This window comes from Esox lucius, chromosome 17 (genome assembly GCF_011004845.1).
Source record: "Esox lucius isolate fEsoLuc1 chromosome 17, fEsoLuc1.pri, whole genome shotgun sequence".
Taxonomy (NCBI): Eukaryota; Metazoa; Chordata; class Actinopteri; order Esociformes; family Esocidae; genus Esox; species Esox lucius.
Genome location: NC_047585.1, coordinates 40,716,547 through 40,785,335, shown reverse-complemented (window position 1 = coordinate 40,785,335; position 68,789 = coordinate 40,716,547). Strand labels below are relative to the sequence as shown.

The 68,789-nt window shown below is 44.1% G+C and overlaps 5 protein-coding genes across 8 annotated transcripts; 1 reads left to right on the top strand and 4 right to left on the bottom strand.

Annotated features, from left to right (window-relative positions):
* Positions 1-8,807: 8,807 nt before the first annotated feature.
* On the bottom strand, positions 8,808-13,482 carry LOC105016720 (transcriptional repressor scratch 2). The gene is made up of 2 exons (XM_010880741.3): positions 12,799-13,482; positions 8,808-10,802 (listed from the first exon to the last, which is right to left on the bottom strand). The coding sequence occupies exons 1-2, from the start codon at positions 12,950-12,952 to the stop codon at positions 9,973-9,975; spliced, it is 984 nt and encodes a 327-aa protein (XP_010879043.2). The 5' UTR covers positions 12,953-13,482; the 3' UTR covers positions 8,808-9,972.
* Positions 13,483-26,323: 12,841 nt separating this feature from the next.
* ube2v1 (ubiquitin-conjugating enzyme E2 variant 1) lies at positions 26,324-32,764 on the bottom strand. 2 transcript variants are annotated; one of them, XM_010880738.3, is made up of 4 exons: positions 32,672-32,764; positions 30,554-30,702; positions 28,262-28,387; positions 26,324-27,776 (listed from the first exon to the last, which is right to left on the bottom strand). In XM_010880738.3, the coding sequence occupies exons 1-4, from the start codon at positions 32,691-32,693 to the stop codon at positions 27,630-27,632; spliced, it is 444 nt and encodes a 147-aa protein (XP_010879040.1). In that variant the 5' UTR covers positions 32,694-32,764; the 3' UTR covers positions 26,324-27,629. The 2 variants fall into 2 exon arrangements, with proteins under 2 accessions (XP_010879040.1, XP_034143301.1); XM_034287410.1 differs by lacking the exon at positions 32,672-32,764 and having other exon boundaries at positions 30,468-30,555.
* A 588-nt stretch (positions 32,765-33,352) lies between these two features.
* On the top strand, positions 33,353-41,216 carry LOC109616785 (ubiquitin carboxyl-terminal hydrolase 37-like). Of its 2 annotated transcripts, XM_034287468.1 has the most exons (18): positions 33,353-33,403; positions 34,969-35,282; positions 35,505-35,578; positions 35,680-35,722; positions 36,117-36,284; positions 36,620-36,751; positions 37,141-37,273; positions 37,389-37,525; positions 37,655-37,754; positions 37,842-37,921; positions 38,019-38,224; positions 38,367-38,413; positions 38,621-38,696; positions 38,811-38,946; positions 39,030-39,162; positions 39,498-39,686; positions 39,838-40,138; positions 40,253-40,275. In XM_034287468.1, the coding sequence occupies exons 1-15, from the start codon at positions 33,377-33,379 to the stop codon at positions 39,064-39,066; spliced, it is 1,710 nt and encodes a 569-aa protein (XP_034143359.1). In that variant the 5' UTR covers positions 33,353-33,376; the 3' UTR covers positions 39,067-39,162; positions 39,498-39,686; positions 39,838-40,138; positions 40,253-40,275. The 2 variants fall into 2 exon arrangements, with proteins under 2 accessions (XP_034143359.1, XP_034143360.1); XM_034287469.1 differs by lacking the exons at positions 38,621-38,696; positions 38,811-38,946; positions 39,030-39,162; positions 39,498-39,686 and adding exons at positions 40,473-40,625; positions 40,994-41,216 and having other exon boundaries at positions 40,063-40,138; positions 40,253-40,296.
* A 380-nt stretch (positions 41,217-41,596) lies between these two features.
* Positions 41,597-44,739, bottom strand: LOC117592933 (proline-rich protein 2-like). Its single transcript, XM_034287434.1, has 3 exons — positions 44,657-44,739; positions 42,955-43,014; positions 41,597-42,911 (listed from the first exon to the last, which is right to left on the bottom strand). The coding sequence occupies exons 1-3, from the start codon at positions 44,737-44,739 to the stop codon at positions 41,597-41,599; spliced, it is 1,458 nt and encodes a 485-aa protein (XP_034143325.1).
* An 18,112-nt stretch (positions 44,740-62,851) lies between these two features.
* On the bottom strand, positions 62,852-68,782 carry LOC109616783 (ubiquitin carboxyl-terminal hydrolase 37-like). Of its 2 annotated transcripts, none has more exons than XM_034287472.1 (16): positions 68,743-68,782; positions 67,415-67,728; positions 67,119-67,192; positions 66,975-67,017; positions 66,413-66,580; positions 65,972-66,103; positions 65,436-65,568; positions 65,184-65,320; positions 64,958-65,057; positions 64,791-64,870; positions 64,488-64,693; positions 64,299-64,345; positions 64,020-64,095; positions 63,770-63,905; positions 63,441-63,593; positions 62,852-63,072 (listed from the first exon to the last, which is right to left on the bottom strand). In XM_034287472.1, exons 1-15 carry the CDS (start codon positions 68,767-68,769, stop codon positions 63,557-63,559), a joined length of 1,710 nt encoding a protein of 569 aa, XP_034143363.1. In that variant the 5' UTR covers positions 68,770-68,782; the 3' UTR covers positions 62,852-63,072; positions 63,441-63,556. The 2 variants fall into 2 exon arrangements, with proteins under 2 accessions (XP_034143363.1, XP_034143364.1); XM_034287473.1 differs by having other exon boundaries at positions 62,852-63,069.
* Between the last annotated feature and the right edge of the window lie 7 nt (positions 68,783-68,789).

Below are 68,789 nucleotides of genomic sequence, written 5' to 3'. Positions count from 1 at the left end.
CTTTTCTTCTCCATGCGTTTTTTTGCACCCCAGTTGACTATTCGCAACAAAACGTTTGAGTGTCCGGTGGTCACGTATCAATAGTTTAGCTATTTCAAGAATGTTGCATCCGTCTGAAAGGCGTTTTAAAATGTATGACTTTTCAGTGTCAGTTAAATCTCTTTTTTGGCCCATTTTAACTGAGGTCATGAAGATGCCTAATAATTATGCACATCTTGATATAAGGTGTTATTCACTGTTGCCACACCCTCTCTCATTACACAAATACATATCACCGGAAAGTGATTCAATCCAATGAGCAAAATGTGCATAGAAATAATGATACGATCAGAATACTCACTTGCCTAATAATTGTGCACACAGTGTATATAAACAAGATCCAGAAATGCCACCACCTTCTCTGGGCCTAGCTCATTTAACAAGGACTGAGGCGTAGTGGAAAACTGTCCTGTGGTATGAAAAATCTAAATTATTTTTGGGAATCATGGATGCCACATCCTCCTGACTAAAGAGAAGAGGGATCAACTGCCTTGTTATCAGAGCACAGTTCAAAAGCCTGCATCTGTAATGGTATGGGGGTGCATTAGTTCACATAGCATGGAACAATTAATGCTGAACAATATATACAGGCTTTGGAGCAACATATGCTGCTATCCAGCTGCTGTTTGCCATTCTTTTTGTAGGTCACTTGATGTCACCCTACGGTTGTTGAGTGACATTCAAATGAGTTGACGGTCATCTCGGTCGGTGGACAGTCGTTTTCGCCCTTTGCCAGTCTGTAGCTTTGTTTTCCCCAATGTCTGTTCCTTGACCTTGTTCTTATGAACCGCCGTCTTTGACATTTTCAGGATGGAAGCAACCTGATGCTCACTGTATCCCTCTGCCAGTAAAGCCAGAATTGAACCCTTCTTTTCCTCACTCAAAGCTTTTCTTTTCAACTCTTTTGTCATGCTGAATAATTTTTTTTAAATTTAAATTACCTTTGAGGTACTACCTGCACTGTTTTTGCCATCCAGCTGGTCCTATTGCAAAAGGATAGTGATGACCACAGCAGTGGTTTTTATACTTTTCCTCGTTATATTAGATTTGGTTCAGGTAATCACCTAATCAGTACCTCATTAAGTAAAATGAGGTGTGCCTGTGTTGGAATTTAACCGACACTGGAATGGAATGGCTGCCACACATGTAGAGATGCTGATTTAAGAAGAATTAGGAGTGGTCTAAATTTTTTCCAGAACTGTATGCCAAATGGGTCTTCAAAAAGTCTTAAATAAATGTATCTAAATAAAAGGCCTTAAAGGTCTATAAAAATGTATTTATTAAGTTCTGTTATCACTGTGAAGAGGGGATGAATAAAATCATGTGTGATTTGTGAATACGTTTTAGCTCTGGTAACGCGCAGAGAGGAACCACGAATTCAGAATAAAATGTTAGATGTCAGCAAGACACTCGTGATGATTGGCTGCTCCCGACACGGTTGTTCATGAGGTAGACACCTAGATCGTGCCAAGCCTGGTTACCACGGGAAAATGCAAATTCAATCAGTAGCAACGTCGCTTTGTGGGTGAAATCTGTAGTAGGAAAAGAAAACAAAACCCACTGTATATTTTGCAAGAAGTTTTTCAAACTTGGCACTGGACGGTACGATGAATGATGATCCACGGATCTTCGAATCTCATTCACCAGAAGGAACGATTAACGAAATGAATGATGATCTATGGATCTTTAGGCACTTTGGATTACCTGAGAACAATGGAAGGCGAACAACTAATGAGGAAATAATTATTTCAATCTTTCTGTTCTCCAAGTATCTCATATTATCATCCTTAATGTTCCAAAGTAAGAAACGTTAGCTACAATAAATATTAGGACAGTAGGCTGTTATTCAGCTGTCAAGTAATTATGTTATGTACATGTCTATTGGTAATACTGTAACTGGCAGTACTCGATTAAACTGATCAGATTTATTAATACACATGTTTCTCAGGTGGGGGGGGGCTGATTCAAATGAACGAAATGAGTCGAAAGAATCGTTATTTTTACAGAACGATTCGAAAAGATCTGGATCAGTGAAGTGAGTAGAACATCCCATCACTAAACTGAACTGCAAGAATGTTCTGCCTACCGTGTGTACAACCATGCGGGATGTACACATTATAGCTACAATTTTACTTTAGGGAATTGTAGTCTTACATTAGATATGCTCTGTTGCTAATTAGCATGTACACGTTTGTAGCGGTAAATTAGGTAAACGTGTTGACATTTGTCTCCTTGTTTTTACGAGATTTAAACGGCTATGAAAACGGCGAGGTGGTGTAAAATCTACACTAAACACATATCTTATTTGAAGCGATTCTTATGGGAAAAATGCCACAAGAACTGGAAACTAGCTAGTTTTGCATTTTGCCGTTAGGTTTTATGGGGATTATGACTCACACTATTTCAGTCAATGTGATCTAAAAATTACTTCACAGATATTGTATGTTTTTGTAAATTAAATAAAAATGACAGACAACTACATGAAATAATGTAGTTGGCTAGGTAAGGAGATTATTTGTATTTCTCATCTGTGTGCAATTCTTGTTATCATTATTAGGCTAGCAGACATGGGACCAAGTCACAAGTAAGTCTAAAGTCTTAACCTTCAAGTCCTGAATCCCGTCCCAAATAATAATGGGCAAGTCTCAAGTCAAGTCCGAAGTTCCACAGCTCAGATCGAGTCAAGACCCAACATTTTTGCTTATATGTCTTCAAGTCAATGGTTAAGATTTATTTTTTTATAATGATAGCAATGATCAAATCTTTTTTTGTCATAACATTTTTTAATTAGCTAAAAGGAACCTAATGTTATTCAGTAGGTTGTCTTTATGTATTTATATGTTGTCAATTGTCTTCATGTATTAAGATAAAATATATATGTTTTAATAGTAAGCCGATTTAAGAATGTTAAAAACAAAACAAAAATGCTGTCCACGTTGAAAAAAGCCTAGGGAGAGCCATAGCATGCTAGTAAATTTGAGAATATTACAAAACATTCTTAGCTAAACAAATTATGAGATGCCTTGTGAATCTCACTGGTAAATGAGAATTGGAATATACTGTATAACCCTCCATGAATCAGACTGTTGTTTCTAAACTAATCACCAGGAAATTCCTTTGAATAGATTTTAGTTTCTCATCTCCCTGTAGGCACACATCTCCCTTTTGACATTTTGGCACATCAGTAATTTTGGTTTAGCATTTTTTGCAGACTGCTGTCATTTTACTCTGCACCTCGATATACAGTGGATATAACAAGTCTACACACCCCTGTTAAAATGCCAGGTTCATGTGATGTAAAAGAATGAGACAAAGATAAATCATATCAGAACTTTTTCCACCTCTAATATTACCTATAACGTGAACAATTCAGTTGAAAACCAAACTGAAATATTTGAGGGCAAATTTTTTAAAATAGAAAACTCACAATAACCTGGTTGCATAAGTGTGCACATCCTTAAACTAATAATTTGTTGAAGCACCTTTTGATTTTATTACAGCAATCTTTTTGGTAGGAGTCTATTAGCATGGCACATCTTGACGTGGCAATATTTGCCCACTCTTGTTTGTAAAAGTGTTCCAAATCTGTCAGATTGCGTGGACATCTCCTCTGCACAGCCCTCTTCAGATCACCCCACAGATGTTCAATTGGATTCAGGTCTAGGCTCTGGCTGGGCAATTCCAAATTGTTAATCTTCTTCTGGTGCAGCCATGCTTTTGTGGATTTGGAAGTGTGCTTTGGGTCATTGTCATGCTGAAAGGTGAACTTTAGCTTTCTAACGGACGCCTGAAGGTTTTGTGCCATAATTGCCTGGTATTTGGAACTGTTCAGAATTCCCTCCACCCTGACTAAGGCCCCGGTTCCACCTGAAAAAAAACAGCCCCAAAGCATGATGCTGCCACCACCATGCTTCACTGTGGGTATGGTGTTCTTTGGGTGATGTGCAGTGTTGTTTTTGTGCCAAACATACCATTTGGAATTATGGCCAAAAAGTTGAACCTTGGTTTCATCAGACCATAACACATTTTCCCACATGTTTTTGCAAACTTCAGCCGGGATTGGATTTTTTCTTTGTAAGAAAAGGCTTCCGTCTTGCCATCCTACCCAATAGCCCATTCATATGAAGAATACGGGAGATTGTTGTCACATGTAGCATACAGCCAGTACTTGCCAGAATCCATCAATCAAACAAATGTATTTATAAAGCCATTTTTACAACAGCAGTTGTCACAAGGCCTTAAACCCCAAGAAGCAAACAACAGTAGTGTTGAATTTCAGTGGCTAGGAAAAACTCCCTAAGAAGGCCGAATTTTAGGAAGAAACCTAGAGAGGACCCAGGCTCAAAGGGGTGACCAGTCCTCTACTGGCTGTGCCGGGTGAAATATTGTGAGTCCAATTGGAATAATAAATACATTTCTCTGGGCTAAATCCAAAGTCTATTTAATTCTAGACTAGGTCAAAAGTATGACCAGGTGGACAAGGACAGGGACAGCAACTGGCTCCCAAAACCAGGTACTCCGCAGGTGTGGACCAGGATCTCATCTCCTCCTAAAAATTTAACTGGAGGAGACTGAGAAAAGTTAGAAAGTGCATTCCTCATATCCCCCAGCACTATAATATAGCAGCGTAACACCTTGGAACTGAGACGGAGGGGTCCGGCGACACTGGCCCTACCCGGGTGAGGCCCCGGACAGGGCCCAACAGGCAGGAAATCAATCCACCAAATTCCTGCAGTTCCTTTAATGTTGCTATAGGCCTCTTGGAAGCCTCCCAGACCAGTTTTCTTCTCATCTTTTCATAAATTTTGGAGGGACGTCCAGTTCTTGATAATGTTGCTGTTGTGCCATATTTTCTCCACTTGATGATCACTGTTTTCCATGGTATATCTAATGCTTTGGAAATTATTTTGTACCCTTCTCCTGATGTAACTAAGAAAATGTCAGGACAATCCTACTAGAACAGCTGAACTTTATTTGTGTAATTAATCAGAGTCACTTGAAGATTTTTCCCCCTTGAAGATTTAAGTTTGTTTTTCAATTTAATTGCTCACATTATAGGTCACATTAAAAGTGGAAAAAGTTCTGACATGATTTATCTTTGTCTCATTCTTTTACATCACAAAAACCTGGCTTTTTCACAGGGATGTGTAGACTATTTATATCCACTGTAGTCATCAAATCCAAATGTAACTACTTTCAAAATACATCCACAGGCCATTATAGCGAGTTCTCAATCACGTCCGAATTGATGATGCAACGTTGACAGCTGAACTAGGTCGAGTATGAGTGACATTGAGAAAATTTTAACTAGAGTGAAGTCTTGTGGTTATCTCGCCCACCCTCAGCCAGTGGATGTGAGTTGGGAACATTGAACACGAGGTGTTTAAGCGTTGGGCATTGCAAGCAGACAGAGGTGAGACAGTTTAAGAGGAAGGTGCTGGGATAACAAAGTCCCTTGAGTCATACAGTTCGAGTCGACGTTAAGTCACAAGTCATAGGCGTCAAGGTCAAGTTGCAAGTGTTTTCTCACACGAGTTGTACCCGAGCTCAAGTCAAGACTCAAGTCGTAACATATATGACATGAGTTGTACCCGAGCTCAAGTCAAGACTCAAGTCGTAACATATATGACATGAGTTGTACCCGAGCTCAAGTCAAGACTCAAGTCGTAACATATATGACATGAGTTGTACCCGAGCTCAAGTCATGCCACTCAAGTCCACACGTCTGGGCTATTGGCCTGTTTTTATAATAGTATTAATTTGGTTTCGAAGTGGCATTAAAATAGTATTAAAAAGTCTTACATTTAATGTGCTAAAACCTGCAGATACCCTGTATGTAAGGGACAAACACCAAAACCTTGTGTGTTATCTTGGAAATGATGAACAACTCAAGGCTGAGTCCCTTTGCAGAGTTTGTTTCTCCAAGGTAACTTACCGAATGGAGATGTTTCTCTCTCTTATACCAAAGTGGCCAACAAACAACAACGTAAGCAAACATTTACTTGTAGAATCAATGTTTTTTTCTCCGATAAGAATATGTTAAAAATGCCTACTGTGACTCCTCTTTCACCTCTAAGTTAATGCATTCCAGTTAGAGTAATTTAATGTCATTTCATTCTCATTCTTCTTCCTACAAAGATATTCCACTTGTGTGTTAATTCAAACGCTGTTTTAAGACAACACTTTGTACACAGTCAGATTCAGTGTGTTAGAAAAAAAGGTTTTCCAGTTTTTGGGAATTTAAACTTCAAAGGATGAGTCTTTCATTCCAACACTTCCACCCTCTCTTTTTACCTCCCCCCTTCCTTCTTTCCCTCTCAGCCTCCCTTCTGTGTCATCTTCCCTCCCTTTACTTCCCGTAACTCTTCCTCCTCTCCCTCCATCCCCTCACTCCCTCCCCCCACGCCCTGATCGTCTTACGCAGATTTCAACATGTTGAGTTATTTGCACAGGTGGGCCTGTGTGTTTGGTCACCAAATGGCTGTGTACTCCTCTAGTCTGATTACCCCCATTCACTTTAGTTTTGCTTCACTTCTGGTTTACATGGAAATTAAATGGAGAATTTACGTTTCAGTCCTTTCCAGATCTGACCATAACCAATACATAAATATAAGTGTTCAGTCAACATTCTGGCATATTTCTTATTAGACACGTCTTGTTTGAGAAAGTACTATGTCATTTTCTTATTTAACTTCTATTTAACCAGAGCAGACACAATGAGACCTAGGTGTACAGAAAACACAATTCTTTGCAAAATAAATAAACACAGTACACATACAGTATACACAAAATAAACAAACGCAATACACATACAGTATACACAAAATAAACAAACACAGTACACATGCAGTATACAAAAAACAAACAAACGCAGTACACATACAGTATACACCAAATAAACAAACACAGTACACATACAGTATACACCAAATAAACAAACACAGTACACATAAAGTATACACAAAATAAACACATACACTGTAAAAATCCTTAGCTGCGACATTTCCTTGGCCAGATAATGACAAGGGGCCATTTTCTTGGTGTTTTTGGAGCATGTGTTGAGGTTTGACTCCTCCTGACAATCCAGCCATCGTGTCATCATCATCATCATCATCTGCTCTGAGACCCTTGTCTCACCCAGATAATAAAATGTCAACTCCTCGATCACAACAGGAAGTCTTCTCACACGCGACGATTCTTTGGAGAAGCCGGCTAGCAGGCCTTAATGTCCGCCTGGCCAGGCCTTAATGTCCGCCTGGCCAGGCCTGTGGTTCCTCTGACCCACATTAGACAGTTTCCTCTCAGGTCGCTTGGGACCTTGGGCCCTTGTCTCAACTCCAAGGTGTTCACGGTTTGGCAAGTTTATCAGACCGGAGAATTTACAAGAGCCAAAAAAAGCTGTCTTTTTACGATCCTACTTCCAAGTTTAAAGACTTGAAGAATCTGATTAAGGTAAGCTATAAAAGGTCCTTCCACCCAGGTTCTCTGACGACAGGCTCTTGATTGGGGACATTCATATCCTTAGTCATGATTGGCCGAGGGAAGACCTGGAGCATGGATAAGGACCGTGTGGTCATTGTGTCAACATTTTTATGTACAGTGTGTGGGTTTTAGCTGTTTTTAATGGCTTGCTACATCCTTCTCACACACTGTGGTTTGGAGTGGCTGCTGTATGTGGGTGTTTGTGTGTACAAGTGGGGACGCATTGTGTCTCAAAATAGTCGTCTGGAGTGGACTGAGACACATAGCTGTGCTTTCCCATGGGGGCCCGGTGGCCTGGGCTTGGGGAGGGATGTTTCTGGTCCCCGTCTGGGCCAGAGGGGGAAGGGGACCTTGTTCTCATGACACCTGACCCAGTCCACATCCTGTCTCCAGCCCATCAGCTCAGTGTGGTCAGGGGCCAGAGCCAGACGGGTGGAGAGCCTCTGACCCATATGAGATCTCGGTGGCTTGGCAAATCCGGCAGGACCCGAAGAGTAAAGGCACAAGAACGAATTGAGTACACCCCAGTTGAGAGCATGAGGTTCTTCCATCACGTTATCGTGTCCTTATTTCTCAGAATGGACGCTGATATATCAAAGTGTTCGTTAGTATGCATTAGATTAAGGACTGACTGGTTGAGCGGAAGAACAATGTTGTGTTTATTTGATAGCTCTTCTAAAAATGTTATCACCCTCTAGTGGTAAGAAGAAGTGTTACAGTTATTTGAATTGATGCACGGATAGTCAGATTCATTTTCTGTTTATGTATTGGGTTATTCTGTCTGTGTATTGGGTTATTCTGTCTGTGTATTGGGTTATTCTGTCTATGTATTGGGTTATTCTGTCTATGTATTGGGTTATTCTGTCTGTGTATTGGGTTATTCTGTCTGTGTATTGGGTTATTCTGTCTATGTATTGAGTTATTCTGTCTATGTATTGGGTTATTCTGTCTGTGTATTGGGTTATTCTGTCTATGTATTGGGTTATTCTGTCTGTGTATTGGGTTATTCTCTCTATGTATTGGATTATTCTGTCTGTGTATTGTATTTATTGTTGTTATTCTGTCAGTTAGATTCTGCACTGTGGCACAATCAACTTTCAGGTTTATGTAAATATGTAAAATAAGTTGATTCTGACTGGGCGAAGAAAGAATGTCTTCTGAATTCATTAATAGTTGTATTGACTTGTTAGTCTATGTGTCAGATAATGTTAATTAGTAAACTGCTGTGTTGATCAAGTTCATGATGATTTGATGTCTTGAAAATAGCATGGGGCAAAGGCAGAAACTTAGTTAAAATATCATCTTTTAATAATTAATATTACTTGGAAATTGAAAAAGTTCAAGGCTTTCCCGATTACATACAAAGTTGAGTACAATTAAAATCCACTAGCCGTACTGTAGCTTAACATAAGGCAAATCATTAATGGTCCCAAACATAATAATTGTGTAGCAATTTCCCTCTGACTTCTTATGTATAATTATTACACTGTGGTTTACGATAACAGCCTGTGCATAGATTCATATACAAGGGATTAAGCATTTCCTATATAGAACATGGATATATTAACTACTATTATGAATGAGATCAGATATACTACAGGCTACGTTTGTCCCAGAAATATATTACAGCATAAGATGTTTAATTCAGAAATCAAATACATTAATGACATTAAATTGAAAACAATAAATTAATAATTTCATAAATAAATAAATAAATACACAAACGTGTTTCTCATAGAAGACATGTTTGAGGAAAGTTAAGAGCTAATTTGTATATAAAATAATACTGAAATGTAAATTATTGCAAGTAAATAAATAACATTCCATAAAAAATATTTGAATAAAAAATATTCACATTTTAAAAAGTCATTCAGTCCTCTGTGGCAGTTACTGCTCAGCCAAAACGCAGCACATGGATGATGTTTGGTGAGGACTGCTTTTGGTCCAGGGTTGTATTCATTAGTCATCCAAATAAATTAATTGGATGTAAACAAGGTAGGGGGCTAGCTAAATGTGTCCAGTGACATGTTTACATGGAGAGGTCAGTCGTGCCGCTGCATTATAATGCATGTATGAGACAGTGTAGAGTATTTCATATAGCAGCCATGTTCGCTCTTCACTGGCAATATTGACCAATAGCAGTTTCTGGAAATGTTTCAATTCCGAACAAATGATGTCACGCGTAACTGAACATCAGGACTCAGAAACCAAATGACCCATGTTTGGGTAAATGGAATCCTCAAAGACGCTAACATGGCTTTCCGTTGTAACAGGGTGCCTTTATCTGGATTTGTCCCCCAAAAAATTACCCCATCTTCCAGTTATCAGGCAGTTCAAAACAATGTTCTGTTACGTGATCTAAAAAAAGTACAACCCTTTTCTCTCGTAGAGGACACGTTACCTCAGCGAGAGACACCCAGGTAACTTAAACTGAAAAAGAACGATCCCTGATCAGTCGTCGGAACAGCAGTCCTCCTCATCCCCAGGGCCCTTCAGGCAGGCTGACTCGTAGTGCTTGTTCAGGTAGGACTTGAGCGCGAAGCTCTTGCCACAGCGCTTGCAGTCGTAGTGCTTGAAGGCCGAGTGTGTCTGCATGTGGGCACGCAGGTTGGAGCGGTCCGCGAACGCCTTGCCGCAGTGGGCGCAAGCGAACGGCTTCTCGCCGGTGTGCGAGCGCATGTGTCCCTGAAGCAGCCACGGTCGGCTGAACGCCTTGCCGCACACGGCGCACTCGTGCCGCAGGTCGTGGGTGAGCATGTGCATGGCCAGCGCCGGCATGGACACGTATGCCTTGTGGCATGTGGGGCACTTCCGGGCCTGCTGGCCGTCCAGGCTGCGGTGCGTCTGCTTGTGACGGCTCAGGTTGGACGATGTGGCGTAGGTCTTGCCGCATTCGCCACATGTGTAGCGCCCGGGCCCTTTGGGTTTCCCCGACTTCCCTTTGGTGGCCTTGGCCCCTTTGGCTGGCGGGGAGCCCGCTTCCGCGCTGCTATCCCTCCCGTCGCCGCGCCGGTCCTGCTGCCTGCGGTTGGCCCTTCTCCGAGAGCGGCCGTCCGAGATGAGGAAGGCATCTACCGCGTAGCCGCTGCCATCCGACTCGGCGGTCACGCTTGAGCGGGGGCTGTCCGGCTGCTCCATGTCGTGGTCGGAGTAGTCCTCCCCGCCGCTGCCCCCGGCGCTCCCTGGGGAGAACCGGAGCCCAGAGGGCCCCATCTGCCTCCTCGAATCTGGGCCCTTTGTGCCGGGGCATATTGAGGGGATGACATAATCCTGGATGTAGCCTGAAGAGGATTAACAAGAGAAACACGTTGAATACATTTATTTTCTCTCTCTCTCTCTCTCTCTCTCTCTCTCTCGTTCTATATTTATTTATATATATATATGAAAAACATCACATAAAAAATGGCAACTGATTTTTATTAACAAAAAACCCTGCTTAGGTATGCATGCAATGGTGAGATTCGATGATGTCTTTCATTTGCTGATCGAAGCTTGTTTTCATTCATCCTTCTTTAATAGTTTTTTTTTATTGTTGAGTTAAAATCAGCTGATCTGATCCCACCACTCATTGATCAACATGGGACCGTATACAGGAAACCATTAAGCAAGTGCTTGGTTCAGCACGCTTTCCGAATTAAATATGAATGGCTCTTCAGTGCACTGCTTTGCACTGGTCAATAACTCATCTAGCTCTAAACAAGGGCTTTTGTCTGTATCCCAAATGGCATCCTATTCCCCATGTAGTGTGCACTACGCTTGGTCGTAAGTCATGCTCACAATATAGGTGAAAAGGGTGCCATTTGTGACTCGCTAAAGGACTATCACTGCGAGCTACACACTAAACCCAACCATCGCAGACAAAACCCAAGTACTATTCACTGACATGCCCAGAAACAGTCATAAAATGAAAGGCACTTAGTTCTCCACAACCAATCCACCTGTCGTCGTCCCATCACGTGCCCCCATTTCTAAATCTGTTATTGTGGAGGGGGCCGAAAACAAAACAGAATGTCTAAGCGGAGAAATCCCCCAAAGCGCTAAATCATTTTAATCAGATCATTTTCCATCTGTGATGTGGTGAAAGTGCCCGTGAGTATGGTAATGGAGAAAATGAATGACAGGTGCAGTGTGATTTGGGGATGGGGAGGTGGGGGCGAAGGAGGGGGTTGTGGTCTGATCTTGACAGCAGTGCTGACTATACTGGGTTCTGTCCTGCAGCACAAAGGGAACCAGACAGCTGGCATCCTAAATCTGGGGACAAATGATCCAGCGAGCCGGAGCTCGGTGCTTATGAAGGACATTCCGCTAACAACAAAAACACACATTTCTATGGAAGTTCATAGCCTGGGAATCACTGTATCAGTTGACCAAACCGCATGTGCATATCAGGTCGTTAGCAGTCCCTCTCGTTTAAAAGAAAGAAACGTCTGAATGAGGTCGCGCCAGGGATGTTGCTTTTTTCCCCCATTTTAAGATGAGATTTGGTCATGAATGATCTTCTCTACCAATAAACCATCAGCTTTGTCAGTTCACCAGCAGCAAACAATGCATCCTGTCGGTGGATCTGGGGGGGGTGGGGGGGGTGGGGGGGGGGGTTGAATTTCTGCAATCTGACCCCCTCCGGGCCTCTAGCATCCTGTATGATCAGAGGAGACGGAGAGATGACGAGATGGAAGAACGGAGAGGTATTCGATGGACGTGCGGGGGGGTTGATAACGGAACTCAAGGGCAGCGGCGTCCTAACTGAGGACAAACCAGTCCCAGGTGGATATCTGCTTTCTGGTAGCGGTGGTGGAGAGGGTTTGGACCTCACAAAGGCATGGGTGGAATTTCCAGCGATACATCATTGCAGCTACGCCAGGATCTATGCACACAATGGTATTAAAACCCTGCTGTGTGATCTGCTTCTGCATTAAGCTGATTGGTCCGGCGTGACCTGAATTCACTCTGCTGGAGTTAGAAAACAAAAGTCTGGAGGCATTGGGTGATGTGGGGTGAGGTTAGGGTTGTGTGTGGCTGGCTGGGTTGGGAGGGGGGGCGGGGGGGGATTAAAAACAAAACACAACATTACAGTCTTCATGACAGCAGGGAAGGCATGGGCCAGGAGGGTTGACAAATTTCTCCAAAACACGTATTGTAAATTATAAACGAGAATGTTTCTGACTTGAATCAAAAGACCCACCATCAATATTGACAACAACAAGCACACGGATGTGTCCTTTCCCCCTCTATACTAAATTTTCGCAGAAATGAAATTTTCAAGCAATCTCGACTCACCATTTTCACTCAAACGGACTGCCAAGTTGGTGGCGGACTCTGTGATGGCCCGTGTGAGTGTGTACGACACGTTGTTATGGTGACTGTGATGATGATGATGATTAGAGGAAAAATCATGAACCTTCAGTTGTTTCACCAAAAAGGAACGTGGCATTTTCTTGACTGCCTGCTCCTAGTGCCTCATACGAAGAAGAAAAAACACTGAAAGAAGCCAAAGGCCTGCAGCTACTTCAGGACAACACTTCAGCAAAGGCCCCAAGTCAGTGAAAGCCAAAATGGAGGTGGAGGATGCCAAAGGATGCTGTGATTTCCCTCGCTGTTAAAATTCCCCGGCAAATGGCCTCCGTCCGAATGCTCGGCAAAAGCAAAAGACAAAGGACGAGAGAGAGAGAAGAGAAAAGAGGTGGAAAGAAAGTGTGGAGAGATAGAGACAGCGTGAGAGAGAGGAGATGGCTAGACTAGCTGAGCTCAGCAGTCGTACAGGCTTTTATATGGAGCACGAGCCCCCCAAAGATCAGGTGGTGCCTTTGGAAAAAGGAGCCTGCTTAGCATTAATCCATCAAACATCCCCAGGGACACACATCAAATTACCACGAGCCGTCTGTGCATCCCTGTGCACACACGCACGCACGCACGCACACACACATATACACACTAGTGCATAGACGCACGCACCCCCACACACACACGCACACTAGTGCGTAGACGCACGCACACACATGCACATGCACGCAAACCCACACTAACACACACACTCTTTGCAGCCAACCCCAGTCAACCCCCCCCCCCCTGGTCTTCTACCCCTTTATCGCTCCACTCACACAGAGAGGGGGGGGGGGCAGACAAAAGCATCGCCAGAGCACGTGGGTGACACTTCACACACCGTCTTGTCCACTATTGTCTTCTCATGAAGTAGCGAACAGTTTACGCTTCATGTCCCCCCTGAACCAACTGTTATGTTTGTGTGAGTGTGTGTGTGTCACACACACACACACCACCGCAGACACGCTAATCTTCGACGGCTAAATGCTCATTAACCGAATTTGATTTCAGAATTTAGGTACACGATTATGTAATCGGGATCCAGGTTGTGCAGACAGTGTGGTGGACGGGGTCAGCTGTGGCAGTAGCCCAGTAAGAGCATTGTAAATGATGCTGGTTAACTGTAAATGATGCTGGATAACTGTAAATGATGCTGGATAACTGTAAATGATGCTGTATAACTGTAAATGATGCTGGTTAACTGTAAATGATGCTGGTTAACTGTAAATGATGCTGGTTAACTATAAATGATGCTGGTTAACTGTAAATTATGCTGGTCACCAAGTTGACCATTGTGCATTTATATTTAGCAGAACGCGGCACTCAGCCCTGTCTTAAGCCTCATGCTTAAAACACCTCAGATTATCCTGTGTCTTGAAATGCATCCGATGTACAGTGTTGTTTGAATACATCTGACGATCACATTCTCAACATTGCAGAGATAGATGCCAGTGCAGCCCCAACAGCTGGCCTTTTTCACTTTCATCCCTTGTAGGTTTCTGTCAGTTTTATGTCCACTTAAAGGATCTCATGCCCCCCACGTCAAACGACCTACGGACAATGGTCCCTGTAATGACTTCTGGTCTGGTGGCTGTGACGGCTTGACCCCTGCATGTCGGAGGGGTCAGCAGCGGAGTGGCTCGTCAAAACGACCGAGGCCTGGACAGTGAGAAAACACACTCGCACACAGATGGGTGTAGAGAAGTTGAAGGTACTTTTGAACAGAGAGAACCTGCTGTCTAGCAACAAGAATAGTGAAAATATGAATTCTACACATGGCTGATATGCCTAATTTCTTTCATTTTTATTCTATTTTGGGGAGGATTTATTTTCGTTGGGGAGAAGTAGAACATTTTGGTCAAAGAGTGTTTGGTAAACAAAACATTTTGAACATTTTGTGTATTTTAGTTCAACTGTGAACATATCATTGATTATCATTAACTTGCGTGTCACTGGGTGCTCTTTGACTAGCTAACTGCATAGTAAGAAGGGCCACAGAGGACATAAAGAGCGAGTAGCTATTGTGGTCTGTTTTAGTAGCGATAAGTGAGATAATTTGTGCTAATCGCATCCAGCCATTGGTGAAGGGCTCTTTGCAAAACAAATGCAGGTCCTTTTCACTAAGAACGTCTTTTCAGTGCTTTGCTAAATTCGCTTTCTTCAGCACCTGACAATGAGACAGCTGCAAGCCAATGAATGAGCGTGATTGTCTTTTCCATTTAATCACCAGAGAGTGAAATAACGGAGAAAAAACAAGAAATTCACTTGTTTTTAACTGTCACTACGCTTGTTCCATTTACTCAATAATTTCAATTGCGAACCGAGTGTAAAATGTTGAATGCGTCTTTGAAAAAAAGCACTTCGAATTCAGTTGTGTGCCAAAGCACACGTTAACATTTTGTTGTCCGCAAGCTAAATCCAGGGGGAGACAATCTGAAACCTCCACAGGCGATTCAGTGTAGGACACGCTCACGACTGAATACCACCATTTTGAAATGACTATGGGCTCTGCATAGGAAGTGCATCAACAATACAAACTGTCCTCACCTTTCATATCCCACCCAAAGACCTTCAAAACAAGGAGGACACGAAAGGAAATGACAAAAAAAAACTTCTACACGTCATCTGTTGTGATTAGGAGGGATCATTGGAGTAGGACAGGGGCTGTCGGGGGAGGGGGGGGGGCGTAAAAGGGGGGTTGTACAACTACATTTTAATCTAGTCGGGCCTCAATCCGGATAAAAGGATTCTGCCCCTCTCCCTCCTTTCCATTTTGGGGGTCATCAATCAAACGTGTCCAGCCCTCCCACCGGTCTCCCCTCCACGACATCCGTCCGCTGTCGCGGTGTGTGGAAGATCGAGTCTCCTGGGAACCGGCGGGACAGAAGAAGAGGGAGTGGGATGCATTGTGGGGGGAAAGCCGTGACATGAGTCACGGGTCTGGACGGCAGAGCACCAGAGGTGAGCACCGGAAGAAATGCAAGGGGTCTTGTGGGAAATGTACGCATTTCAGTGGTGCTTTTAAAAAAACATCTTTTCATTTAACAATCATTTTATGATTCAAATCAGGAAGTAATTTTAACACAGGTTACACACAACGACTGGATAAACACAGAACACTGAAGCATATGTGGACTGCAGCCTTTGTGTTAAAAGAGAGGAGAAAAAAACATTGATTTACAAACAATTTGCAAATGTCCTTTTAACACAGTGGCCGGTCAACCAAAGCGGGTTGATTGCCTTTTCGGTAAATGTTGTCTTGAAAAAGAACAAGGGGTCCGCCACAGACCGCCATATCCCCATGAACATTTTAACGTGGTCTAATTTCAAGAACAGTTTTATAAAGAGGTAGTGTGTCCCAGTACTGGCGTTCTATTGTAATCTGTATCTAATTACAGCATTACTGAAATAACCAGAGTTCACTGGCTAAAAGTCCCATAGCATCCAGTTGCCTTTGGCTCCTGATATTGATAAGGGCCCCAGCAGGGGTGTGCCCCAGAGGCCCGTCCTATCCCCTATACCGCACACGTCTTCTGTCTAGGACCCACGGAGGGAAGCAAGCTAAGCATGGAGCATAGTGCAGATTGAATGAATTTTCCCGGGGAAGACTTTGCCTTGGACTTCATGCTTGCCAATAAAACTGCTTATTTTTGGACCCGAGGAGCATACATCACACCCTGTGTCTCTATTCAATATACAATCAACTGATGGTGTCGGTCGTGGGTGACATTGTCTCTACAAGTGTCATTCACTGGCCTTGAGAGCACTTACACTAAATGGATCTTTGCCAAATAGCCCCTCAGCACTTGCGGTTCAATTGCCCTGTCAAAGAGAGAATTACCTGCCGAGGACCCCAATGGGGACTCTCACCGGCAAGGACACGACGTGTCATTTGGCTAATGTCCACATTACAAAAAAAAGCTATTTTTCACAAAAACCAAGTTGTCCTACTGGTAGAATAATCGCTGCGTCTGCATGTGTTGAAAATGGGAACGTCGTCAATTCTGCCTAATTGAGAGGCACGTGGCAAGATTACACTGCAGTAAAGTGTGTGTGTGTGTGAGTATGTGAGTGTGTGTTGGGAGGGTGGGGGTTCGAAGAAAGGTTACAATGGGTGTGATAAGGGCCAGCTGTAGGGCTGCCTAAAACCATGAGCTGTGCGTAAGGGGGTAAAGGGTGTGTGTGTGTGTGTAAGAGGAGGAGGGATCATCTCACACTCTTTTGTCTCGGGGCCATCTGCTCTGGGATTCGTAATGGGGTGTGCAGTGGTGTGAAGGGGTGTTGGGGGGGGGGGCTGGTCTGAGAATGGTAGAGGGCTACATTCCGTCACCTTAAAGCCATGTGACAGCCAGAAACTCAGCTGCTTCCCTTGGGCCTAGGCTATTAAGGCGGAAGCCTGGAGCTGTGTGAAACACAGAGGGAGATTTACAGTGCCCAAGTGACCTCGCTCAAATGACTCTCCATTTCCCTAATCAGTTTCATTGGTTGATCAGCCATTTTAGTTTGTTTCATTGAATGGGAGGTGGAAATAAAAAATAACTCGCCGGGGTTACGACATGTGTGGCTCACTAAAATGTGCTCCCTGACTAAAAGCTTATTCACAGTAACAAGAGTTATAGAGAGCACATCATTCATTAAAATACCATTTAAATAATATTTAAAGACACTTTTTTTGACAGCTTGACAGTCCTGAAAACAAACATCCATATGAACAAACGTTAGCTAACTTGCTAACATCAGCTAAGCTAGCCAGTGAAGCTGAGCCAGCCTATCAAATTTCAAGTGAAACACAAGGGAATAAGGTTGCGGGATCCTGCTAACCAGCGCAGCAGACAAAGTAAAAATGTACCAACAAAAGCTATCTGGTTAGCTACAATTACTATCTTAGTGACTAGCTAGCATATGTTCACGAAGCATCTCCCCTTTGCTGCAACTCCTTTCAAAAACTGCAGACAAACAGTAATGAAAAGAGGTTATTGGTGGAAAACATTCTGACAGCAGACTGATATGTGATAACCATCTTTCCTATTTTCGGGATAATGTGAATACACCATTAGGAAACATGCTAAGCTAGCCGTTTGACTTGTAATAGGTACTGTGATCTAGTTAACCTAGCCAGCTACATCCATAACAGCAAAAGAGGTATCCTTTGACCACTTTCTTCACGTGGTCGACATGATGTATTCACATTGCAGTGATCTGGGGAGGGTTTCTGAATCAAAGGTGATTACTTCAGAAGGTGAATAATGATTTGCAAATATTTCATTTTGTGTTTTGGCAAGGCATTTGACCCACACTGAAGTGTATTGGAAATTGCTAAAATGTTAGGGGAGCATGCTTGCCCAATGGGTTGTACCCTGAAGGTTTGTTTTTTCAGGGAACAGTCAATTTTTTCTAATTTCTTTTCTCTAATCACAATCAACAGGTTTATGTTGTTATATGATGAGAAGTTGTATAATAGTTATATAAAGACATATGATAGAGGATCATATGCTAAAAGTTGTTTCAGTTATGGGCTGTTTTTTCATAAATGAGCAATGTGGATTTTGCCTATCGTATAGAATTAAATGCATAGAAATAGAATTAGTAGAACAGGAAATTCCAATCAATGATTTGTCTGTTTTATACATTTTATTTCCACGTATCTAATTCTAAACATACGCAAAATCCGGGCACATGACCTACGATCAACCAGACCATTTACATAACAGAGGTCTTAAGCAAACCCAACCTGATACACGCATGAACACCGTCCTTCAAAATGAAACGTAACACAAACAAAAAGTCTCATTTAGCTAATTGGCACTCTAGTTGCCGTTCTCTCACCCTCCTTAATAAGCTAGAGAGTGTGTGTTAAATGTGTGTGCGCGAGTGATATTGACCCTGTGAGCAGATGGGCCCCTCGAAACTGCTTGGCGCAGCCCCATACACACCGGGTCGAGCAGGAGACGGGTGTAAGTGTGTATTTTGCGTGCCAGAAGACCATATGACAACTCCCAGAATTGGTCCACTCTCTGAGTTTTACATTTGAATGCAACAAATGGATTGCAATCAGCGAATGGAGTACATTGTAGAGACGGGGTTGGACAGAAGATATTTGATTTGGTAATCAGACAGTTGAACACAAAGTTTCATAGCATTACATTGTACTATTGTGTGTTATAATTTCACATATATGTATTTATATATTCATTCATTCTTTTAATTTATATATTTCTGTTCTGGCGGGGGGGCATTTCTATAATCTTTTTCATAGAGACAGTGGGGGGAGGAAACATCATTTTTTGCTGAAAAGAGCAGTGGGTCAAATCCATGCTGCAGCAACACATAGAATTAGAGGCAGCATCTTAGACCATTAAATCCCACCAGGCCTCTGATTTAACCCCTCACCCCCAACCCAGGACCTTCTGACTCTGCATCATACAAACACCTGTGTCCTGCTTGTCAACTGGACCCATTCCAACCTGCGGCATAAGTCAGGTCCAGGTGACTGATAATTCCCATCCTCTGTTATGGACACTGAACACTGGCCCACGTCTTTGCCGTCTCATTCACTGTACACACAGTCATTGTTTTTCACATCACACGCGATTAGCGCGTGGGACGGAGATGTCACTGTCCTTTGCCCTAGCTGCACAAATTCCCGTCTACACAAAGCAAACGCTAATAATGCTAATAATTGTCTTGAGTGTGACTGCAGGAAGTTTTGTTGTGGGGAAGGCTTGTTTCTGTGCTGATGGACTTATATAGACATTGCAGCCCTGAAGCATAATGTTGTAGGCGGTGCCATTGAGGCCATCTGCATTTTGGACTAGGGAGACCTGATCCTACTCGTGATTTCTGCTCTGAGGCACATAAGGACACTGACATAATGATGCGTCCTCTAATTTTGGCACTGCTTTGAGTTTACAGATCTGCTCCATATTGTGTGACGTAGCCTACAGGAGATGGAGGCACCCTCAGCGCTCTCTCTCTCTCTCTCTCTCTTTGTGATGAATGTTTGCCCCCCCCGGTCACGTGACCCTCTTTGTCCCCTCTCCACGTAGGCCTCGCAGGCGAGGGGAGATGACAGGGCCCCGGCGGCCACGAGGGACGAGGGAACAGCTGTTGAATAAGGACCGGCAGTCTGCTTCCCCGTGGAGCTGCTGCACCTTACAAGTCGCTCCATCAAGACGGACGAGGACAATTGGCATTGCTGACCGGACGTTTTTCCCCGTCTCGGGGGCTGACAGGTTGTACTCCGTAAAGGAGTCGTCATGCCCTATTTGTTTTTCGGTTTCTGTGTGGGGTGGATGGGAGGCTGCTCTGATGAGGCTTCGCGTCATCCGGCTGTGACAAATGAAAAAGTCCACTGGAATCAAATGAGCCCCATTGAAATCCTCGTGGCACCGCAGAAGGACATAATCCTGACACTCTTTTGCTGTGTTTGATTTAAATATGGATTTGCAGGTATATATTTGCTGGTTAATAATACCCACAGAGTGTCTTATAAGCTACATGGGAAGCCAGTGTATAGTTGCAGCCAGTTACCTTTGTGGGATTTTAACGTGGTCTAATTTCAAGACAGTTTTATAAAGAGGTAGTGTGTCCCAGTACTGTCCCTACATACTTCAAAGCACATACTTTACCTTCACTGGCATAGCACAAAGTGGTAGTATGTAGTAAAACTGAATTTAGAAGCAGAAACTATTGGAAAATGGGTACGATGTTGGAAAAAAACGGGGGTGGAGTGACCTCTCCCTAATTGAACTTGTCTGACGTTTTTGCTGTAGCCTACACCATTTGACAGTAAAGAAAAATAAACTATATTCTTTCCTTGCACTCCAGTAATTTTTACACAATGTCTTTTCGAAGTAAATGCAACAGAATAGAAAAATAAACATTTTGGAAAACTAGCCAGCTGAAGTCACTGCCACTGGGGATAGCCTGGTAGCATTGGTAGCATTGGAGTACAACAGAGCCAGCGTAGAAAAGGCTAGGAAGAGTGAATAAAATAAATAAATGGTAGTTCATAATAATAATAGTATAAATTGAGGTAGATAGTACTAAGTCACAACGACAACTAAAGCTCTGCCCCTCTCTGCCCACTGGCCAAGGGAAGCAGTGCATTTATGGCCGATCTCTAGCTCTGAGGAAAAGTTAAGACTAGTGGCAGTCATTAATGTACATTTCCAGTTACTTCTTGTGTCTTACGGTAGTTGACATCTTTGTTTAGACATAGCATGTGTGCGTCCTTAAGATATGTGAGATTATATATTTGTTACATGTGGCTATGTTTGTTGACCCAATCAGTAATGTTTGTCTTATTTCGTTGTATGCTAGTTAGCCGTTTTTACCGCTAATAACTGTAAGCCGGCAACTGTAATCTTGCTATCTCCATTTCTGTTTGTCAACTAAATTCTGACATCTAGCATTGGATGTGTACTATACAAAATTCATATTGCATTGTTATGTTTACCCATAGCTATACACATGTATATGCACTGTATTAGCTAGTTAATGTGCATGTTATTGGAGATTGTGTAAAAATGCATTCACGTTTATGCTGTTGTGTGAAAACTATGCTGCAATGATCATAATGATCACATTTAATACAAATCTTGCAGTCTGTTTGAACTGTTTTGGTTCATATTTATACATTTTGCTTAATTTAATTAAATAAGCATGTTTTTGTATTTATGTTCTTACTGTATGAATAACAGGCCTGATGCAGAAATTGACTTTACAGTTTAGAAGTAATGGTTTAGAAGAACACTCAGCTTGATTTCTTATAAGAATCCTACTTTTGCTTGTCAAATGCAATAGTCCGATTTTCTATTGTTTTCTATTGCTGCATATGAAAGAAGGTGTAGCTGAGGCAGGAGCTACAGACAGGGTGATGATGGAGGAAACAGTTGCAGGTCTGGCTCAGAGATCAGGTCAGATGCAGACACGCAGGTTTTAAGTGAATGGGGGGATTATATAAAATGTGTTATGGCTACCTACTTAAAAAAAAAAATGCTTTACACGTTTAACTGGAAAAGCTATGTTTTTATTAGTTACAAAAAAATGCTGGATAAGAGTATAGCCAAATGAACTGCAGTTGTTCTTTTGTAAAAGCCAGAGCCTGAAGAGAGACTGACAGAGGATGGGGCCACTGTTCAGCAGAGAAGGTATGGAAATGAGGCAGACAGGTGAAATAAATGCAGATGGTTCCACCTGTAGCTTAAATAACATTGCACGCCCTAATTTTATGATGAATTATCACCCTAAAAAAGCTCCAGAAATCCCCCCAGCAAATGTTCAGAAAGTATTTCAGTATACTTGGTTACTGCGAATCACCCAGACAGACATTCAAAATGTAGGAAGATACATTAGGTGCTGGATAGGGTGACGGATGCAGAGAAGGTGATGGGAGAGTGTGCACTCGGCTACAGGGGATCTAACCTGGACGCTGCCAGTACTTTGGAAAACATGGATCATGGGAACTTTTCGGAGTGAATTCTGCTACTGAGCAAATATGATGTGTGCTAAGAAGAGGATATCACAGACTGCATTACAAAGAACAAGAAGTAGCACGAATGTTGGGGGGAAAGGAGAAAGCAGGTCCCTTGTCTCCTGACTCTCAAAGGACGGCTGCTAATTTAGTAATTGATGCCATCAGCCTGAGGATCCAGGAAAGTGTTGCCAACTAAGTTAGGAAATCTGGATTTACTTCAGTCCATATTGACACTCCGTCAGATAAGACACCCAAGGACTGGGGGTCTCTGATACTGACATATATTACAGATGTTGTCCATAAGAGACTCATAGCAGTGGTGGATTGCCACTCATCAAGTGGGGAGTCCTTTGGAAAGGACACAAGTTTTGGAAAAAGTCAACCTAAATGTGTGGGTAATACCACAGATGGGACTGCTGACATGCTGGGAAAATATCAGGGATTCTCTTTACTGTTCTCAGCACACTGTCCTAGACATGTACATGTCTGCTGTTAATGTCATATACAACCCTGTTTCCCAAAAAGTTGGGACGCTGTGTAAAATGTAAAGAAAAAGAGAATGCAATGATGTGCAAATCATTCAAACCCTATATCTAATAGAAAATAATACAAAGACAACATATCAAATGTTGAAATTGAGAAATGTTATTGTTTCTTGAAAAATATATGCCCACTGAATGTTTAGAAAAGCTGGGACAGGGGCAACAAAAGACTGGAAAAGTTGTGTAATGCTAAAAAAAAAATTAGTTTAATTGGCAACTAATTAGTTTAATTGGCAACAGGTCAGCAACATGATTGGTTATAAAAAGAACATCCCAGAGAGTATGAGTCTTTCAGAAGTAAAGATGGGGAGGGCTTCACCACTCAGTGAAATAAAAAATACAACAAATAAGACCCTGAACTGTTGAGCAGCTGAAATCCCATATCAAGCTAATGAGAAAACATATAATTTTCAAAACTACAGCCATCGGTCTCCTCAGTTTCCAGACACTTACAGGGTGTTGTTAAAAGAGGTGATGAAACACAGTGGTAAACATGCACCGTCACAACTTTTTTAAAATGTGTTGCATGTATGGGCATGTATAATATTTCTCAGTTTCAACATTTGATATGTTGTCTTTGTACTATTTTCAATTTTCAAATATAGTGATGAATTATTTGCACATCATTGCATTCTGTTTTTATTTGCATTTTAAGCAGTGTCCCAACTTTTTTGGAAAAAGGTTGTACTAAATCTAGTGTTGGCATATACTACTGAAAGTGTTATTCAAAGTGCTACCCGGTTTTCTCTGTTGAATGATATGGCAGTATTCCTTGGGAGTCTCCTACAAATGGATGAATACGTGGGAAGGTGTGAGTAAAGTCCATCACTGCAGGTGCCCGTCTCTAACAGGAGAGACACGTTGGTGGGCCAAAGACGAGGCCCTGAAGGTTTTTGGTTCGTTCGTCAATCCACACCATGCATATTCATGGACCTGGTCGGTAAAGAGACAAAAGTAAGAAAGACATCACCCTGACACCCCCAGTGAGAGTTCATATGATCAGATCGTACCTCCTGAGTACCGAGTCTGCCCCTGGTCACTGATCAAGATTGGCAATACATCAAGACTGATAATGAACAAGTTACAATAACCGGTTGCATCAAAGCCAAGCCAATTGACACTGCAAAATCAGTGCTTACCCTAATCATGTTGCCTGAATCAAAACATACTGTAATCTCGGAGGCAAGCTGAATGTTGCAGCACAAATCCATTGCCTCACAGTTGCACTGTGTCCATGAGTTTTAAGTCCTTGTCATGGCATGCCAATGGCCAGGAGCCTTGGACGTGGCTGTGCACATTCTCTCAGCACTGTTCAGAGTTGCTCATGTTGACCTCAGACCAGTGTTTCCTTGTCATGTCATGCTCTAGTGACTGTTGTGGTAGGTCGGGCGCCTGCAAACTCAACCTTGGTAGGGCTTCCAAGCGCGTAGGTGCTGGATGATCGAGCAGCGCGATAAGAAGCAGACCGGCTTGGCCAGACGTGCTTCGGCACACACGTCTCAATCTTTGACTCTTTCAATCTATGTCCGGGAGGAGTGACTGTGACAAGGCGAGGCCTAATCACAAATTGATCTTTATGAAACTGGTAGGGGAGAAACAGGGCGAATTATATCAGTAATAATTAAGCGTAAAGCATTTCTATGTTGATTTTCTTCGGGTCATTGTCTCGAGGAAGATCCAGATTATTTCTTAGCTGGCACAGACGCTGCAAGTCCAATTCCAGTAAGACTTCTTCAAACCGTTGAAGTGTGCACTTTTGTAGGTGACAACACTCGAGCCGTCTTATAAGGTACATCCATCTAGTGCCATGTCTGACCCAGGTTCGCCTTGGGACCAGCCTAGAGTATTTGGGGAATGGATTGTACTAGGCGTCTGTAACTTTCCGCTGGGATGTAGGTTTACTCATACTCAATGGCCTTAGGGCACATATGCTGTATTGGATTCAGGTGAAGGGACTGCACAGGTTACTCCAGTAAACCGAACAGGTATTTGTGGGGCCAAGTCATTTTTCACCAATCCTTAAAATTGTCCAGTTTTGGTGATCACATGCCCAGTGGAGCCACTTCTTGTTTTTTGCAAAGAAGAGTGCAATCTGGCATGGTTGTCTGTTTACGACAATGACCGCCAATGCCGGCTGTGCGTGGGAAGGTGACGTTTTGGAACAAGCGGTTTCCTCCAGACTGGATGTTTTAGGTTTGGAGAAACATTTTTGGTAAACTCCTGGGTGTTTACCAAAAATGTACGGCTTTCTTTTCTGAGGTACTGGAACTAGCACGCCTGCTACTGACAGTCGTAGTTGTGGTCATATTCGCTTTCGTCATTCGTTTTGCTCATTCTAATGCTCAACCAAACAGTAAGTGGATGCTCATCTGAATGCTTTGTGTTGCGAGATACTTAAGAACTTATAGTTGTTCCCCCACATTTTCAATGTAAAGAGCTCCTAAAGGACTCTCCAAAAACCTTTTTTTGTTTAGAATGAAAACTTTATACTTTAAAAATAAGATGTTCTTGGAGAGTATGATTTATTTGATGTTCTCCAAGGAAAAATGTCAAAGGTTATTATTAAGAACTATTCATTATTTTCAACAGAAAACATGCAAAAGCTTCCAAAATATTTGAGTAACCATTAAAAAGAGTTCTCAGTTTCAATGTGAAGAACCCCAAAAGGACCCTCCAGACCTTTTCAGAGTAACAAACCATTCACTAAGTGCAGATGAAGAATAGTGGTCTCAGTAGACCTGTGGCACCCCCTTCTGGAGAACTAACATATGCAACATCTTGAAACTGACACACAGGGTGGGTTTTCATGGATAAAATGAAGCCTAGTCCTGGAAATCAGGCATAATGCTCGAAGTTGACATTTGAGCCAGGTTAGTACTAGTCCCTACCCTAAACTCTGACCCTCATCATAATGGTTTGCAATAAAATTTAAACTTAAATAGAGTGATCATAGAATTGGAACATAAGCTCCACTGCATCAACCAATCACATATACATCTGCCAAGACATGGTTGAGTAAGTACAACTGAACACCCGATTGCAGACAAATGGCACAAATAAAATACTACTGGGAAACGATCCCCAAGGTATAGCATTACAGTGGCGGCATTATGTTATGTGGATGAATTGTTAAAATAATTGGAAGGACTACAGGAACTTTCAGATTTTCCAGGATTGGTTAATGTCATCAAACCAGTGAGTCAGATCTGCAGACTGTATTGTCAGGTGAATTGGAGGGACCACAATCAGCAGACACAAAATAAAGTGTTTATTTTTAAGCAACAGCGTCAGAAGCATTGCTGATAGGCAGGTTCCCTTGTGAGAATGCATTGCAGGAGGAAACGGCCAGAGGTTGGCACATGCAGGCCCAAAGAGCAGAGACAGAGGTCATCGTTACACAGGGCAGCCTTCATATAAGGCCGCCTCCAGCAAAATGGAATTGAGAATCACAAGGAGACAAACACGTGAAAAAGTAATGAGGTTTAATTCAAATAAAACCATGCACAGGTCACCCTCACCCGAATAGAGATTCACACCTGTTTATAAAATAAACATCTAAAAGCCATACATTGCACTCAGCGGGCCCAGTGTATGAGGGGACCTCAATGAGTACACACAGGTCAGCCCCTGAAGACAAAACAACAAAACAAAAACTCAATTCTCCAAACAGGAGGCCACAGTAATGTGTGGTGAACCTGAAAAAGGTGCAAAGCACATAAGATGAGCATTTCAAACCCCACATACTTTTAAGAAAAACCAAGGGAAACATTATGTACCTGCTTCCATTCAATTATCACAAAGCGCAACCAGCTATATGGCACAGAGGACAGAGGTTTTAAATCGGGAAGGTCGATGAACCGAGAATGCCCAGTATACGGAGACACAGATTTTAATTCCTAATCCCATGTACGTTACCCGAAGGCCAAGAAATTCACATAATCGAGATTGAGAAGTTGGTTACTCTGTTTGCGAGCAGTGCCAGTCTGAAATACACCCATAGACTTTTTAATTCACTCCTTTAGTATTTAGCCAAGGGTGGACAAAACCCATTTCTAAACCACGTACGGACTTCTAGAAGCAGACACTCGCCACTTAGACAGCCCAGGCCTCCTGGGTTATCAAAATCAGGATACGGTTAACAGCTGTTCAGCAGAAATTAAGCTGAACGGTGAAAACACCCCTGACCAGATTTTAGTTCGGGGCACAGGTCAGCAAGTCATCTTGATTTCCACCAGAGCTGCGCCTACATACCACCACCCTTGGTTGAATAATCCAGCGCACACAAAAGGACAGGTACACTCAATAAGATCATTTATGTTATTTTACAATCTGGATGTAGAACACAAAGATGATAAAACAAGATTCATTAATTTGTTTGCTAGTGACTGGTCTGCACGATCGTGCGTGTTAGGTGTACGAATGGCGTCCAACTGTGCAACCATCTCTCTGTGTAGAGGAAGGAAGAGACAGAGAGGAGGGGGGGGGGGGGGGGAATGTGTGTGAGGACAGGAATCGGGCATGGCATAGGACTGAAGGTGTACGTGGGGGTGGTGGTAGGTGCTGGCTAGAGGGCTTACATGAGAACGGTTTTCAAGAGTCTCGGAAAATAAGAGAGGGTACGTGTGTGTGTGTGTGTGTGTGTGTGTGTGTTTGTTAATATGAGAGTAGGTGAATCAGAGTGTGTGTGTGTGTGTACTGTATATGCATGTGTGTGTGAGACCCAGGGACAGTGAGGGACAGTTGGGATAGCAGGGCTGGTCACGACCAGGTCAGTTGCTGAACACTTGGCCTTCAGGTGGCTGGGGGAGTTTCATGTTCTCTTTGCACATCATGAGTCGCCGGAGCTCCTGCAGCACCACGCGGATGCTGTACGAGTTCTGCCACTTGGCCAGGGCCGCCACTGCCCGCGTGTCCACCTGAGGATCGGAGGTTACAGGCACGTCAGGCTTGCGCACGCACTCGCACGCACTCGCACGCACTCGCACGCACTCGCACGCACTCGCACGCACTCGCACGCACTCGCACGCACTCGCACGCACTCGCACGCACTCGCACGCACTCGCACGCACTCGCACGCACTCGCATCGCTTCAAAAGGTAAAACAAACAAAAATACTGTTTCAAACGTCCGATTCAGCTCACCAGTGGCTTGAACTCAGAAGACAAAAGAAAGTGTCCTCTCAGACAAACAACAGCAACAGAGTCAAGGAACAAGATCCATGTTGGCCTTGAGTGCCACTCGCTTTTTGTTCCTGGAGTAGGATTAATTTGGGCCTGGGAAACCTGTCTAGGCACTGAATAAGCCACGCTTGGCTAGCTAATAGGGCATGGACCTTCAGGTCACACACTCCAAGAATATTCCAGGGGTAACAATTAAAATGTTATGACGAGCTTAGACTTACCACACCATTTGAGTTGTGCACACCATTCAGATTTATCTTGGTCACAAATCGGACAAAAGGGGGAGACTCTGGGTATCTGGGTCCACATTCTACCTTCAGACTGTACATCCGGTTCTCGTAGATTGTCTGGAGGGAAAACATCAGAAAGAGGGCAAGGTTCAAGTGTGGTTTTGGGCTGGCTAACTCGTCGGTCAAGCTAGGGTAATTAGGTCTTGACCTTTGATCCTGCACCCAGACCCCTGACAGAGAGGCGGGTGATACAAATGACCACGCCAAGGACAAAGCATGACCAGAGGCAGGCTAGTACATAGAATATACATATCAATGTTTATACAAAAATAATGAAGTAATTTAATACATTAACATATAATTGGCATATTTCAGTTCCTTCAGTAGCTGCCTTGGTTTACATTGACACATCGGCAGTGATTTATTTGTTTTGCAATCAATCTATGCACAATACTCTATAATGACTGAGCAAAAACAGGTTTTTAGAAATGTAGTAAATTTATAGAAAATACACAAATTCAACATCTCATGTACATAAGTATCCAGACCCAGTGCCATGACACTCCAAATTGAGCCCAGATCCATCCTGTGCCTTTGGTTATCATTGCGATGCCTCTAGAACTTCAGTGAAGCCCACCTGTGGCATATTCAATTGGTTGGACATGATTTAGCAAGTCCTACACTTCACAGACCAAAGCAGAAACCAAGCCATGATGTCCAGGGAACTCTCCATGGACCGCAAAGACTGTGTTGCAGAACAACCTGTCAGACCTCAATAGGATCTACAAGGAAGAACCAATCTAGGTGCTAGATGCTAGAGGTATACCCAAGAAGACCGTGGGGACTGTCAAAGGTGCTTCTACAAAGTACTGAATAAAAGGTCTGAATACGTATGTACATGAGATATCTTCAGTGAAGTGGCCCACATTTCCAAAACGTGTGTGTTCGATTTATCACTGTGGTGTTGTGTATATTGATGGCAACACTAGTCTAATGGCCCTATTGAGCAAGAATAACCATATCTGCCTGCCCCTCGTGTGATCAAGCAATTGGCGAAACAAAGACGCAAATAATTGCTACAAAACACGACTCCATTCCTATTTCGGATCAGACGGCAGGATTAATCAACCAGTGAAGTCATTGGTTTAACTCTCCAGGCAAAAAAAAATCTAAACACTAGGCATGCTGCCTAACTATCTGTGCTTTTCCACTGTATGGAACCGCCTCGACTCTACTCGCTTTGGGAGCTTTTCCACTGTATGGAACCGCCTCGACTCTACTCGCTTTGGGAGCTTTTCCACCGCATAATACCAGCTCGACTCGGCTCTACACGCCTTGCCTCGGTTTGGTTTCCACCGCAGATGGAAACAAGGCAGTGTTTATACCAGTAGTATCTAGAAAAGCATGCCTGAGCAGTAACTTTGGTCTTAATACATTGCAGACTGCAAAAATGGTTAGCAGGCTTGGTAGGCTGCGTCGGTTTGGCTAGTCATTACTACTTTGACCAGTGCAATGTATACCAGACAGCCTATAGAAAAACCCAGAGGAAAAATATGAGGGCCTTCGGTAGGCTACAAAACAGCACGTCTTTGTGGGTCTCTCACAGGGATAACAAGTTGATTTCAATGCCAGTGCATAAGTCCAAACCGATAGGAGTTTTGGGAAAACACGATCGCTTAAATTACGAGTCTTGTCCTATGTCTTGTCCTATGTCTTGTCCTATGCACTGGCACCGAAATGAACCCATTTCAATGCAAGGACTCCTGGGACCGACCCGCAAAGACACGCTGTTCTTGTCTCATGAAAAAATTTCTGTGACTGGACGGCTAAAAGCAGAACACCTCGTTTTGCTATGCTGCATGCTTTGAGTCACTAGTCCAATCAGAAGTCTTCAATTTTTTCACGTCACCTTTTGGTATCGCCTCAGCTCGCTTGGAACCTCGACGGAGCAGGTACTGCAAAAAGACTCTGGTACCAGGTACTATCCTAACTTTAAGCCAGTGTAGAGTTGAATCAAGCCGGTAGCATGCAGTGGAAAAGCACCACGTCCGTAACACCTCCAGAGTTACAGGCCACAGAAGAATGATAGAAACCAGAAGAAAAATCTACCAATGTAATGATATGGCGTGGCTGTGTGCGTTCGGTCTGCCCAACGGGGGCGGTCACTCAGGACTTATACGTAACAGGTTTACATTACCCTGGGAGGCCCTATGATCATGCCTGTCCAGCGGGGGTGGTCACTCAGGACTTATACGTAACAGGTTTCGGAGGCGTTTACATTACCCTGGGAGGCCCTATGATCATGCCTGTCCAGCGGGTCAGCATAATGTCTTCGTCATCCTCCAGGCCCCAGCTGACAGTCCCATCTCCGACACCCTTCTGGCCCTCTTCCAGCTCCTCCAGCAACCGGAAGTTACGGGGAACTTTGACGCCTTTAAAACACACACGGGTCAAAGCAGAAATGTTTAAGTCACAGATGTCTTGTAGCCACATGTCTCATATTGGGAAACCGCGCGGCTCAGCACCGAAAAAAGGATGCTACTTTCCCCTTAATGGATTTGAACTGAAGTACATAAAACAATGCAATTTTGTGCAAGACTGAACGTAGGAGTTGTCGTCAGAAGGCTTATACTGAAAAACATTTTATGTCAAAAACAGACAAATCTTGGGGGGTTGTCACCTGGGTCTATGATGTTCTGGGCAATACTGCAGTGCTCAGAACATTCCATTCCTTATGCTTAGCATTCAGCTCAGGCCATGAAGCCAAACAGTGTTTTGGCCGGTCTATTGACAGTTTTTCCATGTCAGGCTTGAACGTAGCTAGGCTATCCGTGCAAAGCTCGCTGTGACACATACATTTAAAACTTGCGAGCACAGTTACTTTTGGTCCCATATTTTAACACAATTTTCTCCTTAAGTTAAGTCAAGAACAAGAACTTGCCAGGACAAGTCAGCCATGACCATTTCCCACAATTCCACTGGGTCCACGCCAGGCAGCGCATATCCTTATTTGTGCCACACAATGCCGGACCCCAGGATCCAAGTGGCGCTCGCCCCAATTGGGACCTAGACACTATCGCACATGTGCAGATACGGTATGTGACCAGTGTCACCACAACCATTCACTTTCAAACTTGGAATTTCATTGCTCCCTGAGGTACCTACATTTCAGCCTTCTTAGGGAGTTTTTCCTAGCCACTAAAATTCAACACTATTGTTGTTTGCTCCTTGAGGTTTAAGGCCAGGTGTTTTGTAAAAGCACTTAGTGACAACTGCTGATGTAAAAAGGGCTTTATAAATACATTTGATTATGATAGTGGTTGAACATTGATGATGCAATTATAAACAAAGTATTACAAATCCAACTCGAAATGGGAGGATGAAAAAAAAATGTGGACTCCAAGAACTTAATAAAAAGGGTTAATTATTGGGGCTATAATGAGGCCTAAATCAGGTACACTTTTAGAAATGTATTTAACAGCTCTTGGCTTCTTTTCAGAAAGTAAAAAAACTTTAGGAGCCAAATAACTAACTAGGACTAATCTAGCCTGCATTTAATCATGTAATCTGACTATAGGTGTCTAAGTAATGACCAATGCGTGCCTACTAGCTAAAAAAAAAATAGTAGATTGCGGCTAGACAACAAAAATCTAGAAATAACATGACAGGCCTACCGTAGCTGGCTAATAATTCATTGACTAGTTATCGTTGCAAAGTGGCCTTACGGAACACTTTAACGTAACGTTAGCGTACGTTGACAGATGCAAGCTAAAGAATAACTAGGTATTTCAATTACTTGAAACATGCATGTCATATAGTGAACTATCAACCGGTAGATCTTCCCATCAAGGTGGCTTTGCATGTTTTGTTGGTTCAGCTAACATTACCACTAGCTAAGCTACCACTACAAGCTAGCGTTGATGTCTACAGTAGCTATACAGTAGTGAGCTAACGCGCTAGCTCTGCAAAAAACATGACGCTGCAGATGAATAAGCTACGGCATCAGCTGGCAAATTGTTAATTGCACAGAAGTTAAACACAGAAGTCTTAAAACCCACTGTCGACAGTCATAATAATGGGATTATAAGGACGTGTACATTAAGGGCAGGATCAAGTCATGATTTAAACGCACCAAGTGTTCTGCGCGAAAACTGCAAAATACCCAGAGTACGAGCAAGCTGAGCTAGCGTAACGTTAGCCGATTAGCTAGTAACGTCAGCAATGTTGGCTGAGCTAAATCACCCATATTCATCTAGTCCAAATAAGGTGTTTGTGGCAGTATTACGTGTCTTCGAGGTTAATATTTCATAATCGAAGGTAATACATGCTATTCAATTAAACTTTAAATTGACTATTATCAAATGAATACCACATATGTGAGAACGGGAAATGAGCCTTTACCTGATCCGGCGGCGGCCGCCATGTTTGTCGCTGAATAGCGAGTACGCGCACGTCCGAATGCGTTCAGTGCACATCAGTGGTCTGTTTTGTGCGTTTTTGTGGACTGCAAAATAAGCAACAAACCTTTTCGCATGCATTCGTCCAACACCATAGAATGATACACACTGAATATGATATCTGAATATTATCATGCAGGTTTCAAATCACCAACCGAGAATGACATTTATAATGAAAATAGTTGTTATCACTAAATTAAAAACTAGCCCGTGGATATTGATGTAGCTAATTCGAGACCAACTCATTTAAAAAAAAGTTTTACAAAGGTGTGCGTGCGTGGGGAGTGCGGGTTAAGGTTTCCTTTTCGATTATTCATACAAAAAATTATAACAATGTATGCACGTACTACGAATACGTTGCTGGGGATAGGAGCATTTGTTTAATGGCTCTGTGAACTGGGACAGATCATTTTGTAAAAAAAAAAAAATCAAATTTTATCTGTTTTCTTATTTTTTTAAATCCGTTTTCTTATCGTTTTACCACCATTAAAATACATCTATGTTACTTGGCTTTACAGCCATGAATGGCAGATGAAGTCACAGAGTCTGATGACGTTACCGAACATTGTTACGTCACCTGACTATTTATCTATTAGTTTAATGTGGAAATGAATTAGTCTTCATTAGTTACCGAGTTAGTAATAACGACATGGGTTGCATCTCCTCGTGCATTAAGGTATGATATCGAATTCAATATAAGATTCAATATAAAAAATGTGGTGCAATTTGAGTAGTAAATTAGTCTTAACAAGTGTACAAAACTTTAAATGTGAAAGTGGCCTGGATGATGATTGAAAAAATCATATTGATGTATATTATGTAAAGAGTTTGTCTTTCGCAAATTCCATTGTAAAAGTAGACTTATTGTGTAGGTAGGATCACAGAGCTTTTCTAATCTAATGGACCACTTGGCCTTCTAAAAAGAAACAGACACGTTTTAATGTGTCGCCTCGCACAAGCGCCAGATCCCGCAACCTCACATATCAATCAATCAATCAATCAAATTTATTTATAAAGCCCTTTTTACAACAGCAGTTGTCACAAAGTGCCTTACAGAGACACCCAGCCCAAAACCCCAAGGAGCAAACAACAATAGTGTTGAATTTCAGTGGCTAGGAAAAACTCCCTAAGGTCGAATTTTAGGAAGAAACCTAGAGAGGACCCAGGCTCAGAGGGGTGACCAGTCCTCTTCTGGCTGTGCCGGGTGAGATATTAAGAGTCCAATTGGAATAATAAATAAATTTCTCTGGGCTAAATCCAGAGTCTATTTGATTTTAGACTAGGTCAGAAATATGACCAGGTGGACAAGTACAGGGACAGCAACGGGCCCCCCAAACCAGGTAATCCGCAGGTGTGGACCAGGACCTCATCTCCTCCTAAAATTTAAAACTGGAGGAGACTGAGAAAAGTTAGTAGTGCATTCCTCATATCCCCCAGCACAATAATATAGCAGCGTAACACCTTGGAACTGAGAACATATAAACATATTAAAGCTAGAGGGATAAAAGTGAACCTGCTACGGTTCAATCGGGCCAATCAGCGCACTTTCATTAATTATGGGTGTGGTATTGTAGCCTCGCACAGCCACCTAATCCATAAAAAAGTTAAAATCGAATGCAATTTCATGATTTATTTTGTGTTTCATGATTTTATTCGGATTTTTTAGTGACAATGTGCAGGCAAAAATGGCCCTCAGTGGGTCTAAACAATAGCGGGTTTTTTTTAGGTGTTCTGTTTGTGCAGTATACTGTCAATACAATATGGCAACCCTGCCCACATAACGTTGTGTCCAAATCAGAAGACTCGCGCGTATACGCTGCAGACAGAAGGCATGGGAATGAATGAGAGATCATAAAAGTGCCGGGAGCGTCAAGGCCTCGACGGCATTAAGCCCAAATCAAACGACACGCGAACTCGCGTATGCGCTGCAGACAGAATGCATGAGAATGAATGAGAGAGTATAGTGCGCTTAGAAACCAAGTCTATTTCCTCATGTCTGGCTCAAATGAGCTGATATATAACACAGAAAATACTCAGTGTGCCCTACCAAGTAAGGAAATTACTTGACATGTATCATGTATTTACTTTTGGTGGTATATGTAGTTAGTAAATTTGAGCTAGCTAGTGTGCATACATTAGCTAGCTTGATAGTAGTAACCATTTCAAGTAGAACATATAGATGGATAAATCCAATCAGTAGAATAGGCTGTAGTTGAGTTATTCAATGTTTCTTCTCCACAGAAAAAGCGAAACAAAGTTGGCGTGGAGCCGCAGAAAAAGAGAAGGACCTCATCCCTCTCTTTGATTTCACCTGACCATTGTGAAAGAAATGCCTCCACTACCTCCGTCCAACACTCTTCCCCCCATCCACCTCCATCCCCTGTTAAATGTTCCACTCAGTCTGGTGCTGAACCCCCCTCTCTCCCCGCGGGGTCACCTCCCAGGAACACTACCCCAGTAAATGCCTCTACAGTGGTCTCCCAACCTGGTTGTCTCACTCCTCCAAACCCACTGGACCGTCATGGAGAGACCAGCCCTGAGGAAACAACAGTCATGTAAGTCAAACCAAGTACAGTACGGGTGAAAAGCCACCTTTGTATCTTTTAACAGAAGCATTTGAGGTAGTAAAGTCTAATGGAGGACCGTTTGTAATCAAATTACTTGATGAATGGTGACAGCCCTATTCCCTTATAAGGGGTGGATGAAAGCAGAAAGTGTTTTGGCCCTCCAGGACCAGAGTTGAGTAGCCCTCAGCTAAACTGACCATGTGTTTGCAGCACCACTGAGGCCAGAGAGACACTGGCAGCGCCGACAGAACTGCCGAAGACACCTAGCATGGCCGCCGTCCATGGTCTGTATTCTGATGTGACCTCGATTTCTGAACACGTTTGTGCGTTTGCTAGCCGTCGAGAACATGTCTCTCATCCTCTGTCTACCTCTGTGTCCCCTCAGTGCCGTCTATGAGTCCCAGATGTGCAACAGTCTCCTCAGAAAGGTGGGTTAAGATTTGCAAGACCGGGGCCCATATTTGTCAAGGGTCTCAAAGTTTTAGCGCTGCTGATTTAGGACAAGGACATCTCAGCCCATAAGAATCAGATTCATTATTATCTAAAATGCTGAACTGGTCAACCTAGATCAGGCTCCAACTCTGGAGTGTTTAGTAAAAGTCCTCTTCCATTTTCCTACATCTGTAGTTTTATGCTCTACTAGCTCCATCTAGTGGATATTCCTCAATTCTACTTGGTCAACTGTATTTATATGGACAGTAATACATGCTTGCCTAATCAGACTGGGTTTACACTATATTCTACAGCATTTAGGTAGAGATTGTGTTCTGTGATACCATCTCTGTTTCAGAGACTTTAGACCTGTTTCTGTCTTGTCTCCAGTCCACTGCTTCTTCTAGACCACTTTAGCCCAAAGCCCCAGGGCCCAGTCTCAGCCACCAAGGGCCAGATTTTCTCCAGAACCCGCTCAAACACACAGCTGAATCTGGGAAAAAAGATCCGGCGCGACAGAGGAGAATCCAGGGACCTCATCAACCTGGAACTGCTTGGGTAAACCACATCACCCTTCAAAATAATGTTGAACTCGTCATTGTTTAGATCAATGCCTGATATATGATGTGTCTTACTGTCAAACTATATCAGATTTATTAGACATTAATGAACCCATGAAGTATTATGATTAGCTTAGTCAAAAGAACATCCACTCCTGTGTGTGTGTCTGTGTGTGTGTGTGTCTGTGTGTGTGTCTGTGTGTGTGTCTGTGTGTGTACTCACATAACGATTCCTGATTAAGATGACTTATTTAAAGGTTTATTACATAAGCCACTCTGCCTCTTGTATATTGTACCTATATGTGTGTATTAATGACCACTTGTTCTTCCCAGGTTGCCCAACATTGGCAACTCCTGCTTCCTCAATGCGACGCTGCAGTGCCTTCTGTTCCTACCGCTGTTCTTCAAGGAAATCCTCCGCCAGGAAAATCTCTGGAGATTGTCCCCGACTTCTAACCTGCTCAGGTAAAAGAAGACTAATTTGCACATACACACACACACAGCAATCCATTATTTGTGGTCAGAAATGTAAGTTATTGAATAAATAACAAGCCAAGGAACTGCTTAGAGAATATAATATGTTGCTGATTTTGTTTATTTAGTCTAGAAAAATGCTCTGAATTTAGGTGAAACATCTTAACCAATTATCCTAAAATAATAAAACAACTCGTCATTGCCGTTTTCCTTGACTTTCCGTCCTCAAAGAAAACAATTTCTGTAAACAAAATAAACAAATGTCTCTAATGCAGTGGCTCTAGTTGAAGAGTGTCTTTGATGCCCACATCTCAGGTGGTAGCCAGGTGGGTTATTCACCATTCTTTCAGCTACTGATTTAGTCTTGGTCTGCTCTCTAGTTGTCTGTCAGAGGTGCATCAGTCTTGTCAACATGGCAGTGGCACCAACCAGGCCTCAAAATGGGAAATCCTGATGAAGGTTAAGTACTCGTTGCTTGAACAGGATATGAAGTACATGGAGGACAGTCAGCAGGTGAGTCTGGAGACCGGGTGTAGCACAACTCCTCCAAGTTCTTGTGACATTTCATTCTGTCTTTGTCATTTGACCTGTCTTCATCTACGTCTTTTCTCTGCTCCTTGTACTGTAGGACGCACACGAGTTACTTCTTAACATGCTGTGCCAACTGACGGCGGAGGGCAGGATCCTGGCAGAGCTCAGCGTGGGCTACATATGCCCTGTTTCACAGCTGGAGTTCATGACAGCATCAGGTGTCACCTGTAACAGGTAGGAGATCTGTCACTGGTTGGGGGAAATTAAAAGCAGTCAAAACCCTCGGCGTAAAAGTCCTTAGAGGGAATGTTCTGCTTCATCTGTGAGGTCTAATGTGTTTCTTGTCTTTTCCTGCTTCTGAAGCTGCGGGAGGAAGTCGTCCACCAAGCAGGAGTACAACCACCTCTCCCTGGACATCAGCCCTGAACGTACCCTGCAGGGCAGCCTGGCACTTTATTTCAAGGTCAGCAAACAGCCCGCGCTCTCGGCACACTGTCTAATTACAATTGTGTTGTCATTCACTGTTGCAATCTGTTTGTTTGTGACCCAGAAATACATGGTGGACTTCAGATGTCATGTCTGCAAAGGCCTCCAGGCCTCAAAGATGGAGCAGTTTCAAACCCTGCCTCGGTAAGTGCCATAGTTGAGTTTATTATAGCGCTGGCAGTGTTGTATTGATTTGGTTTCCGTGGTCATTGTCTGTTTATTTGTCTCGGTCTCTGGACAGTGTGCTGGTCCTGCACTTGAAGAGGTTTGGGGGATATTCAGGTCTGGAGAAACTGGAGACGCCTATTTCGATTCCTCCAAACCTGAGACTCTCTGAGCTCTGTGGGGACACGGTGCCTCCCCTGCACAATATCATCCCAGAGGATGCGACTGATCACGCCATCAGCCTTCCTGGACAGGACAGAGACAGCATCCTCTTCTGTTCAGGTGTGTCAACATTACACATAATGTCTGCTCCTGCAGTCAGAGAACCTGTAATTGATACCTTTTTCAGACCTCGTTAGTGAGGTGCTACAGAGATATTCAGTGACCACATCCTCACATGTTTTCATGTACTTTGACCCCTCAGATTCAAATGACCAAGGACCAGGGAAAGTGTGGCAAAAGTTCTCAGTGGTGAGGAGAAAGATATATAGATAAAGAGAGAGAAAGGAAAGAGTCAGGAGAGACAAGCAGAAAAAACTGTGGAAATAATGTCATGACAGCCCACAGATGATTAAACAGCGTTGTGGGCAACTGGGATATAGCGTGACTTTACACAGTAGGGGGTTCATGGGACATAATCAGACTGAGCAGATAAGAATGTCATGTGTTTCCTGCCAGGAGGAGCCTGTGAAGACTTTTTGTGACTATCAGCTGACTGGCATAGTCTCCCATTTAGGAGGCAGCATGATGTCTGGTAAATAAATACATTGAACTGACATGCAGACAGACAGTACACACGACATACAACAAACTGCACTACTAATGACAGCCTGACCCTTGACCTTGTCCTGTCTTCCTTGTCCCACAGGCCACTACGTTAGTGATGTCCTGGGAGCCAGTGGACAATGGCTCTGTTGTAATGACAGCCAGGTGTCGGTGTCCTCTGAAGCCTCTGTGCTGAGGTCCAGAGCCCGGAGTTCATACCTGCTCTTCTACACCTACAGGTACTTCTTGTTAGCGCTTATCGTGTTGCTATGACCACCCAGTATGTGTCCTGCATGTAAGTGTGGTCTCTTTCACCCTTCAGGACAGGGAAGCAGAAGGCCCCATCTTACAGGGCCTAACGGGTCCCACTATCAAGTTTCTAACCATCAAGGCCCAACTTTACCAAACACTCCCATGAACAATGGCTAGACAATGAATCCACTTACTTCTCCCAGGTGAGAGGACTCTTGCTGAGTAATATTCTTGTTCTGTTTGCTGCGTACAATATGATTTAGCTTAATATAAATGATGGTTGTACAGTATTATTTAAAGGTTTATTACATAAGCCACTCTCATTTAAAGGTTTATTACATAAGCCACTTTTATTTAAAGGTTTATTACATAAGCAACTCCACCTCTTGTATATTGGACCTATATGAGGATATTAATGACCACTTGTTCTTCCCAGGTTGCCCAACATTGGCAACACCTGCTTCCTCAATGTATTGATTTGGTTTCTGGGGTCATTGTCTGCTTATTTGTCTGTTTATTTGTCTCGGTCTCTGGACAGTGTGCTGGTCCTGCACTTGAAGAGATTTGGGGGACCTTCAGGTCTGGAGAAGCTGGAGATGCCTCTTTCGGTTCCTCCAAAACTGAGATTCTCCGATGCCACCCCTGCACAATGTCATCCCAGAGGACCCGACTGAACATGCCATCAGCCCTCCTGGACAGGACAGAGACATCGCCCTCTGCCTTTCAGGTGTGTCAACATTACACATAATGTCGGCTGGCGATACTGCAGTCAGAGAACCTGTCATTTATACCTTTTTCAGACCTTGTCAGTGATGTGCTGCAGAGGTATTCACTGACCACATCCTCACAACTTTTTTTTATGTACTTTGACCCCTCAGATTCACATGACCAAGAACCGGGAATGTGTGGCAAACATTCTCTATCTCCTCACAACTGAATGGAAAGAGACAGGAGAGAGACAAGCAGAAAAACAATGGAAATGTCATGACAGCCCACAGATGATTTAACAGGGCTAATGGGAATATAGCGTGACTTTACACAGTAGGGGGTTCCTGGGAAATAATCAGACTGAGCAGATAAGAATGTCATGTGTTTCCTGCCAGGAGGAGCCTGTGAAGACTTCCAGTGACTATCAGCTGACTGGCATAGTCTCCCATTTAGGAGGCAGCATGATGTCTGGTAAATAAATACATTGAACTGACATGCAGACAGACAGTACACACGACATACAACAAACTGCACTACCTATGACAGCCTGACCCTTGACCTTGTCCTGTCTCCCTTGTCCCACAGGCCACTACGTTAGTGAGTTCATACCTGCTCTTCTACACGTACAGGTACTTCTTGCTCTGACCGTTTTCCTTTTCTTGTACTTGTAAAGTGCAGTGGAATGCAATTGAATGTTCCTGTCTTTCAGGAACGTCAAACCGTGGCTAATTGTTAGCGCTTATCGTGTTGCTATGGTTGTACAGTGTGTGTCCTGCATGTAAGTGTGGTCTCTTTCACCCTTCAGGACAGGGAAGCAGAAGGCCCCATCTTACCAGGCCTAATGGGTCCCACTATCAAGTTTCTACCCATCAAGGCCCAACTTTAACGAAACGCTCAGTGGATCCTCTCACTACTCTCCCATTGAGCTCCACTACTGTGGAATGATCTGCTGATAAAGGTTAGAGATGCAGACTCAGTGCAAACCTTCAAATGTCTACTAAAGACTGACCTCCTCAGCCTGTTCTGTGATTAAGTGTAGTCTGGCCCAGGGGTGGGCACGGATACACAAATATTATATTATTTATGTATCCGTAATATTAGCATTTAGCTGGCCAGCTTAGCAAACTAGCTTTTCCAGACTGCTTCATCCAATAAACTCAGTGATGTGTTGATAAATATAGATTACGTGTCTACCACACTGCATCCTCCATATTCACACATGCTCTTTCGTCATGTTAATGGTCAGGTCTTCTCCATTGTTGTCCTTGTTAATCTAAGGAATGCACTCTCAAAACTGTCCTTGTGTTTTCCTCTGTTTGAACTTAGAAGGACATGAGGTGTTGGACCACACCTCAGAATTACCAGGCTGAAAAGACTTGTAGCTGTCTCTGTCCAAAGACCTGGTTGTGTTGCAGATGACTGATGCCTGATGATTCCAGCTGCCACTCCACTGATCACCAAACCCCCTGGATAGACTCTGGACACTGCCCACATGCATTCATTAATTACTACAAATTTTAAAATGTTCACCCGGCACAGCCAGAAGAGGACTGGCCACCCCTCAGAGTCTGGTTCCTCTCTAGGTTTCTTCCTAAGTTTCAGCACCTTTTAGGGAGTTTTTTCTAGCCACTGTGCATCAACACTGTTGCTGCTTGCTCCTTGGGGTTTCAGGCCGGGTGATTGGTAAAAGCACTTTGACAACTGCTGATTTATAAATGTATTTGATTGATTAATTAACTACTCCCAGGGGAGGGGACTCTTGCTGAGTAATATTCTTGTAATAGTCTTCCTACTATAATTGAAGGAAATGTTATATATTAAACATCACACATCCTTATGGATGTCCTCAAACAAGACCGAACATGGACTACATATTTTTCATTTCATTTTCATTGTGTCTCAAATTCCAGTAGTCAGTAATCTGAATGGTCAGACAGAGAGACATCTTATCCTAACAGCCCAGGGGAGATAGGGGGCCCTGCTGCCACTGTTGCCCCTACTGAGGCTGAACTGGGGTTGTGAAGCTGGGCTGGGTTGTTTGACCGGGTCACTGCTACTTATGTTGGGCCTTGGGAGGGTGGGTGGGGGGGGTCGTGGGGGCTGGTTACTACTGACCCTGTTAACCTTTGGCTGGGTGTGTGAGGCTGGCCTGGGGTTTGGTTTGAGACTGAGGGTGTTACCTTGTTGAGGCTGGGCTGGGTGGTCATGCTGAGGGTTTTGCCCCTGTGGTTGTTGGGCTGGGGGGTCAGGCTGAGGGTGTTGCCCCTGTTGATGTTGGGCTGGGGGGTCTGGCTGAGGGTGTTGCCCCTGTTGATGTTGGGTTAGGGGGTCTGGCTGAGGGTGTTGCCCCTGTTGATGTTGGGCTGGGGGGTCTGGCTGAGGGTGTTGCCCCTGTTGATGTTGGGCTGGGGGGTCTGGCTGAGGGTGTTGCCCCTGTTGATGTTGGGCTGGGGGGTCTGGCTGAGGGTGTTGCCCCTGTTGATGTTGGGCTGGGGGGTCTGGCTGAGGGTGTTGCCCCTGTTGATGTTGGGCTGGGGGGTCTGGCTGAGGGTGTTGCCCCTGTTGATGTTGGGCTGGGGGGTCTGGCTGAGGGTTTTGCCCCTGTTGATGTTGGGCTGGGGGGTCTGGCTGAGGGTGTTGCCCCTGTTGATGTTGGGCTGGGGGGTCTGGCTGAGGGTTTTGCCCCTGTTGATGTTGGGCTGGGGCGTCTGGCTGAGGGTTTTGCCCCTGTTGATGTTGGGCTGGGGGGGTCAGGCTGAGGGTGTTGCCCCTGTTGATGTTGGGCTGGGGGGTCTGGCTGAGGGTGTTGCCCCTGTTGATGTTGGGCTGGGGGGGTCTGGCTGAGGGTTTTGCCCCTGTTGATGTTGGGCTGGGGGGTCTGGCTGAGGGTGTTGCCCCTGTTGATGTTGGGCTGGGGGGTCTGGCTGAGGGTGTTGCCCCTGTTGATGTTGGGCTGGGGCGTCTGGCTGAGGGTTTTGCCCCTGTTGATGTTGGGCTGGGGGGGTCAGGCTGAGGGTGTTGCCCCTGTTGATGTTGGGCTGGGGGGTCTGGCTGAGGGTGTTGCCCCTGTTGATGTTGGGCTGGGGGGGTCTGGCTGAGGGTTTTGCCCCTGTTGATGTTGGGCTGGGGGGTCTGGCTGAGGGTGTTGCCCCTGTTGATGTTGGGCTGGGGGGTCTGGCTGAGGGTGTTGCCCCTGTTGATGTTGGGCTGGGGGGGTCTGGCTGAGGGTTTTGCCCCTGTTGATGTTGGGCTGGGGGGGTCTGGCTGAGGGTTTTGCCCCTGTTGATGTTGGGCTGGGGGTCTGGCTGAGGGTGTTGCCCCTGTTAGCCCCACCCCCACAGCCCAGCCTCACAACCCCAGTTCAGCCTCAGTAGGGACAACAGTGGCAGCAGAGCCCCCTATCTCCCCCAGGCTGTAAGGACAAGATGTCTCTCTACCTAACCATTTAGATTACTGACTGCCTGAACTTGGGCCATAATAACATGTAATCCATGTTACATTTAACAGATCTCTTTCTGGACTTTCCATAAGGAAGTGTGATGTTTCAAATACTATATGAATTTCCTTCAATAGTACTCAAAACTGTATCGTATACAGCAATTATTTTACCCATCAAGAGTCCTCTTGTATTCTATATTGCAACAGAGCATGTCCATAACAAACTTTCCCCAAATAAATCTGTGCATGTAGCTATTATTTAAATATGACTCTGTCTTGGTCTCTTGAGGAAATTAATGAGGTACAACAGGATCAATTCAACCACGTTGGTAACGCCAACGGAGTCCCTGGGAATTCCAGCAGTCTCCTTGAGCCGTATTTCTCAAACCTCTCCTAGGGACCCCCAGTCATTTCACAGTTTAGTTGTAGCCCTGATCCAACCCAACTGAATCAAATGGTTTAAGGTTTTGATAAGTACCTGACACAGATTCAGGCTAGTTCTGGAATACAAATAGTACATGGAATGGCTGTGTGTCTCCAAGAAACGTTTGGGAACAAGATGCTACATATTTTTTGCCTTTAGCGTCACACTACTACCAGACTCCTGATGCAAATGATAAATTTTTTATCATACTTTGATTTTAATCAGGTCTCTAGTATGCCAATGCAAAGCAACTAAATATACACACATTCCCAGCATCAGGACTGCTCTACTGTCCCCATGTTGAGATGCTGGGCCCCCAGCATTTGTCGGTATGCTGTGACCAGGATTGGGACACTTGGCCACAATGAAGCAGTGCTTCTGCTAGACATGAACTTAGACTGTTGTGTCAGGCAGGGCTGAAACATGTTCTACTTTTCTAAATGGCAAACTGATATGTGCACAAATAACTTGGAAATATAGTAGAACTATGAAAACCAATCCAACTGTTGAATTTGATGTTATTTCTGCTCATGTCCTTGTTGACATCCTGGGATGCGTAATGCATTGTAGGTGAGGCCGTTGTCCAACACAAAACACGTCCATGAAATAACCTTCCATGTTCATGGAGACGTGGCAGACTACGTTTTAGTTTCAACTATTTTAATGTTCCTGATGCAGGATGGGTGTTCCATCCGTTTTCCTAAAACCTCTGTTTCCACACAGCTCCAAATAAATGACAGACACCATGTGCATAGGCTGAATCAGTGCAGATGTTCACCACCTTATCTCGTCCGTCCTTACAGGCGGCTGCCAAAGTTTTTAGTTCTGCTAATTGAGCAGAACACGGCTGTACACATGCCTGGTTAACTATGGTCTGTCTCTTCTGACCACTGCGAATCCTGCATGATTTCCCTCATAGTCCTTATAACAGGATCCATCTTCTTTCGGACCCCAAAATTGGGGTTGAATGAAGGTCAGGCCGTAGCCTAGTAAATGTCAAGGATGCTGCCACACAATCATGAGCTTCTCTCTCGTAACCAAGGGGAACTCATTCTGCTGGATTTACTGTTGTACATCGTTTGATAATGATGTCTGGATATGTCAGCAGAGGCAGATAATCTAACAACCTTGAATCCATCAAAACAAAGTTCCCTTCTTCTGTCATCTCTGCCACCTTGTGATGGGTGTGGATGATCACTGGGTATCCCATGGTGATAGTTGATGCCTTATCATACACATATTGGACTGCTGCCAACCCCTGATAACAGGGTGGTTATCCTTGTGCCACTGAATCCAATTTAGTGCTATAGTACGCAATTAATTGTTTCTTCCTGCCTCTACAGGTGTCCTGCATCAAAACAAGCTGTTGCATATCCCCCATCTCTATTAGCAACATACAACAAAATGGCTCTGAATCATCTTGTGTTCCCAGAGCAGATGCAGACTGCATATCCAGTTTTATTGTCTCAAAAGCTGTCAAAGCATCACTGTTCCAATTTAACTGAGTGCTTAACTGTTGCTGTCCAGCGTTTTTCATCAGTTCCCATAGGGGTGCTACCTTAACTGCATAGTCCTCTATCCAGTCTGAGCTGAACCCTGTCATCCCCAGAAAGGTCATAATTTGCCCTGCCGTCTGAGGTAGTGGGGCCTTGCTCACCTCATCTAGTTGAGCCGGGCTTATGGTTTTTGACTGATAAGCCACAGTCTAAGTATTCAACCTCTGTTTGGCAATACTGTAACTTTTTCTTGGACACCTTGTGTCCTCCTCCCTCAGCCAATTTCTGCAGTATTTTTATGGAGTCTGCATGGCATTGCTCCAACGCAGGGGCACATATCAAGTCGTCTACATACTGGATCAATGTTCCTCCAAATCTGCCTTCAACACCTGGTTGAAAATGTGCAGGGAGTGTTTGATACCCTGAGGTTGGCGTATGTGGTTCGCCAATCATTTCTGCCAAACAGAGAATCTTGATTAAATCTCTTTCAGGAGAGCCAAGGATGAGAGGGTTATCTGTTTTCTCCCACTGTTCCTGCTTTGCTCGTTTCATCATGGGACCCAGATCTTTAGCCCTGAATCCTTCCTTTATCAACAAAGTGATGTGTGGGTCTGACCCAGGCACATCAAACCACCTCGAAATCAAATCTGATCCCTGCGAATCACATACTTCCATTGCTGCCCCTTGTTTACCTGTAAAAGAAGCTGGTTTCCCATTTACATTCATCAGCAACAACTGTCATATCTTAATGTACAGTGGTAATCCATTGAGGGCCTTCAGGCCTTCGGCACCTGTGCCCCAATATACTTCCCCCATTTGGAAGTAACCTTTCTGACTCCCTCCTCTATGTCTCCTATCCAGTAGACATTTGCTAAAGATGTCTGATGTCTATTTACTTGAACCTGCAGCATTGGTTCCTTATCAGTTTGTACCGTTATTGCTGTAAACTGACACTCCCCTTCAGGATTCTCTGGGCACCTTCAAATATCTCTGATTTGGTCCCGCCCAGGGGTTCACAGGACCCCGAGGGAGCTGAGACTGTGGCTGCTGCCATGTTCTATACCAATTATTCGGGCCTTGGTTTGGCCCAGTTCTATCAGGCCATGGGTTTGTGGGACAGCTTCCTCTGTTGTGCCATGCCTGGTTACATCCCCAGCACACATGCGCTGGGTCCCAACGCCATTATGAAGGTTGGGTAATTTAGCAATCAGCCCCTCAAAGTCCTGTGTGGCCCCAGGCAGATACTGTGGGTTACCCCCTTTTATCAGAACAGGGTGCATTTGTACCGTTTCATCCTCTAAAGCCTGTGTCTGACTTCGCAATGTATATCCTTTTGAGGCTACTTCTGCTCCTTTTGCCCCTTCTTCGTTCGTCTCCATTTCTTTATCTACCCTTATGTGTTGCTTCTTTGCCCGTTCTGTAGTTGTTTTGTCTTTCTTCATCCCTCTGCTCATGCGTCTCTTGTAACTCATCACTAAGTTGTCTGATCACTTTCTCACTCCTCTTCCCTTTGTTGCTGCAGCCTTGCAGCTTTTTCTCTAAATTCTTGTTCTTTGCTCTGTTGAAACCAATCTGCGTCTACTACCTCCTTTCCTGCTGGCATCTGTTCCCCTTTTCCTTGCCCTTTTGGTTTCAACAACTCAATACACCCCTTATAAAAGTCCACATCTTGTGTAGGTTTTTACTTGTCTTCCCTGTTGCGGAGGCTTTTGCAGGTCTCTTTTCCTCCACTATCTCAATATTTCCTTCGACTCTCACTGTCCCTGTCACCATGGGACACTGTATCCCTCCATATGTTGGGGGGTTGTCAGCCCATTTTACCTTTTCACAGACTAATCAATTTAGAGCCAGAATATGCTTACCTCTGAACGTGGCCACGCGTTGTTTGTGTAACCCGACCCTCAGTGCCTCTGGCAGCCGTCACACCTGTTCCCGTGCCAATCTCAGCAGTGCCTCCAAGAATATGTCGTGGGAAAATGTATCTTCTTGCCAAAAGCAATGCAACAACTCAAAAATATGCAATAACTCAAAAGTTTGTGGATTCAAATTAGACTTTTAATGAGCAGTCCTGCAGGAACAACTGTCTTGCCAACTCAGGACACACACATTTATACAATGATATATTGCATAACCTTCCTGGCCATCCCCTCATGCTAATTCATGGGCGGATCTTTCTCCCCATCGGCCACCATTGTTTCGCAACCTTCCAAGATCCTCTTATCCTCAAATGTACTAACATCTGTTATCCTCGGGGTCAATTTGACCCCAGGATTTGTAAAACTCCAGAAAATGTTGGTAATTATAAAACCTTTACCAACATTTTAATGTTGACAGCCTAAACTGGAAAACATGCCCCCCCATACATCCAGAATACCCATACATCCATGACTATTGAAACATATGGAAATCACTATAAAATAGCCCTGATTCGACTTAAATCTAAAATAAATATGTTTTTGTGTTTTAAGGTCTTAATACAGCTTAATTTACATCATTTGGAAAGAAAACTTATTTCTGTTATAAAGAATAGTAAGATGTATTAGGTTCAGGGTCAATTCAACCATAGAAGAACAACAACACAATTTCAAACTCTTATTTTATTTGTAAACACAACATTACCAGAACATCAGTAAGGAACACAACAGTTCTTTATATGCAAAAAACACCAATAAATTATTATAATTTAAGTATTCAATTATAGATTATTCTATTTCCATGCTGCTGTAAATGCTTTGTATGTGAATAATAAATGATGCAGTCAACAACACTTTACAGAATATGAACAGCATTGACAGAATATGAACAGATTACTATTTCTCCTACATTAAATTCAACCACAAGTTACATTTGGTCTGTACTACTGTGCACATGATGTGCAGAGAGTGTATGTGCTCCTTGCAGACGTATTTCCTGCCATTCATACACATGTTGCTGGTCTTGGAGTCATTTCTGTTGGGACAGACCTGACATCTACCACGTTTTCAGCCTGCAGTTTGAACTACTGGAGGGGTTGGGGTGTGTGTCTCCATTTGGATGTCCTTCTCAACAGTTGCAGCAGCTGCTGATGCTCTTGGAAGGCACCTTCTTCTTTCAATATGTGGTTTCACCAGCGCGTAACCCAGCTCCTGCAGGAAAAGCCTCCTTCGATTCAGTTTTCCGCTGTTCCAGTCCTTGTTTATTTCGCTCCATATGACGAAGGCATTGTAGGCACTCACATCAATGATGCTGAAGAAAATGACCAGGGGCCAAGGTGCAGTCATGTGTCGGCAGCTGTATGTGGCTGTGACCTTGTCCGGGTGTCAACCCCTTCTTTGGTCTTGTTGTAGTCCAAGACCATTTGTGGTTTTCTGTCTTCTCTGGTGCTCAGTGCAGCATCTTTATGCATGGTGCTCATCAGCAGAAAAAGTTCCCCTTTCTTGGGGCAATAGGAGACAACATTGGCTCTCTCAGTGAAGGCAAACATTGAAGATGTTACCGTCCTGTTCTTCATCGCAAGAAGCTCGGATGGAAGCTCTGGCTTGTTTTTTCTTACAGTCCCCAGCATGGTCACCTTCCTTTTCAGCAGGTCCTCACCCAGGGAATACGATGTGAAGAAATGATCACATGTGATGTTATGACCATTCAGTCCCTTGGCCATGTCAAGTACCACCCTCAATCCTTGATTTTTTCCTGGTGCATCTCCAGGGGATTTCCCGGTGTAAACCTGCATATTCCAGGCATAACTAGACAGGGCATCACATGCTGCCCATATTTTGATACCCTATTAGGCTGGTTTGCTTGGTATATATTGTCTGAAGGGACAGCAGCCACAAAATGCAACCAGACATTCATCCAGTCACGCTGGGGCCTGGATTGTTGAGAAAGGGTAATCGCTGCACCCACTTGTCCCATACATCCCATATTGCTGCCAATATGTCACGCTCCCGTCGGCCCTGCCTCGTTTCTGTCATCAAAGCGGAAGACACGGGAGGAAACATTGAATGTTTTCAAAGACATAGTGGCTGGAAATATTGCCCTTCCAGTGTCAGCAATCCAAAGGCTTGCTGTTGCTTCACCTTTTGACTTGTATACTCCTGCCAAAATGAGCAACCCAATATAGGCATTAGGGCTGTCAACGAATATTCTAAATTCGAATATATATTCGAATAGTTTTAAAAAAAAACGAATTTCGAAGGTGAATATTAATATTTGAATTTTGTTTTTTTATGTGGAAAAAACATTTGCGGTAGCAGAGGTTGTCTGGCTGTCTGCTTTGCGAGTGGGCGCGCTAGCGCGCCTGACGGTACAGATCCATATGTCCGACACAACTGAAGCGTGGTGTCGCGACGTCATACAGCCATGGTTGATGCTCCACGCCCCTGACCAGCATCTAATTGGATGAACGCGTGATGTGGTTATGTCGTGGAGCTCCGCCCCCTAGAGGGGCTTTAGCTCCTAGTGGTTTACCCATGCCGCGTTAGCTGCCGTACTGAAAACTCATTATGCAAGATGCATCAGCCAATCAGGGCACGCCTGCCCCTATATATGACCCGTGAGCCCAGAGAACGTCCTCCCTTTTTATTCAGCAAACGCTTGTTGAGTACTACTGATTACTTATTCAGCCTGAGAATTTTTTCGCCGACGACATTCTTTAGCTCGACGTCTCATGATGAAGAAGTTTTTCACCGCCGCTTGCCGTTGCGCCGAGCCGCCGACCTGTCTCCTGATCAGGATCCTCATTCCTCAAGTGTTTCCTGCCTGGGATCGGCCCACGCTCGTGAGGGTCTCACGGACCCCCCGGCTTGCTCCTCCTGCGCCGTCCTGTCGCTCTCTACACGTGTGGAGAGGGCGGGCTACTTCGAACAGGAGGTGGACGTCTCCGCCGTGTTAAGCTCCAGCGAAGACAACGACAAGGACGACGCAATGTCAGAGGAGGACGCTTCTACGCAGGACCGCACTCCCCTGACACAGAGGAACCCGCTCCCTTCCCACGTGGGTTGTGGTGGCAGTTCCCACGCCTCTCCTTCTCTTCCGCTGCCTCTTTCTGTCCGCCCCCTCTCCGCGTGGAGTTTGCGGGCATGATTGAGAGAGCAGCCCTCCGCATTCAGCTGCCTTTGCCTCCCCTGCCTAAGCCGAAGGAGCCTTCGGATATGTCCTTCGGTTCTTGGGCCGAGCGTGTTAAACCGGTGGACTCCCCTGCTCCTGAGGTCCGTGGTTTTAAGGGTTTCGCCGAGGGTTCTTGGTCTGCTCCAGCATTTGCCAGGGCGCCCGTCAGATCCTACGCCACCTTCACCACGGTCCACGGTCGACTTTCTCCTATTAGCTCTGCCACCCCGCCTTTGGAACCCGAGCTGGCCGCGCACTTCCTACCTTCCTGGGGCTGGTCCGGTAAGAAGCCTGCCCTGCCGTCAACCAAGGATCGTTACCAAGGATCGTTTATGTTTTGGGATCACAAGCCCTGGCCGCGGTGAACAACGTTGCTCTCCTCGCGTCAGCGGCTTCCCACATTTTGGACCGTTCTCCTTCTCCGTCGTCACGTGACGTCGAAGAGGTGGCGGCTAATCTCAAGGCTATCCTCCACTTGAACCAGGCCCAGACGGTCTGCGCGGGGCGCTCGGTGGCGTCTGCCGTGGTTGGACACCGTCATTTGTGGCTGTCTCTCTCCTCTCTGCGTGAGTCTGGTCACACACCCCTTCTCAACGCACCTCTCTCTCAGGAAGCTTGTTTGGCGACGCTGTCCACACGGCCATAGCGTCGTTTAAGAAGACGGATGAAGGACCGAAGGAGCTGTCTCGCCACCTTCCTCTAGCCGGTCGGTCTGCCCGCTCGGCTTCACAACCCTCTTCTCATCGCCAGGGTTCTTCTGCCAAACGTCGCCAGCGCCGTCATGTCTCTGCTGCTGCCTCCGCTCCTCCTGCCACCTCGGCTCCGGCTCCTCCTCCGGTGCGTCGCAGACTACCCGCTCCCAGACTCAGAGTCCCGTGGCCGTCTAAGAAGCCTAGACCATCCTGACTAGGCGTGGAGCGGGTTGTAAGTATCAACGTTCCACTCATATAACCGGATTACAAAAGGTAACTAACGTTTTCAGTACGCCCGCTAACGCGGCATGGGTAAACCACTAGGAGCTAAAGCCCCTCTAGGCGGCTCCGCTCCACTCATATAACCAGAGTTACAATAGGTAACTAACGGTCTGGCTACTCGAGAATTTCAACAGTGTCATGGCGGCTCGTTGAGAATACGATCTCGTATTTTACAAAAATAGTTCACTGAAACGTGTCTCTGAAAACATTTTAAGTGAGAAATAGGCCATGCAGTTGCTGAATCTGTCTTCATTTCAGCTCAACAAAGGTTAGCTTGAAAGATATTCGTCTACTTTTACTGGATACTCTACAACTGTGAAACTTCAATTAATGTTAATATTTGTTTCAATCACTGAATGAAGCCTGCTATATTTGGGACAATAGTCGCGACCTTATATTGCTTGCACAAAACTCTTGATCAGCATTCAAAATGTGTTTATTGTTGTTCATTTTAAACCGTTATTGCACAGAGAGCGTGAGGGCGAGAGAGAGAAAGTGCTTGAGCGAGCAAGCGTGAGGTCTGCGGTCTTGGTCATCATTTGATTTACTTGTTTTTGTGTAGGTAATACGTTGTCAAATATGTTTAAACTTAACTACTTGTATAAGTAGTCTATTTATGTCTCTTTGTATTAATTTGTCCTGTCATTGACAAAATGCGCATGCGCAACCAGATGTTTGAATAGTTCGAATATTATGTGTTTTTTTAGAGGGAATATTCGAACGTCATTTTTGAGGAATTTTAACAGCCCTAATAGGCATGGAGGTCTGTCACATCCACATCTTTCCAACTGTCCACATACACACGATTTCCCTTTGTCATCTCAAGTATATCTTTTTCTACTAATGGTGTCAAGAAAAGCTCAAATGCTGAGCTTTTATGTCTTGGACATGGCTGACAGCAGATCTGGTGGGACCTGGAATAATTTTTATTACATTAGCAGCACTAAGTCCACCCTGTCACTCAAGTGGGGAGGGGGACCATAATAACTCTCCATTTTTGGAAGGTAACGTGTCTGCTGGTGGTTGAGAGGCAACAGGAGGGTCAACCCCAAGAGTCTAATTTTCTTCAGAGGAGGATGTCTCATAATCAGGGTCCTCCTCAACATTATCCTCAGTCTCGGACACATTCTCATCTATGTCACTTTCAGTGTCAAAGAGCTGAGACAAAACTTCGCTGACAGAAAACCTATTTTTGCAGGCCATTTTCAAATGAGAGAGAGCACATTGAGTATTAAGAGAAATGGTTTAGAAGGCTGCGGTGCCCGCGTGTGAGCTTTTACATGTTTGCCCCTCACCTGTGTATCATGTGATGCAAACCTCACCTGCGAGAACTATATTTTCCTCCCTCAGAGTGCAAGAAACAATATATTGCCTCCCTCAGAGTGCGGGAACCATATTTTCTCTCCCTCACAGACGGTGGGTGTGTGTGCGCGTGTGGGGTGGGGGATGGGGATTGAAGATTGTGAAATGGCAACAACCTGCATGTGAAAGTGAACTCAATATCAGCCAAAACAATCTCAGCAAATTTGTGTAAAATTTTCCTATTTTCTATGTTTTATACAGCTATACCAGCCTGGGGTCAAGGAACACCGATGCGTACAAAATGCATACAGGACATTGAAAATATATCATCATGTAAATTTTAAGTTTACCCAGTTGTCCCCATTAAATTAGGAAAGTTATTCAATTTGAAGCGAAAAAAAATTATGTCAAGCACTTTTTAGAGACGTTAAACATAGAATGGGGTCAAATTGACCTCAAGGATAAGAGGAGGGTTAAATATTGGTGGCGCAGACTTCAGAAACCATTAGTGCCCTTATATTCATTGTTACTTGATTACTTTGCTTATTACTCATACATCACCACACTGTTACCCTATTGGTTATTATAACATTGATGATTAATGATTAAACTGTTACATTCATAAAGGGTGAAAGTTCAGAAACACTCCTATTGCAAACCTATTTTATATATTCTATAATATCTCAAACATCATTATGATTATTTTGAATTGTTTTGCATGACGTTTCTCATGAGAGGCATCAGATCATATTGGCCCAGCAACGCATTTTGGTGTAATCAGCAATGGCGGTTTCAGTTGTGGATTAGAATAGTTACAAAATTTCATGAAATAGAACGAGCTTATCATCTGGGATTTTGTGGTGAACAAGTTTTTTTTATTTTTATAATCAACTTTTGAAAGAAAGGAAAGCTTCTATATTTCTTGCTAAAAGAGCCTGTCGTGCACTGCCTGCAGCATCAAAAACTAGTACTTCGGCCTCACGCTGGTCTGACATGGCGGTTAATGCTTGCCATAAGGTGGAAGAGTAGTAACATATGTTTGAATACAGGCAAGCCACTATGGCAAGCCGTTTTAACAATTATTCGCTATACTTGACTATCCGGAATTAACATGACAGATATCAACACCGTTATTTTGACTGGTCGTAATTACATTGTGACTAGTCAGAATTTTTATTCACGATATCTGTAACGGCATTCTGACTAGTCAAAAGTGAATTACAGATATCAGCAATGACGTCGTTGAAAACAACACTCGACTCATTACACATGCCAAATGGAAATTCAAGATATCTGTAATTTAGTTTTGACTAGTCAAAATAATGGTTGCAGATATCTCAAATGTCATCATGACTATTTAAAATTGTTTTGCATGATGTTTCTCATGAGAGGCATCTGATCATATTGGCCTAGCAACGCATTTCGGTACTAGCAGGAATGGCAGTTTCAGTTGTGGATAGAATAGTTTAAAAATGTCATGAAATAGAATGAGCTTATCATCAGAGATTTTGTGGCGAACCAGAGTTTTTTGAAAGGAAGTAAATCTTCTGTATTTCTTGCTAGAAGCGCCTGTTGTGTACTGCCTGCAGCCTTAGAAATTCTGTCAAAAACTACAACTTCAGCCACACGCAGGTCTGACGTGGCGGTTAATTCATGCCATACGGTTGAAGAGTAGTTACGTGTTTGAATACAAGCAAGCGACTACCGCTCCTGACTCCTACATGTAACTACAGATATCTGCAACGTAACTAAAACCCCAATTCAAGATATCTGTAATTAAATTTTGACTAAGCAGAATGAAAGGTAAATATCTCCAATTTGAGATCAACAATCAAAAGTAATTCGAAGATATCTATAACTTGATAATAGATATCTGCAATTTCATTAAGACTGGCTGTAATTCCAGTTTCAGATATCTTCAATTTAATTCAGACTAGTCAGAATTGTATTTCAAGATAGCGAGAACAGATTTATGACTAGTTAATACTTTATTTAAGATATCGCAAAAGAACGATCTAGATATCTTAAATTAAAGAAGATTAAAGATATCTTGAACTGGAATCGTGACTAGTCAGAATAAAATTATAGATATCCGGAACTGTAATTACAGCTAGTCATAATTCAGTTGAAGATATCAACAATAGACATTGCCGATATCTGCAACTGATTTAAAGACATCTGTAATGAGAAACCTCATAGGCATGAATGGCAATAGTCGTTTAAAACTGACTAGTCAAAACTGAATTACAGATATCTCCAAAATGTCGTTTCGACTAGTCAGAATTATGTTATAGATATCTTGAATTGGAGTTTTTACTAGGCGACATTATGTTGCAGATATCTGTAAGGAATATCCAATCTAGCGAATAAATGTTAAAACGGCTTGCCATACCTCCCACCATTGTTTTTTCCAATAACGTTTATCTTCCTGGCATGAATGTGTTTCCTGTAAGAAAATAAAGTCGACGTTGTAGTCTTAGCAGAATAAGAAGAAAGCTTTCCAATAGATAATATTTCTTAACCCTCTAGCATTAACTGAAAACAAAATCAAGTCCATATAAAATATATCAACCCTAATGAACAGGTGGATCGAAAAAAATATAAAACTACGTAATTTCAAACGAAACCTCTCTACATGGAACGCAGATTATTGCTATTGAGAAACATTACACATTAACGGTCGCCTGGGGAACCAAAACCTACTCCGCCGAGGGTTCAAAGGGGTTGGCTTTGAGGCAAGATGAATGTCTCCCATAAACCGATGATGATGATGATACATATGAAAACAATTTCTCCATACATTCGAAGGCTCTGACTCCTCTGTAGTAAGCCTTCTTCTTGCCTTGCCTCCGAGCTTGGAACCATAGCTTCTCCCTTGCTTTTTTGTCATCCATGGTTAGGTCTTCTCCGAAACGCAGCTTATTTTCCTTCAGGAACTCGTTGCCTCGCGCTTGTCTCCAGACAAGATCCCTCGTCGTTCGAAAAGCAAACAGCCGGATCAGTGCGCGGGTTCGTGAGTCTTTTCTGCCCACTCGATGAATCACATCAATAGAGCAGCCCACATTCTGGCGACCCGCTCACATATGCTGGTTACTTTATATTTGATGTCTTCGTCATTTTCTTCTGGTAGACCATAAAGCCTAAGAGCCCACTTTCGTTTTTGTCTCTCATGTTAGACGTCTCTCTATGGAGGTAATGTTTTTTTCGTGGTCGTTGCATTGAATTTTTAGCTTTTGATTTTGTATTTTCAAATCTTGAATTTCACTAAAAGCAAAGTTGAGCGAAGTTTTTAACTCGTCAATGGCCTTTGTGTTTTCACAAAAAAAAAAATGCTCTAAACTGTCTGCTATTTCGTTGACGACTTGGATAATGATAGCCTGTATTTTACGAAGAGATTGTTCTTTATTTTGAAGGCAGGGCTAGCCTTGGGACTGCTCACCGAGGTGGGATTGTCCGAGTCGGTAGACATTTCGTTGTCTATCCTCTCCCGTTCGTCTTCAGGAAGGGTAGTTGATTATATCTTGGTGGTTGTGGTCTGAGGCTGTGGTAGCTGAGTTAGCTCGTCTGATGCTTCATTTTCTGTTTAGGTGTTCTTAGGTGGTCTTTTTTGTGAAGATTCCATTATTAGATTTTTTTTGGACTGTGTAAGTTAACTTTATAGCAGCTTGAGAGGTTTCGAAAGAAATAAAGCCTACAGGCTCACATGTGCGACTGCACACTTTGCTATCTTGAAGAAAAACTTGAACCAACACAACATGCCAAGCCAGCTTGATGGGAAGATCTACCTGTTGATAGTTAACTAGATGACATGCATGTTTCAAGTAATTGTTTACCTAGTTATTCTGTAGCTTGCATCTGTCAACATACGCTAACGTTACGTTAAAGTGTTCCGTAAGGCCACTTTGCAACGATAACTAGTCAATGAATTATTAGCCAGCTAGATTATTGGTGTCTAGCCACCATCTACTATTTATTTTAGCTAGTAGGCACGCATTAGTCATCACTTAGATACCAATAGTCAGATTACATGAACAAATGCCTTATAGCAGGCTAGAATAGTCCTAGCTAGTTACTTCGCTCCTAGGTTTTTTTTCACTTTCTGAAAAGAAACCAATAGTTGTTAAATCAATCTCTAAAAGTGTACTTCATTTAGGCCTAATTATAGCCCCCTTCTCCCTTTTTATTAAGTAATTAAAGAGTCAAAACATTTGTTTTATCAGTGATAAAGACTGCAAGGCTGGGGAACATGTCGCAGTTCCCTCGACTGATGCGGCCATGCCAGAGGTTTTTGTGTGAAGGCGTCCACTCTGTCTGCAAGGAGCAAAATATGAGTTTTGCGGCCTTGCAAAGACAGGTTGAGGCCATTCAAGCAGTCAGATATATCGACCAAATAGGACAGAGACGCAAGCCACAGTGTCATCCAGATGATTCGCCAGATCTGATTTGATTTCTGTCAAAAAACACTTCACCTCCTCTCACAGCTCAAACAACCACTGTAACTCCCACCCCCTGGAGAGCCAGCGAACTTCAGTGTGCAGAAGCAGCTGTTCGTGCCCTGACCCCATCTCCTGGCAGAGGACCCCAAACAAGCGAGAGTTTAGCTAAGAGCTAAGAAACAGTTACTGGCTATGGCCGAGATGGGGATAGTCTTTAAAAAGACTGTGGGAAGTCTTTAAAAAGACTGGGTTTTGAAGTAAATTGATATCAATGTATAACAACTAGACTAGATGGCACAAGCGAAAATCACTGCATTTGTGAGTCAAAAGCAGTGATTTTATTTTGTGAGAGTGAGTGAAGAAACATTTACACCCCGCTCTGTAAACCAGGGCGGGAACGGCGGCGGCCATGCGCATGCGCAATTCATTTGCAGCCTAGACGCAGAGTGGTGTGAGTGTCCTCACTGCTGCGCGAGGCTACTGAGAGACTGACCGCCTGTGAGTGCTTTTGGACGGGGGAGGGGCTCACGGCAGCACCCGCTGCTCGTTGAGTACAGTAACTGCAGAGTGATACGTGCTTTCGAGTCTCCAAACACCACAAAACATTTTTCGCCATCTTATTAATCACTAAATTCACTTCTGACAATGATTTAGGAATTAACAATTTGCTTCAAAGTTTTCGGAGTTGAGAAGCTCCATGAATTGATGCAATAGCCAGCTAGTGCCTGCCCTGGCTGCTAGCTCATCGGTTGGACAGTCCTGCGCAGAGACCTCACTGTAAGCTGGAGGTCTCTCAGACCGCTCTCATTAATAAGAGGCTTTTATTTCGCTGTTGACGGTTCGTTTGTTTATATCACAACCCATGTCCATCATAAGATCAACGGGAACCTGTGATTAACTTTTGTTAACTGGTCTTTTCGGAGTTAAACTCCAAAAGAGTGCCCTGCGGGCTTGACAGCCTCGTTGACCGGGCTGTCTCTCACACGCACACACGTCCACAGCGCAGCAGGTAGAGGCGGGGGAGAGAGAGATAGCGTTTCTCTTCGGGAGACTTGTTTAAATTATGACAAATATACAGATGTCACTAGATTTGTCGCTAGTCGCTTTTGACACAAAAGTCACCAGGAAGATGATTTGTGTGTTATAATAGTCCAACCACTTGCATTTCAACATGGGGGGAATTTTCGTAATTCTTTTTTTTGTTCAGATTATTTTTTTTCTCCCATCCTGTAGCCTACTCGCGCCCCCCTGGAAAAATGTCCGCGCCCCCCCTAGGGGGGGGGCGGGCCCCACCGGTTGAGAACCACTGTTTTAGCGGGTTGTGAGTGAACCATGAGTGAACTAAGCTATGGCCGCTGCCTTCACACCTTCTTCCGATCCTGTTTCTGATCTCCATCATGTGCCTTTTTCAAGGAGATTGTTTGGAGAGAAGAAATAATTTAAAGAGGAAAACCTACACCTAAGCTGGATGGGCTGACCAAGGCTGGCACGGTTTGTGCGGCACTTCACTGAGGGTAAATACGACTGCTATGACTGGCTAACAGCTAGCACCGAGCGTAACAAGCTATTTTTGCTGGCCGTGTTTGCTTTTTAATACCAGTGAGGGAACCTGGAACACCACAGGTTTTAACAGCCTTAATAGCTTCACCAAGGCAGCTATCAAACATCAGGCATCCGAGCGACACCTCACAATGGTGGTACATTTGAAGACCTTTGGTGAGTCCAGGGTGGATTTGCAACTGGATGAGCAGCGGAGACGAAGAGACAACCCTGCACAATGAGAGAGTGAGAAAAAACCGGGACATACCGAAGCGACTCATTGATTGTGTCCTCTTTCTGTGACCGCAAGAATTGTCTTTCAGGGGGACATGACGAGGGGGAAGAGTCCCTGAATCGAGGTAATTATTTGGAGCTATTATCTCTGCTATCAGAATATGATGCTGACTTGCGACACCACCTTGCCACGGCCACCGTTTTTACATCTGGGAAAATTCAAAATGATCTCAAAAATGCTGTTGCTGAGGTGCTAAATGATGCCATCAAAAAAGAGCTCAACAACACCAAGTTTGTCACTGTTATGTTGGATGAGACCACAGATTTCAGCAACACTGCACAGCTGTCATTTGTACTTCGTTACGTTACTGACACCTGAGTAAAAGAGAGCTTTTTTAAGTTACAGATAGAAAACGAGCTCATGATCTAGCAGCTTCAGTACTTTAAGTGTTGGGCAGCTACGATTGCAAAACAAAATTAGTGGCACAGTGTTATGACGGAGCCACTAACAGGGACTTAATGGCGTAGAGGCATGCATAAAAGAAGAAATCCCTCAGGCTCTGTTTGTGCATTGTTATGCACACACATTAAATCTTGTGATGTCTCAGGGAGCATAAAAAAGAAAGGACTGCAAAATTGTTTTTGCGAATCTGGGAGGATTGTCTGCATTTTTTACATGTTCTCCCAAGCGAACAAAACTGCTGGATGAGTTTTGTGAGAGGCTGCTGCCGCGGGTCTCTCAGGTGAGATGGAACTTCCACTCCAGGTTGGTGGGCCCGGTCCACGACAAACGGGCTGAGCTGGCCGAGCTTCTCCAGCACATCCTCGATCAAGCAGAGGATTTTGTTGCTTCAGGACACTTGTCACAGTTGAAAAGCTTTGACTGTGTGTAGCTGTCTGTAGTGGGCGTGCGTGTCTGTTCGGCCTCTAGCTGCGCTCGGCTGTTCCACGGCCTCCCCGGTCCTCTGATAGATGGCATCAAATTTTACATGCTCACCTTCAAGACTCTGGCAAAAAAAACCAATTCTGTCCAGACTGAACTGCACCCCTGAGCTTTTATTTTTCAGTATTCCGAAGAGCACATCAGCAAAGTCAAAAATGCAGATGAGAGCAAAGAGAAAGAAAAAAAAATTTGAGGTGAAAGGAGTTTTACTTCAGAAGAAAGTCAACTAGCATTCAAAAGAAAATATCAGCATTGACTTTTCAATGACTTTTGTAAACAATTAAATACATTTATTTTCCTTGCCCAATAATTAGTTATTTCCTTCATCAAATGAAGAATGAATTGTGTTATTACACAAACCAACAACTCCCATGACTGAACTTTATCAGGACCCTTGTGTTAAAGTGGGATGCTTCCAGAGCCTCCATATGAAATCTGTTCTCAGGAACATTAAAATAGTTGAAACTAAAACGTAGTCTGCCACGTCTCCATTAACATGGAAGGTTATTTCATGGACATGTTTTGTGTTGGACAACGGCCTCACCTACAATGCATTATGCATCCCAGGATGTCAACAAGGACATGAGCAGAAATAACATCAAATTCAACAGTTGGATTGGTTTTCATAGTTCAACTATATTTCCAACTTATTTGTGCACATATTGGTTTGCCATTTAGAAAAGTACAAAATGTTTCAGCCCTTCCTGACACAACAGTCTAAGTTCATGTCTAGCAGAAAGTAGAGCAGTCCTGATGCTGGGAATGTGTGTATATTTAGTTGCTTTGCATTGGCATACTAGAGACCTGATTAAAATCAAAGTATGATTAAGAAAATATCATTTTTATCAGGAGTCTGGTAGCAGTGTGACGCTAAAGGCAAAAAAAGAAAGATGTACCATCTTGTTCCCAAATGTTGTCACGTCCTGGCTGTGCCCCTAGCCATCTCTGCGCTGGGCTCGGGGCATAGCCAGGACAGGACAGGAGGTGGCCTTTAGCCACCTCTACTCCTTTTTTTGGTTTCCCCAATTGGAGGCAGGTGTTAGTTATTGCCTCCAATTGGGGACCCTATTTAAGTTTAGTTTGTAGGCCCCAAGGTGTGGTTCAATTTGGTTTTGTGTATCCTGTGTAAGGAAGACCCACGTCACTGGTTGCTGCCTTTTTGTTTGTTGGAGTCCTTCTTTCTTTTTTTTGATTAAACATGGATTACCTTCCCTACCTCTACTCTGCGCCTGTGTCCTTTCCATCCCACGACTGTGACAAATGTTTCTTGGAGACACACAGCCATTCCATGTACTATATGTATTCCAGAACTAGCCTGAATCTCTGTCAGGTACTTATCAAAAGCTTAAACCACTTGATTCAGTTGGGTTGGATCAGGGCTACAACTAAACTGTGAAATGACTGGGGGTCCCTAGGAGAGGTTTGATAACCCCGGCTCAAGGAGACTGCTGGAATTCCCAGGGACTCTGTTGGCTTTAGCAACGTGGTTGAATTGATCCTGTTGTACCTCATTAATTTCCTCAAGAGACCAAGACAGAGTCATATTTAAATAATAGCTACATGCACAGATTTATTTGGGGAAAGTTTGTTATGGACATGCCCTGTTGCAATATAGAATACAAGAGGACTCTTGATGGGTAAAATAATTGCTGTATACGATACAGTTTTGAGTACTATTGAAGGAAATTCATATAGTATATGAAACATCACACTTCCTTATGGAAAGTCCAGAAAGAGATCTGTTAAATGTAACATGGATTACATGTTATTATGGCCCAAGTTCAGGTAGTCAGTAATCTAAATGGTTAGGCAGAGAGACATCTTGTCCTTACAGCCTGGGGGAGATAGGGGGCACTGCTGCCACTGTTGTCCCTACTAAGGCTGAACTGGGGTTGTGAGGCTGGGCTGTGGGGGTGGGGCTAACAGGGGCAACACCCTCAACCAGACCCCCCAGCCCAACATCAACAGGGGCAACACCCTCAGCCAGACCCCACTAGCCCAACATCAACAGGGGCAACACCCTCAGCCAGACCCCACTAGCCCAACATCAACAGGGACAAAACCCAAAACCTGAACCCCCAGCCCAACATCAACAGGGGCAACTCCCTCAGCCTGAACCCCAGCCCAACATCAACAGGGGCAACTCCCTCAGCCTGAACCCCAGCCCAACAACCACAGGGGCAAAACCCTCAGCCTGACCCCACCAGCCCAACATCAACAGGGGCAACACCCTCAACCAGACCCCCCAGCCCAACATCAACAGGGGCAACACCCTCAGCCAGACACCCCAGCCCAACATCAACAGGGGCAACTCCCTCAGCCTGAACCCCAGCCCAACATCAACAGGGGCAACACCCTCAGCCAGACCCCCAGCCCAACATCAACAGGGGCAACACCCTCAGCCAGACCCCCAAGCCCAACATCAACAGGGGCAACACCCTCAGCCAGACCCCCCAGCCCAACATCAACAGGGGCAACACCCTCAGCCTGACCCCCCAGCCCAACATCAACAGGGGCAACACCCTCAGCCAGACCCCCCAGCCCAACATCAACAGGGGCAACACCCTCAGCCAGACCCCCCAGCCCAACATCAACAGGGGCAACACCCTCAGCCAGACCCCCCAGCCCAACAACCACAGGGGCAAAACCCTCAGCATGACCACCCAGCCCAGCCTCAACAAGGTAACACCCTCAGTCTCAAACCAAACCCCAGGCCAGCCTCACACACCCAGCCAAAGGTTAAGGGTCAGTAGTAACCAGCCCCCACGACCCCCCCCACCCACCCTCCCAAGGCCCAACATAAGTAGCAGTGACCCGGTCAAACAACCCAGCCCAGCTTCACAACCCCAGTTCAGCCTCAGTAGGGGCAACAGTGGCAGCAGGGCCCCCTATCTCCCCTGGGCTGTTAGGATAAGATGTCTCTCTGTCTGACCATTCAGATTACTGACTACTGGAATTTGAGACACAATGAAAATGAAATGAAAAATATGTAGTCCATGTTCGGTCTTGTTTGAGGACATCCATAAGGATGTGTGATGTTTAATATATAACATTTCCTTCAATTATAGTAGGAAGACTATTACAAGAATATTACTCAGCAAGAGTCCCCTCCCCTGGGAGTAGTTAATTAATCAATCAAATACATTTATAAATCAGCAGTTGTCAAAGTGCTTTTACCAATCACCCGGCCTGAAACCCCAAGGAGCAAGCAGCAACAGTGTTGATGCACAGTGGCTAGAAAAAACTCCCTAAAAGGTGCTGAAACTTAGGAAGAAACCTAGAGAGGAACCCGACTCTGAGGGGTGGCCAGTCCTCTTCTGGCTGTGCCGGGTGAACATATTAAAATTTGTAGTAATTAATGAATGCATGTGGGCAGTGTCCAGAGTCTATCCAGGGGGTTTGGTGATCAGTGGAGTGGCAGCTGGAATCATCAGGCTTAAGTCATCTGCAACACAACCAGGTCTTTGGACAGAGACAGCTACAAGTCTTTTCAGCCTGGTAATTCTGAGGTGTGGTCCAACACCTCATGTCCTTCTAAGTTCAAACAGAGGAAAACACAAGGACAGTTTTGAGAGTGCATTCCTTAGATTAACAAGTACAACAATGGAGAAGACCTGACCATTAACATGACGAAAGAGCATGTGTGAATATGGAGGATGCAGTGTGGTAGACACATAATCTATATTTATCAACACATCACTGAGTTTATTGGATGAAGCAGTCTGGAAAAGCTAGTTAGCTAAGCTGGCCAGCTAAATGCTAATATTACGGATACATAAATAATATAATATTTGTGTATCCGTGCCCACCCCTGGGCCAGACTACACTTAATCACAGAACAGGCTGAGGAGGTCAGTCTTTAGTAGACATTTGAAGGTTTGCACTGAGTCTGCATCTCTAACCTTTATCGGCAGATCATTCCACAGTAGTGGAGCTCAATGGGAGAGTAGTGAGAGGATCCACTGAGCGTTTCGTTAAAGTTGGGCCTTGATGGGTAGAAACTTGATGGTGGGACCTGTTAGGCCCTGTAAGATGGGGCCTTCTGCTTCCCTGTCCTGAAGGGTGAAAGAGACCACACTTACATGCAGGACACACACTGTACAACCATAGCAACACGATAAGCGCTAACAATTAGCCACGGTTTGACGTTCCTGAAAGACAGGAACATTCAATTGCATTCTACTGCACTTTACAAGTACAAGAAAAGGAAAACGGTCAGAGCAAGAAGTACCTGTACGTGTAGAAGAGCAGGTATGAACTCCGGGCTCTGGACCTCAGCACAGAGGCTTCACAGGACACCGACACCTGGCTGTCGTTACAACAGAGCCATTGTCCACTGGCTCCCAGGACATCACTAACGTAGTGGCCTGTGGGACAAGGGAGACAGGACAAGGTCAAGGGTCAGGCTGTCATAGGTAGTGCAGTTTGTTGTATGTCGTGTGTACTGTCTGTCTGCATGTCAGTTCAATGTATTTATTTACCAGACATCATGCTGCCTCCTAAATGGGAGACTATGCCAGTCAGCTGATAGTCACTGGAAGTCTTCACAGGCTCCTCCTGGCAGGAAACACATGACATTCTTATCTGCTCAGTCTGATTATGTCCCATGAACCCCCTGCTGTGTAAAGTCACGCTATATCCCAGTTGCCCACAACGCTGTTTTATCATCTGTGGGCTGTCATGACATTTCCATTGTTTTTCTGCTTGTTTCTCCTGACACTTTCCTTTCTATCTCTTTATCTATCTATCTTTCTCCTCACCACTGAGAACTTTTGCCACACTTTCCCTGGTCCTTGGTCATTTGAATCTGAGGGGTCAAAGTACATGAAAACATGTGAGGATGTGGTCACTGAATATCTCTGTAGCACTTCACTAACGAGGTCTGAAAAAGGTATCAATTACAGGTTCTCTGACTGGAGGAGCAGACATTATGTGTAATGTTGACACACCTGAACAGAAGGGGATGCTGTCTCTGTCCTGTCCAGGAAGGCTGATGGTGTGATCAGTCGCATCCTCTGGGATGATATTGTGCAGGGGAGGCACCGTGTCCCCACAGAGCTCAGAGAGTCTCAGGTTTGGAGGAATCGAAATAGGCGTCTCCAGTTTCTCCAGACCTGAATATCCCCCAAACCTCTTCAAGTGCAGGACCAGCACACTGTCCAGAGACCGAGACAAATAAACAGACAATGACCCCGGAAACTAAATCAATACAACACTGCCAGCGCTATAATAAACTCAACTATGGCACTTACCGAGGCAGGGTTTGAAACTGCTCCATCTTTGAGGCCTGGAGGCCTTTGCAGACATGACATCTGAAGTCCACCATGTATTTCTGGGTCACAAACAAACAGATTGCAACAGTGAATGACAATACAATTGTAATTAGACAGTATGCCGAGAGCGCGGGCTGTTTGCTGACCTTGAAATAAAGTGCCAGGCTGCCCTGCAGGGTACGTTCAGGGCTGATGTCCAGGGAGAGGTGGTTGTACTCCTGCTTGGTGGACGACTTCCTCCCGCAGCTTCAGAAGCAGGAAAAGACAAGAAACACATTAGACCTCACAGATGAAGCAGAACATTCCCTCTAAGGACTTTTACGAGGGTTTTGACTGCTTTTGATTTCCCCCAACCAGTGACAGAGCTCCTACCTGTTACAGGTGACACCTGATGCTGTCATGAACTCCAGCTGTGAAACAGGGCATATGTAGCCCACGCTGAGCTCTGCCAGGATCCTGCCCTCCGCCGTCAGTTGGCACAGCATGTTGAGAAGTAACTCGTGTGCGTCCTACAGTACGAGGAGCAGAGAAAAGACATAGATGAAGACAGGTCAAATGACAAAGACAGAATGAAATGTCACAAGAACTCGGGGGAGTTGTGCTACACCCGGTCTCCAGACTCACCTGCTGACTGTCCTCCATGTACTTCATATCCTGTTCAAGCAACGAGTACTTAACCTTTCTTAGGATTTCCCATTTTGAGGCCTGGTTGGTGCCACTGCCAGGTTGACAAGACTGATGCACCTCTGACAGACAACTAGAGAGCAGACCAAGACTAAATCAGTAGCTGAAAGAATGGTGAATAACCCACCTGGCTACCACCTGAGATGTGGGCATCAAAGACACTCTTCAACTAGAGCCACTGCATTAGAGACATTTGTTTATTTTGTTTACAGAAATTGTTTTCCTTGAGGACGGAAAGTCAAGGAAAACGGCAATGACGAGTTGTTTTATTATTTTAGGATAATTGGTTAAGATGTTTCACCTAAATTCAGAGCATTTTTCTAGACTAAATATACAAAATCAGCAACATATTTTATTCTCTAAGCAGTTCCTTGGCTTGTTATTTATTCAATAACTTACATTTTTGACCACAAATAACGGATTGCTGTGTGTGTGTGTATGTGTGTGTGTGTATGTGCAAATTAGCCTTCTTTTACCTGAGCAGGTTAGAAGTCGGGGACAATCTCCAGAGATTTTCCTGGCGGAGGATTTCCTTGAAGAACAGCGGTAGGAACAGAAGGCACTGCAGCGTCGCATTGAGGAAGCAGGAGTTGCCAATGTTGGGCAACCTGGGAAGAACAAGTGGTCATTAATACACACATATAGGTACAATATACAAGAGGCAGAGTGGCTTATGTAATAAACCTTTAAATAAGTCATCTTAATCAGGAATCGTTATGTGAGTACACACACAGACACACACACAGACACACACACACACAGGAGTGGATGTTCTTTTGACTAAGCTAATCATAATACTTCATGGGTTTATTAATGTCTAATACATCTGATATAGTTTGACAGTAAGACATCATATATCTGACATTGATCTAAACAATGAAGAGTTCAACATTATTTTGAAGGGTTATGTGGTTTACCCAAGCAGTTCCAGGTCGATGAGGTCCCTGGATTCTCCTCTGTCGCTCCGGATCTTATTCCCCAGATTCAGCTGTGTGTTTGAGCGGGTCCTGGAGAGAATCTGGCCCTTAGTGGCTGTGACTGGGCCCTGCGGCTTTGGGCTAAAGTAGCGTAGAAGAAGCAGTGGACTGGAGACAAGACAGAAACAGGTCTAAAGTCTCTGAAACAGAGATGGTATCACAGAACACAATCTCTACCTAAATGCTGTAGAATGTAGTGTAAACCCAGTCTGATTAGGCAAGCATGTATTACTGTCCATATAAATACAGTTGACCAAGTAGAATAGATGAAAATCCACTAGATGGGGCTAGTAGAGCATAAAACTACAGATGTAGGAAAATGGTAGAGGACTTTTCTTAAGCGCTTCAGAGTTGGAGCCTGATCTAGGTTGACCAGTACAGCCATTTAGATAATAATGAATCTGATTCTTATTGGCTGAGATGTCCTTGTCCTAAATCAGCAGCACTAAAACTTGGAGACCCTTGACAAATATGGGCCCTGGTCTTGCAAATCTTAACCCACCTTTCTGAGGAGACTGTTGCACATCTGGGACTCATTGACGGCACTGAGGGGACACAGAGGTAGACAGAGGATGAGAGACATTTTCTCGACGGCTAGCAAACGCACAAACGTGTTCAGAAATCGAGGTCACATCAGAATACAGACCAGGGACGGCGGCCACACTAGGTGTCTTCGGCAGTTCTGTCGGCGCTGCCAGTGTCTCTCTGGCCTCAGTGGTGCTGCAAACACAAGGTCAGTTTAGCTGAGGGCTACTCAACTCTGGTCCTGGAGGGCCAAAACACTTTCTGCTTTCATCCACCCCTTATAAGGGAATAGGGCTGTCACCATTCATCAAGTAATTTGATTACAAACGGTCCTCCATTAGAGTTTACTACCTCAAATGCTTCTATTAAAAGATACAAAGGTGGCTTTTCACCCGTACTGTACTTGGTTTGACTTACATGACTGTTGTTTCCTCAGGCCTGGTCTCTCCATGACGGTCCAGTGGGTTTGGAGGAGTGAGACAACCAGGTTGGGAGACCACTGTAGAGGCATTTACTGGGGTAGTGTTCCTGGGAGGTGACCCCGCGGGGAGAGAGGGGTGTTCAGCACCAGACTGAGTGGAACATTTAACAGGGGATGGAGGTGGATGGGGGGAAGAGAGTTGGACGGAGGTAGTGGAGGCATTTCTTTCACAATGGTCAGGTGAAATCAAAGAGAGGGATGAGGTCCTTCTCTTTTTCTGCGGCTCCACGCCAACTTTGTTTCGCTTTTTCTGTGGAGAAAAAACATTGAATAGATCAACTACAGCCTATTGTACTGATTGGATTTATCCATCTATATGTTCTACTTGAAATGGCTACTACTATCAAGCTAGCTAATGCATGAACACAAATTTACTAACTACATATGCCACCAAAAGTAAATACATGATACATGTCATGCAATTTCCTTACTTGATAGGGCACACTGAGTATTTTCTGTGTTATATATCAGCTCAGAGGCGTCGCTAGGATCACAATACATTCGGGGTATAGACCACCCTCCCGTCCCGCACGGTTCAGAAAGTACAGGGTTTTGAATGTACATGCTGAAAATGTCGATGTACACGCTAGCAGCCTACACGTCTGAAATGTCATAATGCGCAATCGGATTTTTGATGAATAGATCAGTGGCTATTTCTTTATTATCAATGTTTTGGGTCAATTTGAGATCCGGGGCTATAGCCCTGAACGCCAAGGCCTAACGACGCCACTTTATCAGCTCATTTGAGCAAAAGATGCGCGTGAAGACGCGAGAAAAAGAGACATGGTTTCCTCTCCATCATCTGGCAACACGATGTGTTAACGGTCCAATCTAATTCGAGGTTAACTTTTTTCTGGGTTAGGTGGCTGTGCGAGGCTACAAGACCACACCCATAATTAATGAAAGTGCGCTGATTGGCCTGATTAAACCGTAATAGGTTCCCTTTTATCCCTCTAGCGTTTATATGTAAACTCGCGGGATCTGGCGCTTGTGCGAGGCGACACATTCAGTGCCTACCTTAAAACGTGTCTGTTTCTTTTCAGAAGGCAAAGTGGTCCTTATTAGAATAGAAAAGCTCTGTGATCCTACTTTTACAATGAAATTTGCGAAAGACAAATTTCTTACATAATACACATTAATCGGATTTTTTCAATCATCATCTGGGCCATTTTCACGTTTTGTACACTAGTTGTTAAGGCTAAATTAATACTGAAATTGCACCACATTTCTTAAATTGAATCTTATATTGAATTCGATATCATACCTTAATGCACGAGGAGATGCAACCCATGTCGTTATTACTAATTCGGT

Bases quoted from the DNA above. Each gene is read 5' to 3' on its own strand.
- LOC105016720 (XM_010880741.3), bottom strand. From the start codon at position 12,952: ATGCCACGTTCCTTTTTGGTGAAACAACTGAAGGTTCATGATTTTTCC. The intron at 10,803-12,798 runs GTGAGTCGAGAT...AATCCTCTTCAG, and splicing joins AGTCCGTTTGAGTGAAAATG to GCTACATCCAGGATTATGTC.
- ube2v1 (XM_010880738.3), bottom strand. From the start codon at position 32,693: ATGGCGGCCGCCGCCGGATCAG. The intron at 30,703-32,671 runs GTAAAGGCTCAT...TGTGTTTTAAAG, and splicing joins GGCGGCCGCCGCCGGATCAG to GCGTCAAAGTTCCCCGTAAC. The intron at 28,388-30,553 runs GTAATGTAAACG...TTTTCCCTCCAG, and splicing joins TGATCATAGGGCCTCCCAGG to ACAATCTACGAGAACCGGAT.
- LOC109616785 (XM_034287468.1), top strand. From the start codon at position 33,377: ATGGGTTGCATCTCCTCGTGCATTAAG. The intron at 35,723-36,116 runs GTGGGTTAAGAT...TCTTGTCTCCAG, and splicing joins GCAACAGTCTCCTCAGAAAG to TCCACTGCTTCTTCTAGACC. The intron at 38,225-38,366 runs GTGTGTCAACAT...TTGACCCCTCAG, and splicing joins CAGCATCCTCTTCTGTTCAG to ATTCAAATGACCAAGGACCA.
- LOC117592933 (XM_034287434.1), bottom strand. From the start codon at position 44,739: ATGGGATACCCAGTGATCATCCACACCCATCACAAGGTGGCAGAGATG. The intron at 43,015-44,656 runs GTTGTTAGATTA...TGGGGTTGTGAG, and splicing joins TTTGTTTTGATGGATTCAAG to GCTGGGCTGTGGGGGTGGGG. The intron at 42,912-42,954 runs ATCAACAGGGGC...CCCCAGCCCAAC, and splicing joins AGCCAGACCCCCAGCCCAAC to ATCAACAGGGGCAAAACCCT.
- LOC109616783 (XM_034287472.1), bottom strand. From the start codon at position 68,769: ATGGGTTGCATCTCCTCGTGCATTAAG. The intron at 67,193-67,414 runs GTAAGTCAAACC...TTGTGTTTGCAG, and splicing joins CCTGAGGAAACAACAGTCAT to CACCACTGAGGCCAGAGAGA. The intron at 65,569-65,971 runs GTAAAAGAAGGC...TCTGCTCTCTAG, and splicing joins CCGACTTCTAACCTGCTCAG to TTGTCTGTCAGAGGTGCATC.